Source organism: Ipomoea nil, unplaced genomic scaffold (assembly GCF_001879475.1).
Source record: "Ipomoea nil cultivar Tokyo-kokei standard unplaced genomic scaffold, Asagao_1.1 scaffold1617, whole genome shotgun sequence".
NCBI classification, from domain to species: domain Eukaryota; kingdom Viridiplantae; phylum Streptophyta; class Magnoliopsida; order Solanales; family Convolvulaceae; genus Ipomoea; species Ipomoea nil.
The window spans coordinates 178633-239580 of NW_017618045.1; the positions used below are offsets into that span (position 1 = coordinate 178633).

Here is a 60948-nt window from a genome sequence, read left to right on the forward strand (position 1 = left end):
ACAGTTATGTACGTTTTTTATACAATTATGTACATTCTTTTTATACAAGTATGTACATCCGAATCAGAAAATTTGTGTGTATTATGTTAAGAGTTGATGTGTATTATGTTAAAAGTTTATGTTTATTATGTATTATGTTAGATTATGTGTATTATCTTTTAAAAAGAGTATGTATATTTTGTTATATAATTATGTACATTCATGTATACAATTATGTGTATTCTAGTATAACATTATGTACATTTTTAAACAACAGGTTATTTTTTAATGAAAAAATTACTGACATTCACTGGGGCGGGAAATTTCAAAAAAAAAAAAAAAACAAAATTAAAACGACGTCGTTTTGCATCTGGACGCACAGTACAACGCGCGCCGTGGTGTAAGATATAAATTGCCATCTTCCCATGTCATATTTGATCTCCAAATCTCCAATCTTCTTTCTTCCTAATTTCCACCGAATCCAAGCACAACAAAATCGTGCAAAAACGAATCCATTGTTGACTTGCGGTGGGGAACTCTTCAATTACATCACTTTCATTAGTTTCTTTTCTTTAAATTTTTACAATTAAACTACTGAATCACTTTTTTCAGAGAGAGAGAGTAGTGAATCACTCTAATAGCTTTTTTTTTTTTTTTAATGCTATTAACTCTATTACAAATCACAATTTAATTATCCACAAATTATATTGTGCATTGTACCAAGGATCTTGTGGTCTACTGGTATCCGTTTTCCTTCCCTATGTGGGAGGTTTAGGGTTTGAGCATCGGTGTAAGCATAGATTGTACATGTGGGTATTCCCCTTCCTTTGTAATAAAAAATATCGTGCATTATGCGCTCTGGCCAAAATCGTTTTGTATCTTCTTTTTTTTTTTTTTTTTTAGAAATTCCTTTTCCTATTTTTACCGTTAACTTCTAAAAATAAAAAATCTATTTTTTCGGATTTACATAAACTCATAACAGAATACACGTAATAATACATAATACACATAAACTCTTAACATAATATATATAAACTCATAACAGAATACACATAAATTCTTAACAGAGTACACATAAATTATTAACATAATACACATAAACTCTCAACAGAATACACATAAACTCTTAACATAATACACATAAAATCTTAACATAAAAAATATCATCGTTTTGGATAGGCGCACAATACATTGTGCGTCCGGGAGGACGATATAACGATTGCAATTTATTCTAAATAATATTTCAAAAAAAAAAAGAAAAAAAAAAGAAGAGAGATTAAAACGGCCCAACAATTCAATTGCTCTCTCAAATGCCGTCTTAGTGTTTCAAATAACATAATTTAAGGTTATATTATTTTATAAAAAAATATATGATAATGTAGTATAAAAAAAATGGCATGACATTAATAATGTGATAGCGAGATAATAAATTGACAGATGATTCGAGGGACAATAATGGTATATAATAATCGAATATATGACGTGCTAATAACAAGATGATGGAATACATCAACTGAGTGTTTTAAACATGCAAGTAATAAGTGTTGCTCTTGGACTTTAGTTGAGTCAGATATTTTAATCTTGGCCGGCACTATACAGACTTAGCTCAATGATTTAGTAGACAATATTTAGAAAAAGAGACCAAAGTTTAAACCTTGGCGACAGTACTATGAGGATTATGTCAAAAGTGGGCACGTAATTTATATCCTCCCAAATTCTATGTCGGGTTGGGGCGTGGGGGCCTTTGAAGTTGGGATTCAATTCACATTTGTTGCATCAACCTTAAAAAGGTAAATTAATTGCACTATTAAGTCAAAATGGTTGCACTTTTTAAGTGATTTGATTTGCACACTCGCACAAGTTACTTGCACTTTTAACACATGTTACTTTCACCAAAGTTCGAGTTATTTAATTTACGAAAATGTCACCGCATTTTAAAAAAAAATTACATCTAATCCATTAAATTTGGATACGTGTGTGAGCATATAACCATTAATGTGTATCCAACTATCAGCTTAGGCTTTTAGTTGAGATGGAACACATGCTTCAATTTGGTATCAGAGCCAGACTAAAGGTCATGGGTTTGAATCTCAGCGCCACCCGTAAGCGACTACGGTTTACCGGTCCACGTGTTGCTTGGAACCCACCGCACACGTGAGGGGGCGTGTGAGCATATAACCATTAATGTGTATCCAACTATCAGCTTAGGCTTTTAGTTGAGATGGAACACATGCTTCAATTACGTGGACGGCTGCATTGGTTCTCATGCTTCAATTACGTGGACGGCTGCATTGGTTCTCAGTTCTTTTCTGGACATCTGTTCTCACCTGAGCGCGTCCATATATATATATATATATATATATATATATATATATATATATATATATATATATAGTAATGGGTTTTTAAGGGGGCCAGCTTACGGGCCAGGTCTCTTTCTGACCTAATAACTAGTATCGCTTCCACGCCCAGCTCTATCAACAAGCCCTTTCTTTTGCAATACTTAAAAAAGTCTATCATGGCTCAATTATTATTACAGCGTTCTCTACCACAGAATTCGGCCTTCGGGGTAAACCCAGCGACTTCTATGAGGAAGGCGGTGCAGAGGAAGGCGGTGCAGAGGAGGCTCGAGGGCTTGTTAAGGAAGGCGGCAAGGGCCGACGAATGGGGGAAAACGAAAGGCGTTTCTTGGTCTCCCTGAACCGGGGGTGCTTGTGGGCGGGGGGTTGTGCCACGACGAATTAAGGGAATGAAAAGCCGCTTTGCGTTGGATGCTCTTTACCCTCCCCACAATGATGACTCTGTTGTCTTGGGGAGCGTTGAAGCTTGCTTCTTCTCCAGAGTTTTCTTGGTCATCAATACGACCTGTTCTTAATAGAACTGATCTGATTCTCTGAACAATTGAAATTTCGTACTTCTGTCGGATCCTCCCTAGTTGGGGAAATAATTCGCCCGAATCGTATTTTTGGTTAGGCAATGTGTGGTTGGAAAAGAAGGATCGATTTTTTAGCAAGGTACGGAATGTATGGTCAAGTATGTATGTATGTATATATATATATATATATATATATATATATATATATATATATATATATATATATATATATATATATATATATATATATATATATATATATATATATATATATATATATATATATATATATATATCAAATGCAAAAGAGGTGTCCATTTGAAACATGCGGGTGAATGATAGCCATTGATTTTTTCAAAATCAACCGTCCAGATTGAACACTGATTAAAAAAATGAGGTGTCATTTTGATAATTTTGCGTAGTGTTGAAACTTAAGGTGCATATTTTCTGTGGTTAAGGTGCGTTGTTTTAACACTTAAGGTGCTTCGTTTTAAGACTTAAGGTGTGTTAGTTCTACACTTGAAAACTTAAGGTGTGTTACTGTTGAAACTTAAGGTGCGTCATTCTAAAGCTTAAGGTGTGTCTTTTCAAATTTTAAGGTACGTCATTTTAACACTTAAGTTGCGACATTTCAACATTTAACGTACATCATTTTTTTCTTTTCTTTTTTTTTTTTTTTTGATAATTTAAGGTGCATCATTTATACACTTAAAGTGCGCAATTTTAACACTTAAGGTGCATCTTTGTAACACTTAAGGTGCACCATTTTTAACACTAAAAATGTGTCATTTTAACACTTGTGTATCTTTGTAACACTTAAGGTGCGCCGTTTTTACACATAGCTTATACCTTCCTGGACACGCGTTTTTTTTTTTTTAATTCTTTTCTCTTTTTTTTCTGATTTTTTTTTTCACATTTCTCCATCTCATTTTTCCTACTTAGCAACCTAAAAACTCACAAAAAATCTCAACAAATGAGGATGCTCGCTACTAGGTTCCAATAGCTATCTTCCATTATATATAGCTACTTTTGTTTATTATTTAATTAACTGGTACATACTCCAAATAAATATATTATTTTATATTAAATAATATAAAATATCCTTCTATCCCCCCCCCCTCCCCCCCCCAAAAAAAAAAAAAAAAAAAAAAAAAAAAGTAGTGGCTAATCCATGGTTTGTTGTAAACTTGTAACATGACAAGTTTGACAACTATCAACATCAACATTATCGTTAAAGTACTGAGGATATTAATATTATATAGATTCGTTACATTTATTTATTTATTAATAACATTAATTTTATTTTGTTAGGTCTTGATAGAGAACTAGAAAAAAACTCTCTAAATTTATACACAACAAATATCATACATGTTACGTTATCCACTCTATAGTATACTATAAAAATTCTAGAAAAAATTCCCACCACAACTTATGATATTGTCATATTTTATAGAGCAAATACCAATTTTTGTCCCATAAGTATTAACAAAATGACGATTTTGATTCACATGTTTAATTCCTACCAATTTTCATTCACGATTATTATTTTAGTACCAATTTTCATCCACGAGGACCACGACTATTATTTTAGTACCTTTTAATTTGATCACATTTAGCATCATAAATTTATAAATATATTATCACATTCTCTTCTCTGTTGTAAATTTCATCTAATTAACTTTAAATTTTGAAACTATTTAGTAAATTTATAATTTTAATTTTCGATTCTTGTTTTAAAATGCTCATAAACTAAATATATAATAGACAATATACATAAATGTTTTAGACAACCATTCCTACTAAGATATTTTTTTAAAAAAATAAAATAAAATATGCTATAAAAATATTATAGTTAACACTATATTTGTTTATGAAAAATTCCTCCACATATGATCAAGAAGAACAAAATATACACATCCGCCTTCAATTAATTTATTTAATCATGGTATAATATTCATAATAAATTAATTTAATCTTAATACGTCAACTATAAATATATCTGAAATACTACAATATAATAGAGTCAGTAGCATTAAAAAATAAATAAATATATTCAAACATTACTGGGAGATTACATACTTATATAATATTTTTTTTGAAAGGTAAAACTTAATTCTTGTTTTTTTTTTTTTTGAGTTCTATTATGGGGACACAATGAAATATGCCATTAGTCTCTTTTTTTTTTTTTTTTTTTGTTTGAGTTCTATAATGAGGACTCCCAAATTCTATTCTATCAAAATTTGTGATAAAAATAAAAATTAAAAGTAAAATTTGAGAGTACAAGTAATATTTTCTTTTTTTTTTTTGTTTTTCCCCACCTCACTCTCCTTAATCTTTTTGTTTAATGGAACAAATTATTAGGTAAGCATGCGCATTATTCGTTTATTACATGTGATACGTAGGATTTGTCCACTTTTCTGTCTTTGCAGTATGACAAAATCAGAGTAGTTATTCTTCTATTATAAGCAATAATTGAAATATATCTTAATTTATGACACCATTATTAAGTTTGACTAAATAATTTAGCAGAAATATTATAATCACAATATTTTAATTTATGACTCCATTATTATAATTCGTTCCTAATTGTTTGTTTTGCACGCTTTTCGCCCCTACGCTATTATTGACATTGCACTTTTCGTCTCTAAGCTAACTTCTCATGCTCACTTTTCATCCCTAAGTTAATTTCTCGTGCTCACTTTTTGTCACTAATGTTTGGTTATTAAAGGGACAAAACGTGTAACATCAATGATAACTTAAGAACGAAAAGTGAGCAATATCAAAAGACAAATTCTACAATTATCTTATAACTTAGGGACAAAAGTGTAATTTTCTCTCTTTAAAAAAAAAACAATGGATCAAAGTATATGTTTTATTGTATTCCATTATTATTATTATTTTTTTATTAGTGAAATTCGTAATTAAAATTTTACATCCTATCCTATCCTATCCTATCCTATCCTATATATAATAAAGCTATATGGTCTTGTGAAAATTGAATGTTGCATTTAATTTTCACAAGACCATATGACTTTAAGATATGAAAGTCTTGTGAAAATTAAATGGGCTTTAAGATGTGAATATTAAATGCAACATTTAATTTTCACATCTTAAAGCCATATAGCTTTAAGAAGCATGCATGCAATCCCAAAGTCCATAAGTTTGAAATTAATATATAGCATAGCTATGTGGCTTAATATTTAAGATTGTTGATGTGCATATTGAGGACTACTGAGACAAAGACGCGTTATTCGGGATTCATCGGATACTATCCAACAACACTCTCCAACTTAATTGACGTGAAGTAGGCTTAGTAACATTAAGATTATATTCTCAAATTATTAGTTCTCATCTTTAATTTTATTGATTACACACTTAATTCGATAGTATTTGGAAGAAAAAAAAAAATCAATGTTCTAACTAAGATTGTGATTTTGGTCTTTAAAGGTCAATTGTATGTTGCTACATCTAGAGTTAGAAATCTCAAAGGTCTAAAGATTTTGATCCGTGGTGACTCTAAAATTGTAATTCAATTACTATTGTTGTTTACTAAGTTCTTAAAAATTTATAATATTAAATACTATGTACTAAATTTTTAATATAGTTTAAGATTTGTAGTAATCACCCACCTTAAATATTATTTTAATTATAAATATATTTATGTTCATAATTTTATCATAGGAATTCACACATAATAATTATTAAATAACAAAAATTTTATATATGAATAAATCTCATATAGTGTATATTTTTATAACATATTTTCTGTGCATCGCACGGGACAAATACTAGTTTTAAATTAATGCAGTTAAATTGGAATAATTTACTATCAAACAATTTTAACAGTATTTAAGAAACGAAATGATTTGTTGATGAATACTTATTTGTGCGTGAAAAAGAAAATTAAATAAACTAAATTTTTTACCAAAAAAATAAAATAAAAAAATATTGTAATCCAGGCGTCCAGCCTATTCACCAACGAAACGTGGCGGTGAACTGCACCGACTATAAAATAGATATTATAAAACTAAAGTACGTACTTTATTATATTTTTGTTCAAAGCTTATTATTAATAATTAAAACAAAACAAAACAAACAAAAAAAAAAGTCAACGAAAGGTTAAGAATTCATTGTTTATTTTATTTACTTAAAAATAACGGAAATAAAAATAATTAAAAATGGAATGGTGATGTCATCCCCCATGCTCAAATGCTTATTAAATTTATGGTTTTTATATATTATCTCTCAAATTATAGCTCATACTCTGACTTTCAGTTTGCTCCATATTGTCAAATACAGTAAATTAATTTAAATTACTTGTGCATGAATATGAACCACTCCGTCGTCGATGATTTAACTAATATTTAAAAAAAAATTATTATTTTATATTATTCTTTCTTAATATTAATAATTATGAAAGAAATCATCTAAGCCACACCAAACTTATGGTGTTTTATATCTCATTTATGATTTATTTAGTCCTAACTAATTTTTCTAGATTAATGATTAGTTTTTATTTTGATGTATGAATATGTAATTTTAATTATATTGATGTAGTTATCAAGTTAAGAATTACAAATATATTCATTCTACAAAAATAGAAGTACAAGAGAGGAAGAGAGTTATTGTGTTCTTTGCAATATTGAAAGCATAAATAAAGCAGTTGATAAATGTATTTATTTTTTTTAAAGAATGAAGTGGAAAATCAATTGCAACTTAATAGATAAATTAAGACCATTTTAGAAGTGATCACAGAGTCCAGTTTCGCAGCATGCCTGGGCCAACACCTGTTGCAATCTTTGATCACAAATCCTGGACTCGACTTTCGCCTCTCTATCGATCGAATCTGTGAACTCAGTTCTGATACCAATTGATGGATCTAGCGCTGCACTATGCTTACTCTATTTCCCTGTGAGTCACCCATCCTGTAAGTCAAGCACGCTTAATCAACAAAAGTCACTCATCCCATTTGTTAAAAACCTCCCCTCAAGTTTTTTGGTATGCAAAAACTACCCAAAAACCACAAATTTAATTGCTCTTAATAGTAATGTCCTAATCAGTTCGCAATCATCAATTGAAACGTCAAGACTTCTTATAATCTTTTTTCCACTATAGCTTTCTTTAGTTTGAGCAAATTATAAATCAGGTCCTACCTATATTTACAAGTGCACGTATTTGTAGTAATTGTGTTAATCTTGGAAAGAATTTATGATTTCATACAATTGCACTGTCTTGAAGAAATTACTCTTAAGGCAGTGTTCCCACAGGCGAAAAGATAGCGTTCAATGAATCAGATAAATTCTTGTCACGAGCTGGACTTGAACCAGCGAACTACCTCACCTTTCATTCTGATCGTGACTTCCAAAAAGAAAGAAGAGAAGGAATGGGGGGTTGGCGCCGTTTAACGGATTGCTTGCTTACCAAGAGATCCTGGCCTCTCCTGGCCGAACTCGCCAAAAAAATTAACATGACATAGTTTCTCCTTCCTATCCCTCAAGTCTTACTTGATTTCTAAGCGATCAATGCACAAAAAATATAATTGTGATACGACATAGTTTATTAGTTTTCCAACAATACACACTTTCCATTCATGGTTCAACTAGTCTCTAATAGAGATAGATGACACTATGACAGTTAATCTCTCATACAATTCATCTTACTTCAAAATTTTTAATAGGAAAAATTGTAAAAAATGCCCCTCTATCAATTTCGTCCCTGAATTATTATTAAGCAATGTAATGCAAACTAGACAAGGGCCTTCTTGTAATTCTTCTTCTTGATGATATGTTGTAACAACCCCATAACCGCCACCCTCTTCCTTATATACTCTGTATCCGTTGCAGAGTAGTTTTGTAACCAGAATATACACTCTTACAATGAATACACTCACAGTTTCTCCCTTTCATACCTTCTTCCACTGTCTCGACTAAGTCTTCCTTTCCATAGCTCAACATGGTATCAGAGCTGCGCAAAGATGGCCACAGCTACGCAGCTGCCGTCACCGGAGGTGGAGAAACTAGCCAGCGAACTCTGCCGTCGACGCCGGTTGACCAGTCTCCTGTCCAAACCTCTCCTCAGAGAATCGCGACTCCGCAGAGAAGTCGCATCTTCGAAGACATCGAGAATCCGTTCTTTTTTTAGCAGCAACGAAAGCGCCAATGCAACGCTCGTTAGCCCCCCTCTCACAGGAAGTGCCAATTATGGCATTTGGAGCATATCTATGCGAATGGCGCTGGAAGTGAAAAACAAATGGAGCCTTGTGGATGGGAGCGTAGCCGCACCAGAGAGAACGCATGCTCAATATTCAGCGTGGAGAAGATGCAACATTATGATCTGTGCGTGGATCTACAAGTCCGTCCATCCTTCCATCGCACAGAGTATAATGCATATCCAAAACGCGAAAGAGGTGTGGAGCGATCTAAAGAAACGGTTCTCACAGCGAGATCCTCAGCGGATTTCTGCATTACAAACGGAGATCTATGCTTTGCGACAGGGAAGCCTGTCCGTTAATGATTACTATACTCGTTGCAGGATCCTATGGGAGCAGATGAACGAACTGAGACCACTGCCGATATGCAAATGTGATTCACAAAGTTCGTGCAACCTCCTTGAAGAGATCAAAAACGAACGCGAAGTTGATCAAATTATCAGGTTCCTGCAAGGTTTGAATGACGATTCCAGTTCGTTGAATTCTGGAGTATTGATCCTTGATCCTCTGCCAGACATACACAAGGTGTTTGTCATGGCTGAGAAGTTGGAAAGGCAGCTAAACATCGACAATCTGACTGTGAACCGGATAGAGGTAAGCCATGCCAATGCTGCTCAAACTGATCTCACTAATGGTGAAGACATTGTAGCTGCTGTGAATCAATACAATAACAGGAAATTCAATAACTCTGGAGGTGGAAACAAGAATGCAAAATGTACCATTGCGGCATGACGGGGCATACGGTGGAGAAATGCTATAAAAAGCATGGATACCCCCCCCCCCCCCCCCGGATGGGTACCGGGATACAAATCCAAGGGAAGACAACAAGCCATGGCAGCAACTTCTAATTCCATGAACAGTGACAGTAGCCTTTCGAATGAGCACATTCAAAAACTGATTTCTCTTCTTCAATGCCAGATTGGACAGAATCAGACCTCCACTATGGTTGCTGTTTCCCTTACCCCTAAGGCAAAGACAAAACAATCATCTGATGAAGGCACGTTTCCTAATATTAACTCTGTTTTTCTTTAGCCTTCCTCATGGATATTAGACTCTGGGGCCAGTGATCATATAGTTTGTTGTCTGGATTTCTTTGAATCTTATCATAATGTGAAGGGGACAACTGTCAACTTGCCTGATGGGAACCAAGTAGATGTCACTCATGTGGGAGAAATAAGGCTAACAGATGATCTATGCTTAAGAAATGTGCTGCATATACCATCATTCCATTTCAACATAATTTCTGTTAGCAAACTGCTTCAAGATTCTTCTTATGAGCTAATTTTCAATTCTCATCAGTGTGTTCTTCGGGGGAACAATGGGAAGACGACTGGTTTTGCTAAAGAAGGAAATGGATTATACTTGATGATTGAACCACCAGGAATGCAGGCCCTCAATCACAAATACCTTGCTATGTCATGCAGCACTGAAGTTTGGCACTGCAGGCTAGGACACTTTCCTTTTGATAAGATGCATTTACTTACTGATGTTCCTACTTTTCAATTCAAGAAAACACCATGTGATGTATGCCACTTTGCAAGACATAAAAGACTCCCTTTCTCTTTGAGTAATACAATAACCAAAGATTGTTTTGAATTGATTCACATGGATATTTGGGGGCCATTTGTGATTAAATCTTTAGGTGGGGAAAGATACTTCCTAACAATTGTAGATGATCATTCACGATACACGTGGGTACATTTGATGAGGAACAAGTCTGAGACACGAAGTCTAATTAAGGGATTTCAAAAGATGGTGCACACACAATTTGGTCTCACAATCAAGACCATTCGTAGTGACAATGGTTTGGAGTTCAACTTGAACGAATTTTTTGCCGAGAATGGGATAATCCATCAACAAACTTGTGTTAACACACCCCAACAAAATGCGGTGGTTGAACGCAAACATCAACATATATTGAGTGTGGCAAGAGCCTTAAGATTTCAAGCTAGCCTTCCCCTAGATTTTTGGGGCCAGTGTATATTACATGCAGTGTATATCATCAATCGCCTCCCATCTCCGGTTATTGCGTGGTCAAGCCCCTACCTTCGCCTATTTGGCAAGGAACCTGATCTCACCACCCTCAGGGTACTCGGGTGTCATGTTATGCTTCCACACTGCCTCAGTCCAGAAACAAAATGGAACCACGAAGCAGAAAATGCGTTCTTATTGGAATGCCTGCACATGTTAAGGGTTATTTGCTCTATGACATACATGATCAATCTGTTTTTATTTCACGTGATGTCTCTTTTTATGAAGGGGTTTTTCCGTTTGCTGAAAAGAAGTACCAGTTGGTCAAGACAAACAATCCTATTGATGGCCCCCCTCTACCTCTGGTTCCCACTTCTGGACATGAGGAATGCAATTTCCAGAAGTCAGATGATGCTCAGACACAAGAAGGGGATTGCATGGTGGATATTCGACTGCCCCTAAGCACTAGCCGTGTTGAAAGCCACCACATGCAGACTGATCTAGCCAGTAGCCCACCCCATGAACTAGTGGACGAAGAAATTGATGAACCACTGGAGAGTGCTACCAATGAACCAGCAGATATTAGACATACATCATCAGAGAGTCATACACACTCCACTCAAGATAGCAGTATGGACAGCTCATGCTTGGCTCAGCCTACATCTCCAACACAGCCACGCAGATCATCTAGACAAAGGCATATACCTAGTCGACTACAAGACTTCTATTGTGACTCAGCTGTGCTATACAGAACCACTCCCCATCAATTGTCAAAAGTTGTATCGTATGAAGGTCTTGAGCTTCCTCACAAAATATTTTCAATGGCAGTAACTGCCATCGGTGAACCTTGAAGCTATTCTCAGGCTGCCAAGAGTGAGTGTTGGCAGAGAGCCATGGATGCAGAAATTGATGCCTTACAACAAAACAAGACTTGGGAAGTCACTGATCTCCCCCCCAGAAAGGTTCCCATTGGTTGCAAGTGGGTATACAAAACAAAGCTAAAGGCGGATGGGACTGTGGAACGCTACAAGGCAAGGCTTGTTGCAAAAGGCTACACCCAACGACTTGGCATAGACTATTTGGAAACGTTCTCCCCTGTGGCCAGAATCACGACTATTCGTACGTTTTTAGCAACAGCCATTTCCAAGTCTTGGCATATTCATCAAATGGATATAAACAACGCATTTCTTCACGGAGATCTCAATGAAGAAGTGTACATGGTGCTGCCTCCAGGATTCCAGAATACCAAACCCAATCAAGTCTGTCGATTACAAAGATCACTATACGACCTCAAGCAGGCGAGCAGACAATGGAATGCAAAATTGTGTGCTGCCTTGCATGAAATTGGCTTCAAACAGTCTGCTTCTGATCCGTCATTATTCACCAGGGGAAAAGTGTTGATTTTATTGCCATCCTAGTTTACGTCGATGACATTCTAGTCGCAAGTGCTAGGATGGATCTTATTCAGGAATTAAAAACCTTTCTGGACAGAGCTTTCAAAATTAAAGATCTGGGAGCTCTTGGTTACTTTCTGGGGATTGAAGCAAAGAGAACAAAGGAGGGCTTAAACCTGTGTCAACGAAAATATGCGCTGGAAATCTCAGAAGAAGCCAGTTTTTTGGGGTGCAAGCCTGCTAGAACTCCAATGGCACAGGATTTGAAACTGACTCGTGATGGCACTAGCCTTGCAGATCCTAGCAGTTACAGACGATTGGTAGGAAAGCTATTGTATCTAACAGCAACGAGGCCCGAAATCACATATGCCACCCAACAACTTGGTCAATTTGTAGACTCTCTTATGGAACAACACTTAGTGGCTGCACACCGGGTTCTAAGATACATCAAAGGCACACCAGGGCAAGGGCTATTCTATCCAGTAAATACAGACTTGCAACTCAAAGTTTTTTCCGACTCCGATTGGGCTTCCTGCAGTGACACAAGGAAGTCGATCACTGGTTATTGTGTATTCTTGGGAGAGGCATTAATCTCATGGAGGTCCAAGAAGCAGGCCACGGTCTCACGATCATCATCTGAGGCCGAGTATCGTGCCATGGCAGCTACAGTCTGCGAAACACAATGGCTCACAACTCTTCTTCAAGACTTGCATGTAAAAATGGAGAAACCAGCCACCATGTACTGCGATAGTAAGTCCGCAATAGCTATTGCCGAGAACCATGTTTTCCACGAACGTACCAAGCACATTGATATTGACTGTCACATTGTCCGGGAAAAGATAAATCAAGGGCTGATCAAGTTGTTATCAGTGTCATCTTCAAATCAAGTGGCGGACGGCTTCACCAAGCCACTACCGGTTACCCAGTTTCAACACTTTGTATCTAAGCTGGGCACACAAAATCTGCATGCTCCAGCTTACGGGGGGGTATTAAGCAATGTAATGCAAACTAGACAAGGGCCTTCTTGTAATTCTTCTTCTTGATGATCTGTTGTAACAACCCCATAACCGCCACCCTCTTCCTTATATACTCTGTATCCGTTGCAGAGTAGTTTTGTAACCAGAATATACACTCTTACAATGAATACACTCACAGTTTCTCCCTTTCATACCTTCTTCCACTGTCTCGACTAAGTCTTCCTTTCCATAGCTTAACAATTATGAATGGTGTAAATGTTGCCCTTCAATTATCAAAATGGTACACATATAGCCCCTCCCATAACGGACCTGTGAGTCCACGTTTGTCTACATCGTTTAGTTGGGGTAATTAAGTAATTTACTTATTTTTTCCCTTTTTTTTTATATTTTCCCTTTCCCCTCCTCATTTGAGACCATCACCGATTGAAGAACTGGCAGGTGCCGGTGTCGAAGCAGAGGTTTGAGTAGCCGGTGGCTATGGAGGAGGAGGAGGAGCTTCATCTTCCTTTTCTGATCCTCTGGCGGCTGATCTTCCTTCTTCTCCAATTCCTAAATTTCCGGCTTCTTTTCCTGATTTTCCTGGTTCTGTTCTTTCTTATCCCCGTCCGCGGCCGGTGGACTCCCCTCTTCCACCTTTTCCGGCGGCTTCTCCTCCGTCGGCGCCTCCGTCTTCTCTTCCGGATGCGGCGGCGGCGCTTCTTCGTCCACGTACCAAACCCTAACCCCGATCTCGCCCATAATCTGTGAGAAAACGATGCACTTCTCTTAAGAATAGTAAACCAGCACCTCCGATCCCGCCTGCACAAAACTACTCCGGGCGATCTTAATCCTCCCGAGAAAGGTCGTTCTCTTTCCGGTTGTCTTCTTGTCATTATAAAGATTAAGCTCAAGAGTCTTGGAAATCATCGTCTCTGAATCATGGACCAAGAACTCCGCTCGTCCCACTGCGGGTTCAGATCCCGGAACTTAGTCGCCATCCGCCGCCGCTGGCCGTCAAAATCCACCAGAACGTAGGCACTGGCAGTGCCTTGCCCATCCTTAGGCATCAAATTCTTCGCATTACATATCTCCACAATGAGCTTTCTGCTACGAATCTGCTCCGCCGCCATTACAATTTCAAAATCCACCAAAGAATATACGAAAAACGAAAAACTTTTCAATTACTTGTGGCGTATGAGAGGAATTTACAGAGAAACAAAATGGCGAAAGTGAGTTGGTGAAGTGGGTCACAATTCCACTCATACTTAAAGAGAAAAGGTAAAATGACGCTCCTTTCAATGGCGATGGTCTCAAATGAGGAGGGGAAAAGGAAAATATAAAAAGAAAAAAGAAAAAGAAAAGTTAAATTACTTAATGCCCCAACTAAACGGTCTAGACTAACGTGGACTCACAGATCCGTTACGAGAGGGGCTATATGTGCATTATTTTGATAAGAGTAAATACCCAAAATGGTCCCTCGACTATAGCTAAATTCACAAATTGGCCCTTAACTTTCAATTTCAACTAATTAAGTCCTTAACTTTACAATTTTGACACGATTTGGTCCTCCATCTATTTGACCGTTTGTTGACCGTGATCGACGATCTCCAGAAGAACCTTTAGCTCTTGTCAGAGCACGTGGAGGCCTCAAGGATGACGTTGCACCGGTTCGGAAACACGTCGTCTTCTTCGCTCTGGTACGAACTCAACTACGTTGAATCCAAAGGGAGGATGAAGAAAGGCGACCGGATTTGGTAGATTGCTTTCGGCAATGGATTCGAATGTAACAGTGTGGTCTGGAAATGCAACCGGAACCTTAAAAAACCGACTATGGATCATGAAAGTACATATATATCCTCAAAAATCACAGTCAACAAACGGTCAAATAGACAGAGGACCAAATTGTGTTAAAATTACAAAGTTAAGGACTTAATTGGTTAAAATTGAAAGTCGAGGACCAATTTGTGAATTTTGCTATAGTTGAGGGACCATTTTGAGTATTTACTCTTTTGATAATTGAGGGGCAATATTTACACCATTCATAATTATTGGGTGACATTGATTATTGGTGAATTATAGAAGGACATTTTTACAATTTTTCCTTTTAAATAAGACAACTCAAGAGTCACTTTCAACTCAAGGTTCAAAACTGCCGAAATTTATTTTTGATGATTAAGCTTTGATCGAAAAAGAGGAATATTCTCTTAAAGATATATTTGTTGTTTTTGCCGTTTTTGCTTAGGTGGGCCACTTGGGTGAGGCGTGAGGGATGCATAACGATAATTATATAAATTTTATTCATTTGTATTCATCCATCAACCAAATAAGCTCTACCAAAGGGCTTGTGAATTATTTTAATGATAAAACGCATGCGTCTGCAGTTAAATTTTTTTTTCAAATTTATTTATTTTTGAAAAGTGTAATATAATACTATATATCCCTCATAAAAACTTCCCTTCTAATTTCTGTTTCTGATGTGATATTATTTAATTAGATTATTTAGTTTTAAATTAAAAGTGTGTAGGGTCAATCAATTCATAATTCTTAATGAATATAAATCACATCAAGTGAGGGAGGGGGAGTGGGGGTAGATTGATTATTAGTAGAAGTTTAGGAGAGATAAATAACATTTACTTTTGGGAGAGAATTTGGACGGTAAATTTTATTGTAGGCCATGGTCCATGCATGTAGCAGCATGGACCATGAAATAAAATGGTATTATATTATTTTAATTACACTTTACTTTTATTTGACAATATACATTATTATACACACTAGTTTCATTAAAATAACGATAAAGTATCATTTTAATTACACTTCAAGTTCATTTAACAATATACGTTATTGTATGAACTTTGTTTTTTAGTTTCATTTTCTAGCTACACTTAGTTTCATTATAGTAACGTTAAAATATTATTTTAATTACACTTCATAATCCTGCATATTAATAAGAAATAAAATTGCTGGTTACATATTAAATTATCAGTTTAAATTGGATTAATATATAACTCTTGAAACGCCAAATCTCCTGGAAAATTCACTCATGCAAGTTAAGTTTTTTCAAACTTATTTTTAAATTTGTTTTGCACAAGGATGAAAATAAGTCGAGTCGAGCTGAGCTGAGCTTTAGAAAATTAATCTTGGACCTGTTACGAAAATCTAAGGTTTTGGCTTAGGCCTGAGCCTATATGTAGGCTATATTTTAGGCTCAAGCTTGAGCCTACAATTGGTCAGGCCTGGCCTGAACCCTTTTAAAGCAATCGTTATGCGTTGGACCCGTGTCCAGCATGCTTGCTGGACACGGGTAACAGTGCCGTTAGGCACTGTTATCTCCTTTTTTTTTTTTTTTTTTTTTTTAAAAAAAAAAAATTTCAGACCGCTTCATTGTAATAGTATATGTTCATAATTTTATTACTATATGTTAATAACTATACATTCATAACTCCATAACTGTACGTTCATAACTCTATAACTGTACATTCATAAATCCATAACTGTATATTCATAACTCCATAATTGTACATTCATAATTTTCGAAGCTCTATGTTCACAATTTTAGAGCTCTATGTTCATAATTTTATCACTATATGTTCATAATTGTAAGTTCATAATGTTAGAGCTCTTTGTTCATAATTCGATCAATAACTGTACATTCATAATTCCATACTGTAGATTCATAACTCCATAACTGTAGATTCATAACTCCATAACTGTAGATTCATAACTCTATAACTGTACATTCATAACTCCATAACTGTACATTCATAATCTTCGAAGCTCTATATTCACAATTTTAAAGCTCCATGGTCATAATTTTATCACTATATATGTTCATAATTGTAAGTTCATAATGTTAGAGCTCTGTGTTCATAATTTCATAATTGTATAACTGTATATTCATAACGGCATAACTGTACATTCATAACGGCATAACTGTACATTCATAATAAAAAAAAAAAAAAAAAAAATAACGCCGTTAACGGCAAAACGTGCGCTATTTTTTTTTTTAACTAAATGACGCGTTTTTTTTAAAAAACGACGTCGTTTTGGGCCCGTGTCCACAATTCAATGTGGACACGGGTCCAGGGCATAATTTGCCCTTTTAAAGTCTGTTTAATATGTATGCCATTAAAAAGGTTTCAAAGTAAATCATGTTTTGAGCCTATTTAAAACTTACATGTTAAGTCTTTTTAAAAATTTTAATAAGTATTTCTAAATAATTTAAGAAATATGCCTAATACCTAACTAATACATAACTATATAAGTATATCACCACAATGCAAACATAATAGCATTAAAACATGCATAAAATAAAATAAAACAAGTCACAACTTCAACATGCTCGTTAACTTGTTTATGAATAAATTCAATTGTATTATTGCTTGTCATCCTATATAATCTCATAATTAGTTCACAATCAACTCACATAATTAAATTGTGGCACTTAATTAAATATTATAACAGTAAGAACAATTAAACAATAAGAACACTTATATCAAGATTAGTGGCAATGTTTATACTTGAATCAAAATTTAGAATGGAATTTTGGAGGTGGAGGGTTAGGGTTTATATTAGTAAGTATATCTACTTGGGGTTTTATTGTAAATATAAAAATATATTAGGTATAAAATAGAATATATACTAACATAATATTAAAAATAAATTATATATATATATATATATATATATGTGTGTGTGTGTGTGTGTGTGTGTGTGTGTGTGTGTGTGTGTGTGTGTGTGTGTTCGTGTGTGTGTGTGTGTAGGTCTGGCATGTTTAGTTTAATAGGCTTTGAAATAGGCTCAAGACTGACATTTTTACTAAACAAATCATGCCTAATTAGGCCAGGCCGTAGGCCCAAAGGGGTCTGGCCTATTCCCATCCCGTCGTTATATCGTGGACCGCGGTGCATAATCGATTATGCATCGTGTATCAAAACGGCGTCGTTTCTTTAAGTAAAGAAACGACGCGCTGTTAGTGTTAACGGAGTGACACTACAGTGTATCTAAACCGACACTGCTTCACGTATTATTTTTATATTATCAAATGAAACTGCAGTTATATCAAAATGATACTGTAGTTTTGGTGAAATGAAACTGCAGTATATATAAATGAAACTGAATAACATTTCGCATATTTGAGTGTATATTGTACAATGAAGCTGTAATTATATCGAAATGATCATATAGTTGTGCTTTAATGAAATTATAATATATATAAAATAAAATTAAATAACATTTTTACATATTGGAGTGTATAAATATTGAATGAAATTGTAGTTATATCGAAATGAAACTATAATTGTGTTGAATTGAAACTGCAGTGTATACAAAATGAAACTGAAGGACATAATTATTTTTTACAGAACAGCGCGAAACGGATTCCGTTTCTTTTCATTAAATAAAACGACGTCATTTTGATGCGCGGTAGATAATCAATTATGCACGCGGTGCACGATATAATTTGTCATTCCCATCCTTACTTTTGCACCCCATATGCACAAGAAAGAGTCTCTAAATTATATAATTCAAATTCTCCTGAAAAGTAAATGGTATATATACTAGTGGAAACTTACTTCTTTTCAAATGTGGACAAAGGCAATGCCGTGAAAAAGTAAAATCTTTTAAAATATATGTAATAATTTTTATTTTATTTTTTGAAATATGTATTAAATTTATTATGACCGAAATCTGGTTAGATTAGGTTTGAATGCCTTTTTATAGTGGAAATTCGGTCAGAAGAACATCTAGTGGCAAAAAAAAATTAGGTACAATTAAATATTGGATAGTTTAATATTGTAAAAAAAAAAAAAAAAAAAAAAGTAACCACAGAGTTAAATGAAGAAAATTTATTTAACAATAAATATTTAAATGTAATCTCTAAAATTTAAAATTCGTAAATTTTACAAAATATTAAATATTTAACGGTTATAAGTCATAATAAAATGGCAGCCAACTCGTAGTCTTAATTAAATAATAAAAAAGTTTGATACTTTTGTCCTTAAAATCACTTTCTATTTTCATTCTTTGATGTGACTTTATCTATAATAATAAAAAAAAATGTACTATTTTTACTTATAAGCAATTGGTCCGCCACAAATTAAAAGATGTTATTAAAATAAGCTACATAATAAGTGAATATAAATACCTTTAATAATAATAACAATAATAATAATAATAATAATAATAATATTATTATTATTATTATTATTATTATTATTAATATTTCGTTGAGTAAAAATAAAGTGTGATTGTAGTGAACTAGTGATGATTATATTGAACATAGCAAGTGATGAATATAGGTTAGTAAGTAAATGCATGTTTTTCAAAATGAAAAATGATAATTTTACCCTACAAAATTACCATATAATATCAATTTGTTGGTGTGCAAGGGAACTATTTATTTTCGTTAGCTAGTGGTATATTGACTAATCCTATTATTAGTTAATAAAGAATTATGTAATAATCATATATATATATATATATATATATATATATATATATATATATATATATAAAAGAATCAACTACAATAGTGACATGTATGTTATCTAGTAAATATTAGGATATAGGTTTTATAAAGAATTGTTATCAGCACGTGGGACATACCACGTCCCGAGCCCTATGGCATGCTACTGAAGCCACATTTGGACCTTCCTCTCGGGCATGTTATCTGATTCTCCTTTGTCAGTTATAGTCTTTGCGCCGAGGAGACTCGACGACGAGTGAGTATCTTGGCAAAGTCAAGGTTTTAATTAGACTACTTGTCGAAACTGGCCGGTCAATTGGATTGGATCGGATGAACAGAATCTCTATCTATTCAAAGGCCTCCGCCCTCAGTACCATGCGATGATCTTCTGGTGACAATTGATCAACTCAACGACTATCATTTTGTTCATGACAAAATAGCTTAGTATCAATTTTCAAAAAAAAAAAAAATAGCTTAGTATCAAAGGAACTACAAGTAAATTACATATCTACAAAAAGGAACTTGCAGACATCTTCACCAAGTCACTAACCACAATAAGGTTAAATGATCTAAGGGATAAACTCAATGTTCTTTATAGAGAACCTTAAGCTTGAGGGGGCGTATTAGGACTCTAATTTGTGTTATACGTACACTAAAATTCCTTCTCCTTCTTTCGATCCTGTATTATTGAGAATATATCATTTACCACTCATATCCTAACTAAGACTCTTTATATTCTTATAAATACATATCTCACTACAAGAAAAATGCGCATAGACAACGGTTAATAACCGTTGTCGTAGGGGTATAATTTCTGTTGTTGAAGCCGGTGTTGTTGTAAGTCCCGCGCATAGACAACGGTTTTTTAACCGTTGTCTTTTCTAGAAACAACAACGGTTTTTTAACCGTTGTCTATTAAGTGTTGTTGAAGCCGGTGTTGTTGTAAGTCACGCACATAGACAACGGTTAATAACCGTTGTCTTTTCTAGAAACAACAACGGTTTTTTAACCGTTGTCTATTAAGTGTTGTTGAAGCCGGTGTTGTTGTATGTCACGCACATAGACAACGGTTAATAACCGTTGTCTTTTCTAGAAACAACAACGGTTTTTTAACCGTTGTCTATTAAGTGTTGTTGAAGCTGGTGTTGTTGTAAGTCACACACATAGACAACGGTTAATAACCGTTGTCTTTTCTAGAAAAAACAACGGTTTAAGAACCGTTGTCTATTGAGTGTTGTTGAAACCGGTGTTGTTAAAAGTCATGTACATAGACAACGGTTTTAAACCGTTGTCGTTTCTTTCAAAGACAACAGTTTTTGACCCGTTGTCTATTCAATGTTGTTGAAACCGGTGTTGTTAAAAGTGATGCACATAGACAACGGTTTTTAACTGTTGTCTTTTCTTTAAAAAACAACAGTTATAAACTGTTGTCTATTGTGTTATTGAAACCGCTATTGTTAAAAGTCACACTCATAAAGTGTTGTCTTTTGTAGAAAAGACAACAGTTTCAAACTGTTGTCTTTTGTAAAATAGACAACGGTTTTTAACCGTTGTCTAAACGGTTTTAACTATTTTTAACCTGCTGAAATTTTAATCATATAAAAATCAATTTATCCATTCACCATGGCCAAGTGTAGTTACAAAAGAACTAATTAACAAGTCTAAATACTTCCATGAACAATTCTAATCGAATCATATATCATCCAAGTCATAATACTACAAAAAAAATTCACGAACCAAGTCTAAGGATGCCAACTTCAAATCCAGCTCCTTTACTCTGTCCGTGTACCATGTCAAAGAGCTAGAACTTTCACTGAACTTCCTCTCTACCTGAATTTGTCAATACATTCATATCAGTGATGTTGTGTGGGTGAACCAAAGAATAAATAGTAGGCATGACATGCTCTTCAATACCAACTTACATCAGAAAGTACATCAGAAAGTTTAACAGACATGTATATGCCTCAAGTTTGGAATGAGTTTTACGAAGGTTTATGAGATCATTGACTTTGGTAGTTAACTCATCATTAAGCCATGTGTGATGCCTCTCAATTAGTATCATGATGTACATGATACTAACAAAGACATGTTTCTCATAGATATGTGACCTCCTTGAAGTATACTTTCTTCAAAATCTCTACAAAAAGTGTCACATTTTCTCCCTCATTAATGTAATCAAGCTCTTCAAAGAAGAGAGCAGCCCATTCATCAACTAATCCAGCCACAACAAAAGAGATGCTGCCAACAAATTTCCATAAATGCAAAAGTTATGAACCTGGCAGATTATATTAGATCTAATGGAAGCAAAGTATTATGAGAATTTAGTAGTTTGATAGGTTAGTGGATGCACCGGCTCCTATAGGGTTGAACTAAGTCTGCCCTTTAAGCTGACAATCATTCTGAAATCAAATCTACCAACCTCATCCCCTGTATAAAAGAAAGGCCTTGATACTTTTCTCTTCACCAAGTAAAAGCATAAAACATATATCTACCATACCTGATAAACTCTGAATTGCAACATGGAAGCATTCAGCCACAGCATTGCTAAATCGCTCCACCCTTTCTTGTTCATTAGCCTTTTGGTTCTCTATGCAAATGCATTTTCTTTGGCAAATGCTGAAGTTCACAAACACCAGTTTGTTGTAAGAATTTGATCCTAACAATGCTCTCTTTTCTCAGTATTTAATTTTTCATTTTCATTTGGTTTGTATTTGGCTCTCATAAACTGGAAGATACTGATTAGAGTTGTGAAACATATTCAAGCAACACCAGTGAAGAGGTCGTGCAATACCCATAACACAATAACAGTGAATGGACAGTTCCCTGGACCAACCTTCGAAGTGAACAATGGTGATACCTTAGAGATCAAGGATATCAATTAGACACAATACAATGTCACCATTCACTGGTAAGACCATGAGATCAACAGACCTATAGATCATTGTTAAATGAAGTCACCAAGTAATTAAAAATTTGAGTATTAATTTGTTAGCAAACTAGTAATGCTCATCACATCAAACGTAGAATATGAGAACACGTGAATGATCAGTAGTCACTTAAGTAAGATTTGTTCTATCTTGCCCAGTTGCACATAAGTAAACAAAGACAGACTACAGGAAGTCAATTAACAACAACTTTATTAAATTCCACTTAGTTTACCCTGTCCAGAGACTGCTGTTCATTTTGATTCATTTAAAACCATCATCTCAAGGCTAAAGTTTTATCTTGTATTCTTGTTTGTGAGAATAGAAGACATTAAGATTGATTACCTTTATAGGAAGGTTAGAGACAGAATCAAGCCAAGTAATAGTCCCTGAGAAAGAAGAAAATAAATTAGTTATCAATTATCTTGAAGATATTTGGTTCACGAAACTATGAAGAAATAAAATCAGACCTGGATTGGTTGGACGGATTAAAGCATATGTATTCAATTCTATAGATAAACCCCCATTTGTAATTACAAACTGGATTCTTTTAACTTTGCGCTTCTTCAATAAACGCATTCTTAATTGGTCCTTCAGATCTTCAAATCTGATATATAGAAAATAGTTACGGAGCATTTACAAGTTACAATATAAGTACAGACAAGTAACCGGGGGAAATTCTGGAATCCTGTGAGTATATAATAAGATGTAGCACCACCAAAGCTGCTCTAAAGGTTGAGGGAAAACATTTCAAGATTGATATTGTCCACACATCTTAATAATATGATGACATGTTTGCATTCTCATAATAGAAAGTATATATATGTGTAGATACATTCTTGTCAAGTATGTATTCAACAGAAGTATGAAAACCATCTAAGTACTACACTCATTAACATGCAAACGGTAGACTATATCATGAGGAATTAGTCTGAATTGTGAAACAATTGAAATACCAAACCCTACAGTAAAGGAAACTTTGTTGCAACAGACCTAACAGCTTGCTTCATGCTCAGAGTTGTCTTTCACCTCAGAAGTCTGCTCAGATTCTTCAGACACAGTTGCTTCTGAGCTGCTACTCTTCTACAATAGAGAAGTAGAGGATAATTTAAAAAGCCATTAGCGGAAAATCATAGCAAAAAGTAATGTAATAATGATGTGAAATAAGGAAAATATCAAAAGTGATCAATTTCAAAGAGAATTACAGAGACATTTTTCTTGAACTCTTGCATAGCTTTCTCATACTCAGACTTCAGAGGTGATGCCTTTGCCACATATGGAGCTTTCTCCTAACAGTAGAGTCCATATAGCAAATGTGTGACAGATGTATCGAGCAATTTAATTCAAATTTAAATACACAAACTTAATAATAACTCTAAAGCAGAAGATCAGAGCTCACAGAGTCAGACATTGCCTTCCATTTCTCACCACCAGCTTTCCCAACCTTAAATGAAATTAAACAGGAAATAATCTATCAATTGAAGCTTTGGTTCAATTTTAATATACAAAAACACAATAGTGATAATGCTTAAAATAATAATAACATTATGATCGTATCATCCAAACAACTATGCAATTAGTATTAAGAATAACTTAAATGCAATGCTTTAAGAAATCTCACAATGGCCATAGATTTGTTATCAGGAAAATTCTCCTTGTAATTCTTGCGGAAATCACTCTTGTATACCATAAAATCATTGCAATAGTAGAAACAAAATCAAGCAAATAGAAGAAAAAAAAAAACCTAAATATACATACGAGAAAACGAGGAAAATAGAGTGAAAATATTGAAGAACTATTAACAATATGAAATAACATAACAATATACATGAACACTATGCAGAGGCGAATGGTTAATTATTTATAGGCAAGAGGAAATCAATAAATTAAAATTTCTCACAAACTCACATCGGAGCCGGCGGCTGTGGCGTCGTCACAGGGAGGCCGCCATCGTCGCAGGGCAAGGGAGGGGTTCAGATCAACGGCGTGGCAGCGGCTGTGGCGTCGGCGTCGCGGTGGTGGCTGTGGCTTTGTCGCGGTGGCTGTGAACGGTGGTGGGTGTGACGTGAAGCCGGTGGTAGCTGTGCGATGGGTGCGAAGCCGGTGGTATGTTCAATTTTGTACTAGTGTTTTAGAAGCAATTAGACTTGGGCGCCTAAAAATAAGGTTTTGGTGGGAATGAGATTTGAGTGAAATAATTTTCAGATAATGATGATGGTAACAATATCTTTCATGTCAATAGTCAGAGTATACTTTTAAAATAAATATATAATTAAAATTTTGTCACTAAATCATAAACTTTTAATTAGAGTAATTTTTTACTTTCACAAAAATTATACAAATAATACATTTAGTGAGGGGTTTTTCTACCCATCACTAAATTTTTGTCACTAAAAATTGTTTTTTTTTTTTTTTTTTTTTTTTGTAGTGTAAATATTCAAAATTTTTATACTGTAGATTCATAATTTCTATACTAAAGTTTTGTGATTTGTGAATACAGAGTTCAACATTTGGTAATATGAATATCGAAAATTATGAACATAGAGTTCTGTAATTGTGAATATATATAGAGTTCAATCATTATGAATATGAATTTCAAAAATTATGAATATATAGTTCGGTAATTATGAACATAGAACAGTGTGCACCATGGTGCACACAGTTGCACATCATAATTTGTCCTTTATTACCCAGACAGATGGCGGCCCAATTATTACAAAGATCGCGGCAAAAGAAATGGGCTATAACTAACTGTACAATATCAACTACTCTTTCATATCCATTCTCCACGTGTCCCATGCATGCCGGAATGGTTGATTACCAACATATAGCTAACCTTGTTAGTCATGCGCTAGCCGAAAGGATCGATTACCAACCTAGGCCCCTATCATACCGCCCTTACGCCGATCCACACCATACCGCACCATTCGGAACACCACACCGCACCGCCGGGGCCGTACTAGGCCATGTCAGACCGGCGCGACCGCACAGGGCCCCCAATTTTTTTAAAAAAATATTATAGATATAATCTATTATTTTTTATACTTGATAATTATTATTATTGTTATTATTTGAATTCATAGATTGGTCTTAATTGTAATTGAAAATAAAACTTTAATTAATTAAAATTGAAATTTTGGTGAATAATTTTATATTTAAATATGAACGAAAATATAATTATTAAATTAACTTTTGAATTGTATTCTTTCTTTGTTCAAATGCCCGGAGGTCAAAGCTGCCAGCCCAAAATTATAAGTAAAAGATAAGGTGTAACACTTTAGTAAACAAAGGTTGGTGTGGTTTGGTGGGTTTAGTTTTGTTTGTTATGTTAGAGGTTTTGGGTTCTATCCTTCCTGGTAGCATCTTTAACCTATTTTATACAATCATTGTCTTTGTTCTCAGAGACAACACAGAAGCAAACTGGTTATATCCTAGATGTTACGCTTAAATATATAAGTGTTGGTGTAGCTTGGTGGGTTTAGAGTTTATTATGTTAGAGGTCTCAGGTTCTATTTTTCCTGCGGGCATCCTAACACAGAAGCAACCCAGTTATATACCAGATGTTGCACATTCATACATAAGATGTTAACATCTTTTTTTATATTTTAAAGACAACGGTTAAATAAAACCGTTGTCTTAAACAAATAAAGAACGCGCAACGACAACGGTTTTAAAAAACCGTTGTCTTTGTAGTGTTGTGTATTCTAGTGCGCTTAAAGACAACACACCAACAACAACGGTAAAAAAACCGTTGTCCTTTAAATAAAAAAGAGCGTGCAAAGACAACGGTTTTTAAAAACCGTTGTCTTTGTAGTGTTGTGTATTCGAGTACACTTAAAGACAACACACCAATGACAATGGTTAAATAAAACCGTTGTCTTTTTTAAAAAAAGAGCGCACAAAGACAACGGTTTTAAAAAACCGTTGTCTTTCTAGTGTTGTGTATTCCAGTGCGCTTAAAGACAACACACCAACGACAACGGTTAAAAAAACCGTTGTCTTTTAAAAAAAAAAAAAACGCACATAGACAACGGTTTAAAAAACCGTTGTCGTTGTGGTGTTGTCTTTTCACAAAATGCACAAAGACAACACACTTACAACAACGGTTAAGTAAAAACCGTTGTCTTTGACAAAAGTGTTGCATCAAAGACAACGGTTTTGGACCAAACTGTTGTCTTTTATACAAAAGACAACACTTTTCTTAAAAACTGTTGTCTTTCTAGTGTTGTCTATGTGCATTTTTCTTGTAGTGTCTTTTTATACTTTAAATACAAATTGATCGATAATAAAATCATTCCCAGAATTATTGTTCTCATCTTATTTACTATTTATAAATAGTTTTTAGGTGAGAAATGATGTCCGATCCTTGTTGGATGCATATATATCATAAGTTTAAAGTTTAAACTAATAACATTGGATACCATTGAAAATATATAATCGAATAAAAGAATAGATGATAATTTAACATGAAGGACATTTTATGAAAGGCCAGGGCAAACTAGTTAAGCAAAAGATATTTTAAGTAAAAGAACTTTGTCCCAACTTTTACACTATCCAAAGTTCTGCTCAATTCTAATTTTAATGACATAATTTTTGTCCCAACTTTTACACTTCATATGAAATGGTGAATTAAAATGGCAATCAACAAGTACGTTCTTGATGATAAGACAGCTTGGAACAAAAGCACTTTATTAAGACTTTAGAAATAGTGGCAGGCAAAACCAATATAGTCCTATTAAGCTTTATATATACACTATATAATTAATTACTAATTACTAATAATAATAGTACAGTGTTGTATAAATTAATAGACCTAAATTGAGTTATCTTATATGGATCATTTCATTTACACCAAGTTAGTTTGCTTCAAAACTATTTGAGTGTAGTAGAATGTCGGTCCGATCGTTTTATAAGTCCGGAGTATAAGCAAAACAAAAACAAGAGCCATTCATCTTTAGTTGTTATATGGTGGATCATGGTTCACACAGTGATGTGTGGACCATATTCCAATACGATTTTGTTTGTTTTTTTTTTTTTTCTTTTTCTTTTTGTTGTTACTATGACCCAATGGCGTATCATGCAATAGATATGTCTATTGTCAAATAAAATTGTAATAGAATTAAAACGATACTTTAGTGTTGCTATAATGAAACTAGTGTGTGCGAAAAATGAAACTAAAAAAATAGTTCATGCAATACTGTATATTGTTAAATGAATCTGAAGTGTAATTAAAATGATATTTCAATATTACTATAATGAAATTAGTGTGTGAAAAATGAAACTAGAAAATATAGCCCATACAATATAATAACATATACAGTCAATACTTATTCAAAATTAAAAGTGTTACTGATATTTAAACCTTTGACAGTTTGACATTCCATTTGGAAAAAAGTTATAGTTATATGTCTTTTAACCACAAAGTTAACCAATCAACTTGACTTCTTTGTTTGAATATAGTTTCTTCATTTTCTATATGTATCACTCATTCTAACTATTGAAAAGTAAACTATTAATAAATATTATTTTTAATATATTAAATATTAAGTGTTAATATATTATATATTGATGTTTATTTTTAGATAGTATACAAAGAAAAGGCTCACACTAAAAATAGATTTTCAATGTATTAAAAATTAATTTTTAGTTTAATAAAATGAATACACATGTATGTCAACAGTCTACATTTTAATGTATATCATGTTCACAATATAATAACTAGTCCACCTTACCTGTACCAATTTTTAGTATAGCAAAAATGAACATGCATGTATGTCATAAGTCCACCTTCCAATGTAAATTATGTCCACGATAATATAATAAGTAGTTCACCTTACAATAAAGACCATGTCCATGATGTAATGATTGCTAGCTCTTCCCTCCTCTAATAGGTAGGGTGCAGTGGCTATTATCATTATTAGGGACATCAACTTAGGCTCTCAAGTTCCTTCATTAATTTTGGGTGATGGACTCGGTCTTGGCCCACCAATTCCCTCGCTCTCATACGACTGTTATTGCTGGGACCCAAACTCGTGATTTAGATCAGATATCATTTATTAGAATTAAGCACTTATTACTCCAAAAGTTATAGCTCGTAGCGAATACGCAATTTTATTTCCTTATATCGCCACACATTTTTGAAATTAAATGTTAGACTTGACCTTTAAGGCCCTATATCAGCCTCCGCCCAACAAAATTTTATCTCAAAAAATTTTGCATACTGAACTGAATTTTTTTATTTTAGGAATAGGTGAGACTAAATCAACTGAATTTTGATGACCCTATAAAATTATGGAGTCTATCATATCCCAATTTGAAAAATGCAATCCTACGTACATCTTTAATTTGGAAATTTTCCGAAACTACGTAACATTATTATGTGTGGCATGCATTTCCACACGCATACGCCAAGTGAGTTTATGATATCGTCCTCGATTCCTTAATCATTAAGGTTACGTTAGTTGTTCCAACTCAGAGTTTCAGAAAAATCTTTCATCAACCAACCAGTAGGATCTCGTGGACTGTCCTGACATTTTTCCTGTTGACAGGATTTCTATCATTAAGGTTGTTCAAAGGCTCAAAAGTCTTTCCAGAGATTCCAAAGTTCTATTCTTTTGTACTATTCTGGATTTTCATATAGACCCCTTAGCTTATTAATATCCTATTCTAATGTAACTTGTATATATATAATACAGTATATGATCTCTAACATGTGTTATTAGTAAAGTAAAGATGATTTGTTGAAAGTTGAGAGTATTGAGATCGAAAATAGTCTCCCACCTAATAGACTGCTGGGTCATTGTGATTTATCACATCCATAAATCTTATTAAACCGAGGTGTGGAAGGTGACGAGGTGAAGATATTTCACCTTTTTTCTTGTAGTGAATGCAAGGCAATAATGTTCATCAACTTGTGATTTTCAAAAAATAAAAAAATATAACTACTATATATACTATGTAGAATTGAAAAACGTGTTTCATATGAGACCGAGGTTCAATGGATTTTGAAACCAAATTCAATTATGTATTTCATATCAGCTAAAAATCTAAGCTCATATATAGTAAAACTATATATATACAATTATAATTAAATAAATCACTTTAGAGCATTGGTCTAGTGAATAAGAAGGATCACATGCACAAGACTTGTTTTCCGTGTTAGAGTTCCATCTTTATTATGGATTTGGACGGGTTATAAGTTTCAAGATATAGTGTGGTGAAGTCGGGAAATCTAATTTATAAAAGAAAAAAATAACCTCAAAATCATATTCTCTTATAAATAGGATACCGACTTGGGACCACCAAGCTAAGCAGCATATATAGGTCTAGCCAATTTAATGATATTGCCCATCTATCGTACTTGCCATATCCATTTCAAGTTAGAACTCCGTCAAATTACTAACCCTTACAGTACACGCATCAAGAAAATGGAAAAGTAAAATAGACAATATGTTTTGGGAAAGGGTATGAATGATTTGAAGAGATATACTTAACGTATTGGTGAAAAACATGAAACCTTCAATGATGGATAGGATAGACTACCCGTCTCATGAAAACAAACCAACGCACTAATGCGACATGACATTTCCGACGTCGGATTATTGCTCTTGTCGTAGCACTATCCTAGTGCAATTTGCAAGCCCTACTTTCTTCCCAACCCTTTTTAGCTAATATTATATTATATTCCTGTTCTCAAAAATATTATATTATATTCCTCATCCTATATAGCCGACACCAATCAAAGGATGGGGATAGATGTTTGGTAAATAGCTATTAGCTGATTGAGTTAATGAGTTTGACTAGTTGGTAACATTAGTTAATTGTAAAAAAATGTTTGGTAAATTAGTTGTTAGCTGATGGCTGATTACATGCAAAATAATTTTTTCAAAAAGATGATCAAAAAGGCTGCTTTGAGTAATAAACTGTTACAAGAAGCTAATTAATCAAACAATCTTGATTGTTTAACCAAGTCAAACAACTAATAGTGGTCAAATAAGTCAAAATTGCCTGATAAGCTAACTATGTTATCAAACAGGCCGGGCTGTGCTTTCGCTTTAATTAAAAGCGTTATACGTTAGGAACCTGAAGATTCAAACTCACAGTCTTTTGGGTGACTCTCGCAGTCTCGCACCAAATTAAAGAATGTGTTTTGTCTCAACTAAAAAAAAATTGTAAACTTGTGTAATATATATATATATATATATATATATATATATATATATATATATATATATATATATATATATATAGAGAGAGAGAGAGAGAGAGAGAGAGAGTTAATTCTCAAAATGGTCCTCTAACTATGGCATTTTCTCAAATTGGTCCCTGACTTTTAATTTCTCCAAAGTGGTCCTCTGACTTTTAAATTTTAAGCCAAAATAGTGTTTTTAAACTGACACTGTCTCACATATTTTTATTATATTATCAAATTAAACTGCAATTGAATTGAAATAAAAGTGTAGTTGAGTTGAAATGAAACTGCAGTGTATACAAAATGAAACTGAATAACAATTTCACATATTTAAGTGTATATTGTTCAGTGAAACTGTAATTATATCAAAATGATATTGTAATTGTATTAACATGAAACTACAGTGCATATTTGATGTCTGGACCACAATGGTGGACTGCCGGTCCACGGTATAATTTGCCCGTTCTTAGAACGCAACCTTATGAGTTATTAGAATTGGACGTGCTAGAACTAGGCTTACAATTACATGTAGATATCGACTTATCGTAGTGAATTTGTGTGGGGGGCGGGTCTCGAGAATTTCTTCTCCTAATTACAGTTAGTTTTTTCATATGGTGATGTGGCATATATATATATAGGGACGCACTCAGGTGCGAATAAGTGCCCAGGAAGGAAATGCGAACGAATCAGCGCGTGACACGTGTCCAGATCTAATAACTTAAAAAAAAACGCGGTGGCATTTTCGTAAATAATTGAACATCGAAGTGCAAGTAAAATCTCTTATCAGTGCACATATTTTCACCTATAAGTGCATGTAATTTTGCCTTGTTAGCATTCACTTTCCGCAACCATTCATGCACCTGGGTGTGCTTATAACTATATGTGCAACTATTTATAACTATAGGTGCAACTACTTATAACTATATGTGCACCTACTTTCACCTATAAGTGCATGTAATTTCGTCTTGTTAACATTCATTGATCTGAGTTCAGCGGGTAGTAATACTCCTGAAAACCACTCGCAAACATTCATACACTTAGATACAACTACTTATACCTATGTGTGCAACTACTTAGAACTATAGGTGCAACTACTTAGAACTATAAGTGCAACTAAGTATTGATGCTCAGTGTAAATTTTTACTTGCACCTATAATACATTTTACATGCACTTGTAATACATTTTACTTGCACTTCGATGTTCAATTATTTACGAAAATGCCACCGCATTTTTTAAAAAAATCAGTGTTTCTCATCCATTAGATCTGGACACGTGGACGAACAGAATCCATTCCTATTTCGCGCCTGGGCGAGCCGTTCGCACCCGAGTGCAACTCTATATATATATATATATATATATATATATATATATATATATATATATATATATATATATATATATTGAAATGTTTCAGTGCGGTTGGGTGCTTATCGTGCGGTTATGCGGCTGATTAATGTGCGTGAGCTTTGTACTTAATGTGCGTGAGTCTTGTGCTTAATGTGTCTGAGCTTTGTACTTAATGTGCGTGAGTTTTGTACTAAATGTGCCTGAGTCTTGTGTTTAATGTGTCTGAGATTTGTACTTAATGTGTGTGAGTGTGTAATGTTAATGTGATCATGTTGCTCCTGTATATATACGTCTTCGTCTTCGTCTTCTCTTCCCCTCTTCCTCTCTCTCTGTTCTTCTTCATATATGTCTTCGTCTACGTCTTCGTCTTCTCTTCCTATTCCCATAATCCTTTCTTCTCTCTATCTGTTCTTCATCATATACGTCTTCGTCTTCTCTTCCTATTCCTTTAATCTCCTCTTCCCCTCTCTCTGTTCTTCATCATATACGTCTTCGTCTTCGTCTGACTTTTGTGTTTAATGTGTGTGAGTTTGTGGTCTGAATGTATTTTGTTTATAGCTTCCTGTGCGATTGTGTTAAAAGTCACGCACATTAAGCACAGACCTCTCGCACATTAAGCACAATACTCAGGCACATTAAGTACAAAACTCACGCACATTAACATTACACACTTACGCACATTAAGTACAAATCTCAGGCACATTAAGCACAAGACTCACGCACATTAAGTATAAAACTCACACACATTAATCAACCGCACAACCGCACGGGAAGCCACAAATGCACCTGATCCCTTCCATATATATATATATATATATATATATATATATATATATATATATATATATATATATATATATATATATATATATATATATATATCTTATCCATTCATTTGAATAGATCAACGGTTGAGTGTTGCAGAAAAATAAGAGAAGACAAGTTTCGTTTTAGAAACATTGTAAACTTGAAAGTTTGTAACAATTATAAAATTAATTATATATATTTTTTTACTAAAACCCTCAACTATTGATGAATCATGATGGACGGTTGAGATCCGTCCTCAGGACAATCTTGTTTTCATTTCATCTTGCCCGCACACGTATTAGATCGATGAAAACAAGTCTTTTGGGGCAAACTAAGAATCAATCTCACCTTTACATTTGAAAAAATCGAACGGAACATATCAAATTTAAAAAACAAATGCGGTGACACCAAATGTGCGTCGCTGTGCAACTTAGAACATTATACTATGTACTTCTCATGATTTTTCAAGAATGCACATTATGTTGTTAATTACAAAGTGCACATTTACTATTAAAAATTGCACTTTACAAAATGCGAAAGTGTAGTGCACACGTTTGAATTGAAGCACGTGGACCATAGTTTCTTTTTTTATTGGGTGACACGAAGATACGAACCCATGACTTTTGGCATGGCTCTGATACCAAATTAAAGCATGTGCTCCATCTCAACTAAAAACAAGATTGTCCATTAATGGTTATATGCTCAACAATTTCGATTTTAAAATTTATGATTGAACTTTTTGGTTCTATTTGATTTAGGGGTTCACATTTTAGTTTTTACTGCTTAGGATTTAGCATTTACGTACAATTTAAGTTCAAATTTTAGTTTTTCCATTGGTTTTTTAAAAGTTATTTTAGAAATGCACATTTAGTTGTTACAAAGTGCATAGTTTAATGTTCTAAGTTGCAAAGTAAAGTTGACAATAATTACGAAAATTTTATCGCATTTTTCTAAAATTTGATCTGATTCGTTTGATTTTTACTAGTGTTGCAAAAATCCCGTCTAGGCACCGATTAATCGACGCCTATGTGCTAGGCGCTGGTCGTCCACCTAGCGTATCACCATAATCGGTGGTATATGCGGGTGGTCGGCTAGGCTGCCGACTAAGCCGCTTAGGCATCGACTAGGTCACATAGTCGGCCGATTAGCTATTGTTCCCTTCTTTTTTAAATGGGTTATTTTACTCAAACAACATTGTTTTGAGCGAAATAACATTAAATTGTTCAAACTCTAGATATTTTTTAGGCTAATATTTAATATTTTAATATTAACTATTAAAGTATTAAAAGTTTATAATTATCAAGTCTTAAAAATTTTAAAAATTAAAAAATAATAATAATAATTTAAAAAAATTAAACAAATTTTTGAAAAATAAAAAAAATAAAATGAAAAATACATCAGCGCCTAAGCACCAATTCCTCATGTTTTGATTTCAAACTTTTTTTTTTTTAATTTTTGTTAGACTATGAATAACTAGTTTCTTAACTAGAAAGGGGCATTCCGAGAATTGAACTCAGGACCTCTTGCACCCTAAGCAAGAATCATACCACTAGACCAAATGTCCACTTGTTAAACTTTTTTGTAAATGATTTTTCGAGTGTTCTCATTTAACTCTAACTATAAGATGATTTTTTTCATACGAGAAGGGAAAAAGAATTGAACTCTCAACATTTCTTAAGATATGAGACTATGAGAGTGTACGGCCACTCACACCAATCAAGCTAGTTAGTCTAAAGGTACTTTGACGTAGAGGGTAGATTGTTTTGGCACTATATATATATCTTCTTCCATTCAAATTATCCTCTCAAAGTTTTTAAGTTTTGGCACTAATTACACGGTATCAAACAATGCAATAATTGTTAGTATCCCAATATAATCATCAAACTATAATGGCGGTACGGTGCAATGAACATATATTTGATATGAATTCTGAAGTCAACTATATTTAAGGCAGAGAATTGAATAATCCAAACTAATGGATGTGACAAAAAAGCTAAGGTAATTAAGTCCATGAATCATGATGTGATCTTTTTGTGTGTTTGTTTGCAATAATGCAACTGTTGCATTAAATTTCATATCGCAGAAGAGGGTTGCTTAATTGTTTGCAGAAAAAAAAAAAAAAATCTCCATTTTGCATAATTGCATATGCTTTTGATCCAAACCTAGAGCTACACTAGAAAAGTAGAAAACAGTTGGTATCCTACATTTTTGGAATTTATGTAGGGGGAGGCCAAACCATTATTTCTAATAATATACGCATTAACGATATTTTGGGAAGAAAAATTAAAGAATCCGTTTAGGAGGGAAGGGGTAAGAAAAACCAGGTAGGATATATTAGGACTCTATTTTAGACATATTAGGATACCACTCCCTCTTTTTGCATCATCTTTAATATTGCAGTCTATCTAACCTGAGCTCCGTAGTAGGAGAGTAAAATTATAGTGAAATTTTACAATGTCAGTCAATATGATCAGTATGAGTCATATATGATATCATTATATATATCATACATAATTAAATCATATATTATCGATCCTTTCAAAACAAAAATAATGATAATTTGTGTAATCATGTATGAATTTATAAGCTATTAAATATGTTGGTAATGTTCTAATGAGAATATAAAATATGTTGGTGTAATTAATCAAGTGCATTGATAATTTGTATATTTTAATATATTTTTTTAACTTAGGTGATCACAGCTTTGCCAAACCCTTAGAGCCACCGCGGAGGTAAATTGCGAGTCGCACAATTAGCCCACTGGTTAGATCGATCCTAGTCTTCATGTACGCACAAGTGATCCAATCTGAACCTTCCATCATCCTTGGACCTTTTTCCATACATATTTCCATTTACACAATTACACTTAATAATGCAAGTAATTTACCTTTTCACCAATCGTTATACCCTACACCACAGAGCGCGAAGCACTGTGAGCCGCGCGCCTCCCAAAACGACGTCATTTTGGGAGGCGCAGTAGGAAGTTGCTGTGATTATGTATATTTGTTCATACAATTATGTATATTTTTTGTTCATACAATTATGTACATTTTTTATACAATTATGTACATTCTTTTTTTACAATTATGTACATCCGAATCAGGAAATTTTTGTGTATTATGTTAAGAGTTGATGTGTATTATGTTAAAAGTTTATGTTTATTATGTATTATGTTAGATTATGTGTATTATCTTTAAAAAATATAATGTATATTTTGTTATACAATTATGTACATTCATGTATATAATTATGTACATTCATGTATAACATTATGTACATTTTTGAACATGAGGTTTTTTTTTAAGGAAAATTAACCGTCAAACACTGGGTAGCGAAATTTCAAAAAAAAAAAAAAAACTGAAACGACGTCTTTTTTCATCTGGGCGCACAGTGCAACGCGCGCCGTGGTGTAGGATATAAATTGCCCCTTTTCACATTATTGGTGCACATAATGATAACATTTTCACATTGGTCGACTTAATAATAATATTTGGTCCAAGCCCAGCAGGTTCATGGTCACAATTATACTGTGGACCATGGTCCAAAACGGCAGACACTATAGTGTATTTAAACTGACACTGTCTCACATATTATTTTTATTATATTATCAAATGACACTGCAACTGAATTGAAATAAAACTGTAGTTGTGTTGAAATGAAACTGCAGTGTATACAAAATGAAACTGAATAACAATTTCACATATTTGAGTGTATATTGTCTAGCGAAACTGTAGTAATATCAAAATGATACTGTAATTGTGTTAAATAAAACTACAGTACATATTTGATGTTTGGACCACAATGCATTGTGTACCGCGATCGACGGTATAATTTGCCAGTCATGGTAGCTAAACTTCGACCCAACCTTATGAGTTATTATAATTGTACGTGCTAGAACTAGGCTTACAATTACTTATTCCTGTGTAGATATCGACTTATCGTAGTGAATTTGTGTGGGGGCCGGAGAATATATATATATATATATATATATATATATATATATATATATATATATATATATATTTTGAAAGGTTCCCGTGCGGTTGAATGCTTTCCGTGCGGATATGCAGTGGATTAATGTGTGTGACATTTGTACTCAATGTGCGTGAGTGTTGTGCTTAATGTGCCTAGGATTTGTACTTAATGTGCATGAATGCGTAAAATGCAGCAGAAAATATTGATGTTAGCTTTTTCCCCATCCCCAGTAGCCATTGCCCCCTCCCTGATGATGATGATGCGGAGGCGGGCTAGGGTGGTTAAGAATTATGGGAATAATACAACAGAAATCCACACTTAGCTACTGTGCGTGCGTCATCTATATATATAAACATTCGACTGCAATGAAGGTAGCTGATAATCCAGAATCCATGGCCAAATTGAAGGAAGAAGTAACAAGAAGCTTGGGCGTTAATATGCGTGAGTTTCTGTTCTGCTTCCTTTTGAACTCGTAATTCTGAAATACTCACGCACATTAAACACAAATCTCACGCACATTAAACACAATACTCAAACATATTAAGTACAAAACTCACGCATATTAACATGACGCACATTAAGTACAAATCTCAGGCACATTGAGTACAAATCTCACGCACATTAAGTATAAACCTCACGCACATTAATCTACCGCACAACCGCACAGGAAGCCACAAATGCACCTGATCCCTTCCCTATATATATATATATATATATATATATATATATATATATATATATATATATAAACTTATCCATTCATTTGAATAGATTAACGATTGAGTGTTACTAAAAAATAAGAGAAAAAAGACCGGGTTTCGTTATATAAACATTGTAAACTTGAAAGATTGTAATAATTATAAAATTAATTCCATGTTTTTTTTTTTACTTAAACCCTCAACTATTAATGAATCATGATGGGCAGTTGAGATCCGTCATAAGGAGAATCTTATTTTCATTTCATCTTGCCCACACACGTATTGGATCAATGAAAACAAGTCTATTGGGAAAAACTAAGAATCAATCTCACCCTTACATTTGAAAAATCGAACGGACCATATCAAATTTAAAAAACAAATGCAGTGACACCAAAAGTCCGTCGTCGTGCAACTTAGAACATTATACTCTGTACTTCTCATGATTTTTCAAGAATGCACATTATGTTGTTAATTACAAAGTGCACATTTACTATTAAAACTTGCAGTTTACAAAATGCAAAAGTGTAGTGCACTTAGCGTTTGAATTTTAGAATTTATGACTGAATTTTTTGGTTTTATTTGATTTAGGGTTCACTTTTTAGTGCATAGGATTTAGCATTTACGATTTAAATTCAAATTTTAGTTTTTTCATTGATCTTTAAAAAAAAATTAGAAATGCACATTTAGTTGTTACAAATTGCATAGTTTAGTGTTCTAAGTTGCAAAGTAAAGTTGACAAAAATTATAAAAATTTCATCTCATTTTTTTTTTTTAAATTTGATCTGATTCGTTTGATTTTTACACACACACATGTTTCCTCATGTTTTGATTTCGAATATTTTTTTTAAATTACTATTTTTTAAAAGGAATAAGAGCCGAATAGGATATCAAGTTGTACCAAAAACTGCAATTGAATTATGCAATGCATAAAAAAAAATGCAATTAGATTTCTGAACCATCTAAAATTATGTAATTAAACTATAAGTGATATGTGCTCCCGATTGTAGACTTAGCAGCAGTAATTTTTGTAAAAAAAAAAAATAATAATTTTTTTTAATATATTTTAATAATTTTAAATAAATTATTTATTTAAAAAAAAAAAAAAAAAACAAACAAACAAACAAACCTACCTACTCTCTTTGTCTCTGGCCAGAAAGAAGTTATAATGCATGTCTAAATAAAATAGGCATCTTTAATTTTTTTTGTTAGACTATGTGGTGTTATAATGTATGTATAAATAAAATTAAAAGAAAATGGCATTTTTTTCTCTGAGTTATATACATATAGCACTTTTCCCCCCCTGAATTATTCAGGTAAGCACATTAGCCCCCTCAATTATTTTAAAAATGACAAATTTTTCCGCTGATATATTAAATTGACATTTCTACCCTTAAAGTAAACATTTTATTTATTTTTCTTCCCAAATAAATTATTGCGTATACGTAGGGATGACCACGGTTCGGTTCGAACTGAACCAGACACTATAGCAATCGAATTAAAAAATTTCGGTTATGATTAAGAACCAGAACTCAATATTTGAATTTCAATTTATTAAAATTATGAATCGAAAAAACTGGATCTTGAACCGGCGGTTCCGGATCCGGTTCGCGATTTTGAACCGTCTTTATTTTAAAATTTTATTTTTTATTTTAAAATAGTCTAAATTCAATAATAAATGTATTTTATTTTTTTCAGTTCGGAACATGAACTGATGAACCGACCGTTCCGGTTCGCGATTTTAATAAACTCTAAATATCGGGTTTCGATTCTAAATTGTAATTGGAATATTTCGGTTTGGTTGCTATAGTGTCCGTTTGGTTTGGTTGCAAAGTGTGGTCATAATTTGTTGGAGAAGAAAAATAATTGAAATATTTATTTTAAGAGTAAATATGTCCAATTAACATTTCAGGGGGAAAAACAGTCACTTAAATAATTTAGGGGGAAAAGTACTATAAGTATATAACTCAAGGAGAAAAAGTGTCATTTCCCTTAAAATTAAATTGGCATCTTTAATTTTTTTGTTAGACTATGAGGTATCCTTAATAACAAATATATTTTAGATATGTTAAGCTGAATAATTACTTTGTTAAACGAAAAGGGACATTCTAAGAATTGAACTCAAGACCTCTCACACCCTAAGCGAGAATCATACCACTAGACCAAATACCCACTTATTAAGCTTTTTTCTAAATTCGGTTTTGAGTGTTCTAAATTAGCTCTAACTGTAAGATGATTTTTTCATACGAGAAGGGAAAAAGATTTGAACTCCTGACTTCTCTTAAGATATGAGGGTGCACGGTCACTCATGCCAATCAAACTAGTTAGACTAAAAGTACTTTGACATAGAGAGTAGATTGTTTTGGTAGTAATTTACACTTCCATCATCCTTGGACCTTTTTCCATACATGTTTCCATTTACACTTAATAGTGCAAGTAATTTACCTTTTCACATTATTGATGCACATAATGATAACCTTTTAACATTGGTGGACTTAATAATAATATTTGTTGCAACTAATGATAACGTTAGGTGCGCTTAATATTATTATATTGCTCGGTATACATTATTTGTTGCACTTTTAATACATTTTACTTGTACTTATGTGCACTCTATGAAACTATTACTTGCACTTCAAAGTTTAATTATTTGCAAAAATGTCACGGCATATTTTTTTTAAAGTGTTTCTGATCTGTTAGATCTATCTAGATAGACGGATGCGATGAGTTCCTATATATTTATCTCCTGAACAGGCATTCTCTTTTGATCTGTTTCACACATACATATGGTCGCGCTCCCATGAGAGCCACCCTTAATGTGAGAACGTGAGGACTAATCTAGACCATTAAATCATAATGATGCACGGTTGAGATTAAAAGGAACAAATCACACGGATTAAGGAAACAAATTCCTATAAAATATATTGTTAGCGGTAAATTAGTCTTATTAGAAGTTGTGCATTCCTATACAGAATGTCATGCATTCCTATATCAAATGTCATGCATCGATAACTCTATGGTTGTGCATTCAAACACCGCCAAAAAATCCTACGATGGACATCTCAATATCCTATGATGCACCGCACTAAGTGCACTAATGCACATATCACCAGCTTATGATGCACAACTCACGACACTTGGTTGCACAACCAGCATACCTGAATGCACAACCGTACTACCCAAACATGTGTACAAGATCTAAATTTAGGCCTGTTATACTCAAAAGAACGAGCGAAAAATAAAAATAAAAAATATTGATCAATTTTCATGGACAAACATATGATCGATGATGAAGAAATCACAGCTTCAAATCGCAACATTGATGATATTTTTGTAAAGAAGTCTTTACGTGTAGGATTTGAAGATTGTTATCTTTTAAGTTGAGTGACATTTACATGAATCAATCTCGAAGATTGGGTCTTGAAAACCAGAAGTTGTACTATTTTTTCTTTAATTGAGTTTTGATGTTATTTTCTTAATTAAAGTTTTTTAGTGAGGCACCTAGTGCAACATATGAATGCATACATTCCATCATTTTTTCATGTACTATTTTCTTCAACTAAGTTTTTTCCCACTGAGTTTTTTTCTACTGAGATTTTAACGAGGCATGAGTATGATATAGTAATATCCAATGGGAAGTATTGTAAAATGTAAATAAATATATGTGGACATTACTAGAGATATTATATTATGTGGACATTACTAGAGATATTATATTATTACAATACATCTTCATCGTTAATAGTCTTATAGTCATATTAGAACTCTGTATATATTGAATTAAAAAATGATTAATAAAAATATCTATAATTCTCTCTGTATTTTTCATTTTTCTCTTTACCTTATTACTTTACTGCAATTAAAATCATACAACTATTCGCGTGAGAATACTTCCGATTTCACAATTAGATATTTATCATATAGTAGATATTATTTCATTAATTAAACGTGTCGAATATGTGTGGAAACCATATCCTGAAAACGTAAAAAATCTGAGCCCATTCTCCAGTCACTGTTCAAGCCCAATTTTATGGCCATCCATAGAAGAGAAAGCCCCTTCATCACTACAAAGGCCAAAGGGTTTGTTACACAAATGCAAAAACGACGTCGTTTTGACTAAAAACGTGTGTCTCACTTAAAAAAAAAAAAATCAGTTTCAATTCTCAGCAATAACATTATGTTGTTCATTCATTCTGGATTTTTAGTTATGAAATTATGGATGTGTAGTTATGTAATTCTGGATTTATAGTTATGAAATTATGGATGTGTAATTATGCATGGTGTAGTTATGTAATTCTGGATTTATAGTTAGTTATGGATGTATAGTTATGCAATTCTAGATGTATAGTTATGAAGTTATGGATGTGTAGTTATGCAATTCTGGATTTATAGTTATGAAGTTATGGATGTGTAGTTATGCAATTCTGGATATATAGTCATGAAGTTATAGATGTGTAGTTATGCATGCAATTCTGGATTTATAGTTATGAAGTCATGGATGTATAATTATACAATTCTGGATGTATAGTTATGTAATTCTGGAAGTATAGTTACGCAATTCTGGATGTATAGTTATGAAGTTATTGATGTGTAATTATGCAATTTTGAATGTATAGTTATAATTTTTTTTTAGTCAACGTCAAAACGACGTCGCTTTTGCATCTGTGTGCACCATGCATGGTGCACACGGATGCACAACATAACGCTCTTGGTCAAAGTACTACGTTGCCTTATTGACTTTAAATTATTATGCTTTAATTTTGTACAATTTAGTTCTTACATTTTAAAATTTGATACAATTATAAATAATCGTCAAAACTATTAAATATCATTGTTAAGTTCGATGACATGGCTTGCTACGTTAGGATATTAATTATCAAGTGGCACAAGTTAGTTTAGGACTTGTTTGATAATTGGTGAATCTGTTATTTTTAGCGTCATGACAATATTAAAACGTTGAAAATTTTGTTTAGTAAATGACGATTTAAAGCAATGACTATACTCCAAATCACTAAAATATGAAACACTACAATTTACAACGTTTCAAATTGACATTTTGAGTATTTACAAAAATGCACCTTAAATATATATATATTTTTTTAAATTGTTTTGTTAATAGAAGCCTCAGGCTTCTTTAATAATGAAACCTGAGGGTTCTCATCTCCTCCCCATTCGAGGTGGAAATTGGACGTGTAGGGGTGAATAATGGGACGTTGAGCTCCCCTTTTAATGAAAAAGTTCGATGCCAATCCCACATCAGTTTTCTTTTATTTTTATTATTATTATTATTATTATTATTATTATTATTATTATTATTATTATTATAAATGTTTTTTTAGCAATTAACCGCTAACATTAAACAGCTAATTTTATCAAAGATTTTCTTACAAATCACTAATACAATCTACTAGCCAAACCCGCTAACACAATCCGCTATTCGCTAATCGCTAACCGCTGATTGTCAAACAAGTTCTTAGACTTGTATTAACAAAATACAAATTTATACTAGGCAAAGTCGCAAAGAGAGACGCAACATCATATCTTGTATTAATAAGATCGGGAAAAAATAACCCTAACTTAGTTGGTTGAGATGAGAGTTGCCAATCGACTATATTGTACAATAGTGGGAGTTACCTATCGACTGAGAAGAGTCTATAATATATAATAATTTATATATAGATCAGAAAGTCTACGGTACCGATCGACTTCATTGCAACTACTTGTGTCTAGAACATTTTTCTCACAATACCTAATACGAACTTAAAGTCTTTCTCAAAACTTTTGTCTTGTACTCAGTACAAGTGGTAGCAATGTCAATCATTATTGTAGACTTTTCACATTATATATCTCTTGAAAAATATTTAATAAAATAAATATTGTATATTAAATTATTGGAATAAGGGTCAAATAGGCCATCAAACTGCACATGATAATACAATTAGGCCATTGAACCCAAAAAACCAACAATTGAGTCCCTAAACTTATCAATTTCTAACAATTCTTCCAATTTGAAGGTTTCCAACAAGTCCACAGGTCATCCTCCAAATTAATTATTTTTTAAAAAATAAAATTTAAAAATTAATTATTAAATTTAAAAAAAAAAAAAAAAAAACAGATCGGCTGAATTCTGTTTTTTTTTTTAATTATTTAAATAATTAATTTTTAAATTTTATTTTTTAAAAAATAATTAATTTGGGAGGATGACATGTTAACTTATTGGAAATCTATAAATTGGAATAATTGTTTGAAATTAGTTAGTTTAGGGATCTAATTGTTGGTTTTTTAAGTTCAGTGGCCTAATTGCATTATCGTGTGCAGTTCGATGGCCTATTTGACCCTTATTCCTAAATTATTCTATATATTTAATTTAAAATTCATTGGGAAATATGATATTATAATTGTATTAATACATTTGTGTAGTTTACAAAATAAAGCAATTAAATATAAGATGCATTATGTAAGTTGATTTTAATATTATACTCCGTAATTATTTAAGTAGATGTAGGAGACTTTAGAAGTTTAATTTGAGAATGATAATAATTTCGATTTGGAATGATAAATCACTATAAGATATAGGAAAAAATAAAAAGGAACAAATTAAGAGAATCAATCCATAGGTCTGAATTACGAATTAATGCTAGTTGTCAATTTGGGATGTTTAGCAACTATAGAAAGGAAAACTAACTGCAATGATATTTTAGTAAATATTTCAAACTTAAAGTACAATGGTGTAAGAACTATAAGTATGTCTTCTGAAAACAATAACATTAATATATATATATATATATATGATATTAACATAAATTAAAAGAAAAATTACCAAATATACCCTTAACGTTATACCAATAAAATAATAATAATAATAATTATTATTAGACCCTAAATTTTAAAAAGTTGTAATTGGACACTACAACTCTTCAATTTTATTTAATTGAATTGATAACTTATTAAATTGATACAATTAGATCAATTAGATAGTAAAATTAAATGTGATAATCCGTATTGATTTTTTTCAAAAATAAATTAATTAAAAAAATTGACAGCTTCTTGATAGAGAAGTTGGCAATTTTTCCATTCAATTGGACATAGTAGCAAAGATGTCTAGCTAGACGGAGAAGCAATGTCCAGCTAGACGAAGAAGACGTCTTAGCTTCTTTATATAGGTGATGGAGAGACCGTCGGCCTCTCAGTATATATATTTTATATAATTTTTAATTTATTTTATTTATTTTACCAACATATTTACCAATTACTTTTAGGTAACTGCTATTTAGTTTCATTATATGAAATTGACAAGTTAATATGTTTAATTGTAACTTTTAAAATTTAGGAGTTTAATTATTTTTCACATAAAATTCAAGGGCATAGTTGACCATTTTTCTTAAATTAAATAAACAATAAGAATAGCTATAATATTTAAATACATATGTGTAAAAAACAACAATAAGAGTTAAATAGATTCTTGAATTGTTCATGAAAGCACAATTAAGTTCATCTACTACCCAAAAAAAAAAAAATAATAATAATAATAATAATGAAGCTTTTTTATTTTTACCTATTCTTACTTGTAGACAAGAAGTTAGTGCTAACTTGGATATCACATAATGCAACATTATTATTATTTACTAAAATAGTACTCCGTAGTCCGTATTACTATTTTTTTGAGGACAAAATTGATTTTAGCCACAAAAGGATGGAAGCTCAGATGCGCTGATAGTCGTACAGTTTATATATATTCAGACAAATCGTGGCGACCCAATCACCACTCATGCGCAAAGTTGATCACAGCTTCTCATCAGAGTGCACCAGCCGGGAATCGAACCCGGGTCTGTACCGTGGCAGGGTACTATTCTACCACTAGACCACTGGTGCTACTTGGCTCTCTCTCTCGAATATGTTAAACTTAATTACTAGATTGCAATATAGGTTGCAATAGTTTGTTATAGGTAAGACCAAGAGAAAAGAAATTCTAAGAAGCAATATCTTCCATCTTTTTTAAAGAATTGAAGAAATCAAATTTAGCTCAGGAGAACATGTTTAAGTGCATGCATACCTTCCACATTATTTTACAGAAACAAATAATTAATATCAAATCAAAGGAGATTTCTTTCTCAACATCAATCATTTCATACACCATCCCTTCAAATCTGAGGGCTGGTATCAGAGTGGCATAAGCTAAGATTGATCCAGTTGTGTATGAGAACTTCCATTAGGCTAATGAATTCCCAAGCTGTCTCTCCTTGAATATCTGGCTCAGCCTAATAATGTATAGTGTTGTATGGTCCTCATAGCTAAGGCTCCGATCCTAACAATCTGCATCATGCAAACTTAAGTCATACTCCCTCATAAACAAACATGTTTAATTTGTGGGCCGATTGCTCTCGGGGCATATATAGCTCAGTGGTCAAAACTCAAAAGGTTGAGTGTGGGTGTAGTGACCCAGCAAATACCCGAGTTTGAATCTTTAATAGGGAAGGATCTCAGCCTTAAGGCAAAAAGCAAGTACTCAGACCCTGAGTTACTAATGCACATGCATCCCGCAACCCCAAGGCAGGAGGTGAGGGACCTGAGATTTAGAGTTTAAGCCCATATTTGCAAGCCGAGACATGCACGTACTAGCTAGTGGTTTCAGAACTCATGCTGCATCGGAAATAATCTAAATGTTGTTTGGTCCATACTTTACTCAAGTTATATAGAGTTACCACAATAAGATTGAAAAAAATATTGATTTTTACTTTTCATTATCATATTATATTATTATATACTCTCTACATATAGCAAAATATATAAGATTCTAGAGGGTTCCGTGTGTGAAATTAGAGAAAATTTTACTCAATATCACTGTTAGAAATATTTGCTATTTGTGAAAAGATAAACAAATAAAAAAAAAAAAAAAGATAACTTGTAAAGACAGAAATGCCCTTGGTCTAGACGGTCAACAAATGATAAACACGATGGAGGACTAAAAGTGGTATGATCAGAAAAAAAGTGAACAAAATGTGACAAAATTTTTTATGGTAAACTAAAAATGGACAACCCTAGTAAAAGTATGACTAAAAAAGAATTAAGTGTAAAATAAAATCGTTAAAGTTTACTATTTTTTTGAAAAGAGCCTGTGCGGCATTTATTGAAAGTAAGTTGAAATAGAATCTGGCGGGCCAGAGTCCGAATACATAGCAGCTGAGTAATTAAAAGCAAAAGTTGCTAAAGTGTGTGCTAAGTAATTATCTGATCTAGGAATAAAACGGAGTGAACAATAATCAAAGGAAATCATTCGGTTTCTGCAGCTATCAATAGCATAGCCAAGGTATGAGTGAGGCGAATCCTTCGCAAGTGATAAATATTGTTGAAGTGTCAAGCAGTCTGTTAAGAGGTCGACCGATCGTTCTCCACGATCCCATAGCCAAGATAAAACTTCTTTGCATGCAAACGCCTCTGCCATAAGAGGGGAGAAGCAGTCTATCATCGGTGCCTGTAGAGCTGAGATATACAATCCTTGTGTGTCAAGGAGGATTGCCCCTACAGTCGCTTTGCTCGTGTTGTGGTAGTACGCCGCATCAAAGTAGCATTGGTTCCGCATGCCTCCATGGCTTACGGATGAGGGGATGGCCGTGTGCGTTCCGGTGGCCAAAGCATTCGGCCCTCGGCTTTGAAGCCGAACAGCAGCAGGCTGGGCGATAGCCCCTTGGGCTTGTTCGGTATTGACCGTGGCAGTCCCTCTGTCGGCCGGCTGCGTGCGGCCCAGGTGTGCAAGTTGCCACGCCCGGATTGTTGTGGTTTCAGTAGCAATGATCTTCCGTGGTCTGGGTAAGCATGCATCCCATACAGCCCCATTTCTCGCTCGCCATATATAATATAATAGGGCCACTGCATAAACAATTCCATCATCATCTAGAACATTCAATATTTCATTAAACCAAACATGAAAAATATCTGTGACACTATTGGGGATTGGAAGGTGAGATTGAGCCCAAATGTTCATTGTATAATCACATCTGACTAAAGAGTGCATAGTATCCTCATGCATGATCTCACACATAGCACATGTTGGATCAATTTCCACTCTCTTTATAATCAGGTTCCTTGTAGTGGGCAATATATCATTTAAGGCTTTCCATAAAAATGTCTTCCATCTTGGGGGTACTTTGAGCTTCCATAATTTGGGCCATTTATCAAACATCCCAGTTGTTTGAACATAGTTCCCCACTATTTGCATGTAACCACTTTTGACCGAGTATTCACCTGTTATGTCTCCATACCAATGCCACACATCCTCATAATCCGGTGACACAGGTATTTTCAATATTCGTGCCACATCCGCTGGAATAAAAATATCTGTTAAAATGTCATGATCCCATGATCCCGTTTCCTGATCCATTAAATCCATAACTGTTGCCTGCGCCAATTGTGGTGGTTTTTCAGTAATTATTTTTGCATTGTGCTCATCCTGAAGCCATGGGTGATCACATATCAGGGTTGCCCTTCCATTTCCAATCCTGCGCCTAACTACTCCACAAATTAATTCCTGCGTAGCCATGATACTACGCCAACAGAAACTTGGGTTATTCCCTAAACAAGCATCAAAGAAAGACCCTTTAGGATAATACCTGGCTTTAAATATTCTTGACACCAATGACTCAGGTTTCGTGAGTAAACGCCAGGCCTGTTTCCCCAACATGGCTAAATTAAAGGCGCGCAATTCCTTAAAGCCCAATCCCCCATACTTCTTAGTGATAAACAACCTATCCCACGCTTTCCAGTGGATGCCCTGGTCATCTTTAGATCTCCACCAGTAACGGTTCATAGTTCTCTCAATAGCTGTGCAAACATTCATAGGTAGTAAAAAGACACTCATTGAAAAGGTGGGCATAGATTGTGCCACACTTTTCAACAAAACCTCCTTACCTGCTTGTGATAGTAACTTCTTATTCCATGACCTAATTCTTTGTCTAATTTTGTCCTCAATATATGAGAAAGATGCCTTTCTATTCCTGCCCACAAATGATGGAAGCCCTAAATATTTCCCAAAATTTGGAGCCTGCACAACTCCTAAGATATTGGCAACCTCCTCCATGTCCTCATCTCGTGTGTTCTTACTATAGCAAATACTTGACTTATAATAATTCACTGCTTGCCTAGACATCTCCTCATACACTGACAAACACTGTTTAACCATTTCAGCCTCCTGGACATTTGCTCTAAAAAAGAGTAAACTGTCATCTGCAAAGAACAAATGGAGATAGGGGGGCTCCTCTAGCCACTCTGCAACCATGTAATTCTCCCCTTAACTGCGCCTGTTGCAGCAATAATGAAAGTCCTTCAGCACAAATAATAAAGAGATAGGGCGACAGGGGGTCACCCTGCCTCAAACCTCGAGTTGGATTGATTTGCTCACTTCGTGTCCCATTAACCAATATACTATATGAGACTGAGGTTACACATAACATTATTAACTCCACCCACCTTTCATCAAAACCCAACGCTAGCATCATATTACGTAAAAAGGGCCACTCCATTTGATCATAGGGTTTCACCATGTCTAGTTTCAAAGCCCCCCATCCTGTGATTCCACATTGCTTCCTGTTCAAAAAATGACCAACTTCGGCAGCAATCAAAATATTATCTGTTATTAGTCTGTCAGATATAAAAGCACTTTGAGTGTCAGATATAATATCCCCCATCAGTGGCTTCATTCTGGCAGTTATGACTTTAGCCATAATCCTATAGATCACATTACTTAACGCTATTGGTCTATAGTCTGAGACCAATTCAGGATTTTTCTTCTTGGGGATCAGGATTATGTTCGTATCATTCAGGCTAGCAGGAAAAGAACGAGCATTAAGACAATTCACAATATAGGTCGACACATCTCCACCCACTACATCCCAGAAATGCGGGTAGAAACCCGGATTCATTCCATCCGGTCCTGGTGCTTTGTCAGGAAACATAGAGAATAGAGCATTCTTTACCTCAACAACATCAAAGGGTCGCAATAGTGTCTCATTCTGTACCTGTGTTACCCGAGAGCCTATATTTCCAAAGAAATCCTCATTGTCATTAAGAGAGCCGTAACTGAAGATATTCCGATAATAGTTCAAGATAATATTCCTCATGGCCTCTCCCTCAACCCAATCCCCATTATCATTCATAATTTTAATAATGGTATTCTTTTTCTTGCGATGAGATGCATACATGTGATAAAATTTCGTATTTGCATCCGCGTCCTTAAGCCAATGCTGCTTGGCCCTCTGCCTCTAGTATGCATCTTCCTGTGCTTCAATACGATTCAGGCACTCCTCTAATCGTTGAAATTCAGCCAATGATGCTGGGTCACTACACCCCCTCAGACGTAACTGCTCCTTCCGTAGGTTCCTTATTCGTTCACCAAACTTATGAAATCGATCTCCTCCCCAACACGCTAAACGATTTCCACAATAAGAAATACATTCCTGCAAATTCCTTCCTCCACCTTCATTCCATGACTTTTCCACCACTTCTCTACATCCTTCATCATGCAACCATGCCATTTCAAAACGAAACCCTCTTTTCAAACCACCCCTCCTTTCCCGAAGATTCAGAATCCCAAGGAAAAGAGCAGAATGATCCGACTTTCGGGTCAATATATTCTGCACATTAGCATCCGACACCTTCTCACGCCAACTCTGGTTAGCCAAAACTTTGTCTAACCTTTCCTCTATCCAATTTGGTGTGCCTTTTCCTTTTTCCCAAGTAAACAGATATCTAGTCATTGGCATATGCGCTAAACCACAATCCTCTATAGTCTCACCAAAACCATGAAGCAAACTATCAGGATGGGGGTTTCCACCTCTCTTCTCAGATTGGAATAACAAGTCATTAAAGTCACCAATCATTACCCACGGTAGATCTGATCTGCCAGCTAAAGTACGAATAAGGTCCCAAGAGTCTCTCCGTTGACCCCTTTGCGAAAAGCCATAAAATCCCGTCATTCTCCATTTATCACATCCCGGTATACTCACTTCAACATCCACATAGTTTTTGGAATAACTCATCAACCTTGCCGTATTATTTGCTCTCCACAACAGAGTCAAACCTCCACTCAATCCAGAACTATCAATACAAAAGAGACCATCGAAACCAAGTTTAATCCGAAGTCGTTCAGCATGATCTCGGCTAACCTTGGTTTCCATTAGAAATACAAAGTCGGGTTTCTTACAGGACACCATGTCCTCAATCTCACGAACTGTCCGTGGATTACCCAAGCCACGGCAGTTCCAACTCAAGGTACTCATTGGGACTGGCGGGCCTGATCCACAGGTCCCGCCGTATTCAAAGCATCAGAATCAACTACCATACTTCCATTCAAAACACTCAACGCCCCACCATCCGTCCTTCGCCTTTTTGGATCTACCCGAATACCCTCCCCCGCTCCTACTACTCCCTCGCCCCTCACACCACCCACTCCTTCGACTTCCGATTCCATCTCAGAAACGGCCACTCTTTCCTCCCGAACTTGCACACTCCCTCTACTCCTGAACCCTACTGCCGTAACCTTGCCTTCACCCCCATAACCAATCTCACGGCGCCTCTCTTGCCCCAACTGGAACCATTTATCACCCAACACCTTCGCTGGACTAGAACCTGCCGCCCTCATACTCACGCCAAATGGGTATTGTTCCGGTTTCAACAATGACCGGCGAGCTTGCAAGCAAAATTTATCCGTGTGCCCCATTCTCCCACAGAAAAAGCAAAACATATGGAGGTGTTCATACCTAAAGTTAATCCATGTCCACGACCCATCCCTTAAAATCATCTTCATTCGCCGCTTCAAGGGGTTAGACACGTCGTGAGTGATTCTAATTCTGTAGAAGGACGTCCACTGTCTCTCGAAGTTGCGTTCATCATACCGTAAAAACACGCTGGCATAGTCACCGATCCTTTCCAAAACTTTCACCGTACAGTATCCCGGAGGTATATCCGAAACCTGAACCCATAAGTCAACAGAATTCATACTAACCTGCAACGGATCTTCTCCATCATTTAGGACTTGGCAGAGCAGCGTCGCATTCTCAAACGCCCAAGGTCCCTCCTCCAATACACGTCGCATGTCCGGTTCATCGAAGAAGGTGAACAAGAATAGGTTCGGCTGCACATCCGTTATCTCAATACCCATGAGTAGTCTCCAAGCCGAAGCCATAACACGCTTCATCACATCTTTCTTGATGATTCGATCCGTTAAAAAACGGCCAACGATGGTCCAGGTTAGTTTCGTCGCCGGCAGAACGGGGCCGCCAACTGCTTCATCTTCGAAACGAATTCCTTGCTCTTCATCCTCCAGCGTGATGTCGGCAGTGTGCGCAATAATCTCCTGAACATCCATGGCGCAGAACAATCAGCCTCGTTGTCTTCGGTCGCATGTACGTAAACCAAACCCTAGATCTCAGGGAGAGAATAAGAAAACCCTAGATCCCAGGGAGAGAAGATTATTATTATTAATATCGTTAAAGTTTACTATACTCTTTCACAAACCAAATAATAAAATAAACTTTCTATTCTATTTTATTATTTGCTTACTCTATTTCCTAGGATTCCTATTCCTCTAATATTCATTTGTTATAGTTTCTTGCTATTGGGAGACATCTTCCAATTTATAGTGAAAAAGAAAATTGAAGATCATCAAAATTTAGATTAGTAATTCTTTTAGAATGAATTTTTAAATATAATGTAACTCATAAATCTTTAAAAAATTTAAATTCATCATATTTGTTTCAAAAAGAAAATATAAATCTTGGTTGAGACGCTTAGGTCGAGGTGATGAGAACGTGTATTCTATGTATTCAATAATGATCGAGAACCAGAGATGATAAATACAATAGAAACCTATCTAGGATACACAAGATAAAGAGTCCAAGATAGAACACAATACTACCGAAAGATGTATTCCTAATACTCCCCCTCAAGCTCAAGTCGGGTGACTAACAACGTTGAGCTTGTCACGCAGCATAGTAAAACGAGGACCAGCCAGAGGTTTAGTGAAGATGTCAGCAACCTGATCCTTTGTAGAGATGAAATTAACCTGAAGCTCCTCATTTGGCCACTTTATCACGCACGAAATGATAGTCGATCTCAACATGCTTAGTGCGAGCATGAAAGATCGGATTTGCACAGAGATAGGTGGCGCCCAAGTTATCACACCACAGCTTGGGAGACACAGATAAAGGCAGACCCAACTCACGTAGCAAGGCAACTAACCAGGTGACCTCAGCCGCGACATCGGCCAACGCCTTGTATTCTGCCTCAGTTGACGACCGAGCCACCGTCCTCTGCTTCCGACACGACCAAGAAATCAAATTGGACCCGAGATAGATAGCATAGCCACTAGTAGAATTCCGATCTTCAGGCGAACCAGCCCAGTCAGAATCACTAAAAGCATGCAGAACATCTGAAGAGGAACGACACAAGCGCAAGCCAAAATGCAAGGTACCCTTGACGTAGCGCAAGACCCGCTTTAACATAGCCCAATGAGCAACCGTCGGAGCGTGCATATGCTGACACAACCTGTTCACCGCAAAAGACAGGTCAGGACGGGTCACCGTCAAATACTGTAAGGCACCAGTAAGACTTCTGTAGTGAGTAGGATCAGCATAGGGCTCAACAGAATCAGTATCCACCTTAGCCACAGAGAGTGGCGTGACTAAGGCCTTACAGTCAACCATGCCAGCTCGTTTCAAAATATCACCCATGTACCTGCGCTGAGACAACAACAAACCACCAGACACAGGAATAGTTTCAATGCCAAGGAAAAAGGAAGGAGATCCCATATCACGGACTTTAAACGCAGTAGACATCCGACTAATCAAAGCAGAAACACAAGCCGAGTCACTACCCATAATCAATATATCATCAACATACACCAAAAGATAAACAGACACACCATCAACAGAGTATATAAACAACGAAACATCAGTTTGCGAGGGACGAAAACCAACCGACACCAAAAACTCATGCAAACGCATGAACCAAGCCCGAGGAGCCTGCTTCAAACCATACAACGATCGTTGTAACAAACACACATAATCTGGATGAACCTTATCCTCATACCCCGGGGGCTGGCGCATGTATACAGTCTCAGCCAACCGCCCATTAAGAAAAGCGTTATGGATGTCCAGTTGACGAATCACCCATCCACGAGAACACGCCAAAGACAGAAGCAGACGCACAGTCGTAGGCTTCACAACAGGGCTAAAAGTCTCAAAAAAATCCTCGTCCGGGACCTGATTAAAACCCTTAGCCACAAGCCTTGCCTTGTAGCGCTCAATAGACCCATCAGCCTTGCGCTTGACACGGAAGACCCACTTGCAGCCAACCACATTCTGACCAGACTGAGCCGGAACAAGGCGCCATGTCTGATTATGCAACAGAGCATTAAACTCCGCATCTATCGCCTCACGCCACTCAGCATGACGAACAGCCTGAGTAAAACAAGTAGGTTCCTGGGGAATAACCTGAGACACCAAAGCACAGCGAGGCTGATCATGAGGCATATGCCAGAGAGTCATACCATGGGAACGAGACTGGCCCCGGACCCGCTTAACGAGGACGCCCAATCGGCCGAGAAGCACGCTCCGGAGCTACAGACGGGACTGTAGACACACGCTCAGGAGCTATTGGCGGCACACCAACCGAGCCAACAACAGAGAGAGACGGAGGAGGCTCAGAAGTCCGTGAGAAACCCGCTGCACCCCACGGAACAGCAGGAACATGCATGACCACCGAACCCTCACTAACAGGAGGGCGTGCAAAGGGGAAACTGCACTCATCAAAACGAACATGTCTACACACAAAAATACAGTTAGTGTTCAGGTCCATGCATCTATAACCACGAAAAGACGGCGGGTAGCCGAGAAAAACACACGGAGCAGACCGGTAATCTAACTTATGACGATTATATGGACGCAAGTGTGGGTAACACAGACAGCCAAAAACCCTAAGAAACGTATACGAAGGAGGAGAGCAATGTAGCCGATAATGAGGACTAACATCACCGAGAACGGAAGACGGCATCCGGTTTATAAGATAGACCGCCGTTTCAAACGCAAACTCCCAGAAACGAGAGGGAATAGAAGCATGGGCCATTAAGGCCAACCCTGTTTCAACAATGTGATGATTACGACGCTCCACACGACCATTTTGCTCGTGTGTATAAGCACAAGACTGCCTATGGAAAATACCCAATTGAACAAAACGAGAGTGCAACTTTTTATATTCCCCGCCCAAATCTGACTGAATAGATTTAATTTTGCACGAAAAGAAACGTTCTACCATCTCACGGAATTGCTCAAAAATCACATATATATCAGACTTTTGACGCATAGGATAAAACCAGGTAAAACGCGAATAATCATCAACGAAAATTACAAAATAACGAGATCCATTACTTGATAACAAAGGCGCAGAGCCCCAAACATCTGAATACAATAACTCAAGGACATGCGAACTAGACGAACTAACACGAGGAAGCGGAAAACGAGCCGACTTCCCTAACTGACAAGCAGAACATAAAGAATCACTGAAACTACCAGACGAAGTAGGACAAGACTTTAAAATACGACTGAGCACACGACGATGGGGATGGCCTAACCGATTGTGCTAGACCGAGGGAGAAGCACGGGCAGACAGCAACGCAGTTGGACCAGACTTGGACACCGGAAGCGAGTAAAGACCACCAGAACTAGTCCCCTTGAACAGAACCGCCTTGGTAGTAAGATCCTTCACAAAAAAACAATCAGGATGAAACTCGAAAAATACACGATTATCCGTCGCAAAACGTTGAACAGAAAGCAACGAAGCGGATAAGCCAGGAACATGTAAAACATCAGAAAGTTGAAAAGAACGGGACGGAGTAGAAATAGATGCACGACCAACACTACGTATAGACAAACCTGAACCGTTCCCAACACGGAGAACATCCGAACCTGCATAGTCAGTGGTCGTAGTCAACAAACCCGGGTCCGGTGTAGCATGGTTCGTGACCCCCGTATCCGGGAACCAATTATGAGAACCAACCGAAGAAGTCTCATCTGCCGCATACACCATATGCGCACGTGGAGCAGCCTGCTGCGGTGCATAACGCTGGAAGCAAGTCACAGCAGAATGGCCAGTAGCACCGCAAATCTGACAACGCAGGAAGCTCCGACCTCCATTCCGGCCACGACCCTGGCCTCCGTTCCTGCCAGCGCCGCGACCACGACCGCCACCACGCGAGGAGCCACGGCCACCTCTGCCACGACCACGCTCAGCAACCATGGCCGTCGGAGCAGCACCAACACCACCGGGCACATAGTCATCACCACACACAAACTCGTTAGCCAGCAAAAAATCAGACAGCTCGGCCATGGTGACCGGCTCTCCTCTCGCCGTCAAGGTCGCCACCAACGCGGTAGTCCGACCGGAGCCCACGAAACAGATACATATTTTGGTCGTCTAAAGACACCGACCGGCCGGCCAACTCCAAGTCCTCAACAATCACCTGTGCACGGCCTAGATAATCCGCCACGGACTCGTCACCTTGCCGGAGACCTTGCAGCTGTCCAAGCAGACGAAGAACCCGCGCCCGCGACGTGGAGCCGAACGCTCGCTCGACGGCCAACCACACCTGCCGGGAGGTGCGCTTACCGACTGCCAAGTGCATAACTTCGTCGGAAAGAGACGAAATTATCATTGAAAGAATGGCCTGATCTTGTTGTCTCCATGCGGCAGCTGTAAGACCAGAAGATGCGGCCACCGCCGGTGGAGGCGGCTGCTCACCGAACTGCGACACAGACGGCACCACAGCAGCGGATGGGCAAGGAAAAGACCCATCGACGAAGCCCAATAAATTCTGACCGGTGAGGAAGGGTACAAGCTGCGTACGCCAAAACAAATAGTTCCGGGATGTTAATTTGATCGAAATAAAATGATGGGCAGACGAAAGATTGGTATTCACAACGAGGGGAACGGGAAGGGCGGCATCAGAAACAATCCGCTCGGAAGAAACACCAACAGAACTGTCAGTAGAATGAGCCATAGGATAGAACCTAAGCGACTGATACCAGATGAGAACGTGTATTCTATGTATTCAATAATGATCGAGAACCAGAGATGATAAATACAATAGAAACCTATCTAGGATACACAAGATTAGGCGTGTGCATTCGGACGGTTCGGACGGATCGGGTGAGAGATAGGTGCATCCGTTCGGATTTCGGTTTTGTATTTTGACTACCCTATCCGTTTAAAAATGCTGACTTATCCGGTCGGTTATATCCTAGTTCGGGTTTGGTCGGGTCGGTCGGATATCCGAAATTATTTCGGATATTAACAATTGTTGAAATCAAATCAAAAATTCATAAATTAAAATCAAAAGCAAAATAATAAGTAACTGAAAGTTTGAAATACTGAATAATACTGAATAAATAAGTAAATAATTAATAGAATGATAGTGTAATAGACTAATACCAGTAATAGTGTAATACTAAGTTACTAAGTTAGTAATTAGTATTACTAAGTAGTCTATTAACTAACATTAAGAGTCTTAACTCTTAAGTGGCTAAGACTAAGAGTCTAAGAGACTAAGACTCCAAAAAAACTACAGAAGTACATACATACTAGCTTGTATACTACTTACTACATACAAATTTACATAACTGTTTAAACTTTAAACCGAAGCCCCACAAAAACAAATTCACCCAAAATCAGCAACTCAGCATTCAGAAACTCCTAGACTTTTAGAATTCAGACAATTAGAGTAGTTATTCTTCTTCATGTGAATTGTGGCAAGTTAGTGTAGATAATTAGTACACAAGCAAGTAAACAAGTAAAGCAACTGAGCAAGCATTAGAAAATGAAAAACAGAGAAGGGATTATATAAATATTGGCTCAGTAAGCATATTTTAAATATCATTTGGATTAAGGGCCTATTGCTTCAATATACCTTAAGTATAGAGCAACTGACCAACTTAATCCTTTCCTTTTCAGATTGAAGGTGGAAGCTTCATCATTGCCAAACTTGCCAACTTAAAGTGAACAGACAGAATAAAAGAGTCCATACATTACCAAATGCCCAAGGTACATGAGGCAGCAACTTAGTACAAGTTACCAGGCCTTCACACTTACAGAGTTACAGAGTCTGAGACTTACAGATGTCCAGTGGGCTCAAAAAATAGCAAGTGAGATTAGATTGCAATTTAGTTAGAATCAATAAAATCAAGTAATGTAAATAATAACATTACAGGAATTGTAGCAAGTGTAGAACCAAGAGACCTCCCACTTCCACCATCACCACTTAACTCTGCAAAATAAACAAGAAAAGTATTAACAATTTAAGCAATTTAAAATATAAGTATAAAGGATTATAATGTTCAAACTACAAAGTCATACCTTTTTCAAACCTCTCCAACTCTTCCAGATTCTCCTCAATACATAAAGGAGTATTTTGCTTTCTAAGCCAATCTTGTGTACACACCAATGCTTCCACAATTTTTGGAGTTAAAGAACTCCTAAAAGGATCCAATACTCTTCCAGATGTACTGAAGGCAGATTCTGAGGCTACAGTGGAGATTGGAATGGCTAGGACATCCCTAGCAAGCTTAGACAAAACTGGAAACCTAGCAGAGTTGATCTTCCACCATCCAAGTATGTCAAAAGATTCTTCCTCTTCAACTATTCCCTCACTCAAGTACATATCCAACTCAGTTTGTTTCTTACCCCCAGACTCCAATCTTTGCTTTTTAATTTGGGACTTCAGAAAATGTTGTGGCTTCCCAACAGAAACAGAAGAGGCAGATGTAGGTTGTACAGACACAGGCACAGAAGGGACAGAAGAAGAGGCAGATGTAGAATAATCATCAAATAACTCAGCAAGACCAGCAACTACTTTGTCATAGAATTTTTGACCCTTTTCCTCACCATACATATGATTAAACTGAGTAGGCATATACTCTAACTTGTCTCTAGGGTCTAGAATGTTTGCAAAAAATATCATTAGATTCATTTTTTCCACATCACCCCAATACTTCTCAAATTTTGCCTTCATATTTTTCCCCATCACACCAACTGGCCCACCAACTTCCACCATGCCTTTCAATAGGCAGTACAGATCAGAAATCTCAGTAAAGAAAGTGTTTGAGGTGACATATAAAGAACCAGAAATTCTAATGGTCATGTCATAAAAACACTTCAGCAAATGAACCAGACTGCCAACAGATTCCCAGTCCATAAAATCAGGAATTGAATTACCCAAATCAGACTTAAAAGAGCAATCAGACTCCAAAGATTCAAACACTTTTTGGTAAGTTAATGCAGACTGCAACATTAAATAGGTAGAGTTCCATCTGGTTGGAACATCTAAACACAAAGAAGACCTTTGTTCAATACTCAACCAATCAGCCAAATCCCTGAACTTCTTGAGTCTAGCAGGAGAGTTTCTAACATATCTAACCACCTCCCTAACCTTCTTAACTGAACTATCACAATCCTTAAGACCATCTTGAACTACTAGGTTTAAGATATGGGCAATACATCTCATGTGAAGATACTTTGTCCTCACAGTAGATGATCCCCAAGACAGCATTTTTTTCTTCAGAAAAACCATAGCAGTGTCATTTGATGAGGCATTATCAACAGTCACAGAAAACACATCTCTAAGCCCCCACTCAAGCAAACAATTTTCTAGGGCTTTGGCTAGATATTCACCTTTGTGAGAAGTAACAGGGACAAATGCAAGGATTTTCTTATGAAGCTTCCACTCAGAATCAATGAAATGGGCAGTAACTACCATGTAGTTAATTCTTTGGATGGATGTCCAAGAATCTGTAGTGATACTAACCCTATGACTGCTTCCCCTTAAAAATTGCTTCAATTTCAGTCTCTCCTCATCATAGACAACTAGGATGTCCCTACTTATAGTCCACCTGGATGGAACTATAAACCTAGGGCAAGCAATAGCTATGAACCTCCTGAAACCTATTCCCTCCACAAACCTAAAAGGCAATTCATCTATGGCAATTCATCTATGATTATCATTTCAACCAAGGCCCTCCTTATTGACTCTTGATTAAAAACCCAAGTCCCTATTTCTCCCACAGTAGGCTGACCATCTATAAGTGATGTAACAGCCTGAAATGTTAACAGGGACTGCCTAGTTTCCTTGGAGTGAGGATTTTTCAAACAGCTAACCATGTGATTTCTTAAGGAAGAAGTCCCATGTTTTTTTGTCTCACAGTGGTAAATTTTGGCACAATAAATGCATTTGCCTTTTACAACCACATTATTAGTGTCCTTTATTGCCTCAAAATGATCCCACACTGGTGATCTGGAAGCAACCTGTTTCCTCTTCTTGGCTGGAACAGCAGTAGGAAGTTGCTCATTCTGTTGATTCTCAACAGTTTGGGCTTCTACCCCTGAAGGTCCATCAATTGAGGAGCTGGGAGGTTGACTACCAGGAGTACCAGGCATACTGATATTATCCATCTAAAAATGGTGAACTATCAGTACACACAACAGGATTCAAAAGCATTCCAGAATCAGACACATTTTGTGTCATCATTAAACAGGAATGCATAATTAATTAAAGGGCATTATTCAATACAAAATTACAAATATACAAATACAATTAAGGGAATACATCCATAAACTTACAAAGAAATCCAGATTCAGGGATATATTTCAAATATCCAGATGAATCAGAGACTATTATAACATAAAAACAGCTCATTTCATCAACATCATTAACTGAATTTCTAAGGGGCTTCCACCAATTAAAGCCTTTAAGAGACATTATAAGTTTATAACACTCAAATTAACATAAAAACAGCTCATTTCATCAACATCATTAACTGAATTTCTAAGGGGCTTCCACCAATTAAAGCCTTTAAGAGACATTATAAGTTTATAACACTCAAATTAAACAGACTCTTATTAGTTAAAACAGTCAGTGCTTCCACCACAAGGGACAAGGGACAAGTGATATACAATCTGGAACTTCTCAACAGATTGACTTAATCACAGTCCACAATTCAAAGAATCATAGAAACCATAATCAAGTATCATAACATCACAAACAAGGGACAAGGGACAAGTGATATACAATCTGGAACTTCTCAACAGATTGACTTAATCACAGTCCACAATTCAAAGAATCA

General features: G+C 35.4%; 2 protein-coding genes, 1 long non-coding RNA gene and 2 other non-coding genes across 5 annotated transcripts; all 5 read right to left on the reverse strand.

The window, feature by feature from the left end:
• Positions 1-21501: 21501 nt before the first annotated feature.
• LOC109191068 lies at positions 21502-23111 on the reverse strand. Its single transcript, XR_002055869.1, has 3 exons — positions 22200-23111; positions 21772-22087; positions 21502-21679 (listed from the first exon to the last, which is right to left on the reverse strand). It is a non-coding gene; the product is annotated as an uncharacterized LOC109191068 (long non-coding RNA).
• A 286-nt stretch (positions 23112-23397) lies between these two features.
• On the reverse strand, positions 23398-24581 carry LOC109191067 (high mobility group B protein 3-like). The gene is made up of 4 exons (XM_019341642.1): positions 24395-24581; positions 24173-24217; positions 23979-24062; positions 23398-23856 (listed from the first exon to the last, which is right to left on the reverse strand). Exons 1-4 carry the CDS (start codon positions 24461-24463, stop codon positions 23767-23769), a joined length of 288 nt encoding a protein of 95 aa, XP_019197187.1. The 5' UTR covers positions 24464-24581; the 3' UTR covers positions 23398-23766.
• Positions 24582-34611: 10030 nt separating this feature from the next.
• Positions 34612-34683, reverse strand: TRNAP-AGG. Its single transcript has one exon. It is a non-coding gene; the product is annotated as a tRNA-Pro (tRNA).
• A 10907-nt stretch (positions 34684-45590) lies between these two features.
• Positions 45591-45661, reverse strand: TRNAG-GCC. Its single transcript has one exon. It is a non-coding gene; the product is annotated as a tRNA-Gly (tRNA).
• A 4382-nt stretch (positions 45662-50043) lies between these two features.
• On the reverse strand, positions 50044-51060 carry LOC109191078. Its single transcript, XM_019341650.1, has one exon. It carries the CDS (start codon positions 51058-51060, stop codon positions 50044-50046), a length of 1017 nt encoding a protein of 338 aa, XP_019197195.1.
• Positions 51061-60948: the final 9888 nt, after the last annotated feature.

Bases quoted from the DNA above. Each gene is read 5' to 3' on its own strand.
- LOC109191067 (XM_019341642.1), bottom strand. From the start codon at position 24,463: ATGGTATACAAGAGTGATTTCCGCAAGAATTACAAGGAGAATTTTCCT. The intron at 24,218-24,394 runs GTGAGATTTCTT...ATTTCATTTAAG, and splicing joins ATAACAAATCTATGGCCATT to GTTGGGAAAGCTGGTGGTGA. The intron at 23,857-23,978 runs GTAATTCTCTTT...TCTCTATTGTAG, and splicing joins AGTTCAAGAAAAATGTCTCT to AAGAGTAGCAGCTCAGAAGC.
- LOC109191078 (XM_019341650.1), bottom strand. From the start codon at position 51,060: ATGAGTACCTTGAGTTGGAACTGCCGTGGCTTGGGTAATCCACGGACA.